We start from the raw sequence: 60,437 nt of genomic DNA, 5'->3' as shown, positions 1-60,437 counted from the left end.
CTAAAAAATCTCATTACCGCAACAGTCAGAAAACATCAACACTGACATATTTTCAAAATGACATGACAAACCTGAAAGAACATAATTTGGAGATTCTGCACATGCATTTAAAATCAAAGTATTATGCTTCTATTAATTAAATTAACATTTAATAAGCATCTGTTGTGGTAATGATAATCAAAATGCCGTGTAAGCATTCTGACAAGACAATATTTCAAATTAACTGTAAAAAAATTATCCATCTTGAAGTAACTGGTCCATGTGCTTGGTCACTCAAAATCAAAATTTATTAAAATTCTGTATGTGTGCTTAAACTGTTCTCAAAAAGTGTTGCGGAGGATGAGAACATCAGGCATGGACACATAATTTCCTAATTTTTCTTCATTATTATTATACATGAATATTCAGTAAATATTTTTTCTGTCATCTAAAGTAGTCTAGCAAAACATCCATTTATTTTTTCTTCTTAATATTTTTGTGTTAATTTGATTAAATTACAACATAACGCATGTTCAAACACAGCCGGACACATTGCGGTAATGAGAATTTCAGCAGAAAATGAGATAAAATTTCCAATTATAAATTCTTATGTTGAAATCACACATTGTGCAAGGTAGAACACAGTATTGTGTTAATTCTGATGCTTTTTAATGTTACTATATTACACATTTTAAAGCTAAAATCATTAGTGCCGTGGTGTTTCAATGGCACGACTATAAATCGGGCTTTACTGGGCCGGTACCCTTTCAAAAAGTACTCCTTTGTACCTAATTGGGTGCATATTAGTACCTCAAAGGCACATATTGGTACATCACATTCTATATATTAGGACCTTTAAAAATGGTGCAATCCCAATGACAGCTTTTGTACCTCTTCTCTGACAGTATGGGTTTGCCACAACCAAATTCAAGATGCACATATATGCATTTGCAAAAGTTAAGCACTAAATCTGTCCAAAATCTCAGTGAGAGGTTAATATTTCGTATTGCATTATTTTGTAATAAGCACACATCTTACATGAACAACGTTTTAGACAACTACATTTGCTTTTAAAATGACCTAAAGCTGTTTTTAAGCTTTATCTAACCTGTCCTTCAGTCTAACAATGTCTAGTCTATAGTCCATGATTATGTCCTATAGTTATGCAACCTTTTTGCACTGCTGCTATTGCACTTTTGGTTTGATCTTAATTGCATTTCGTTACCCTGTACCTGTACTGAGTAATGACAATAAAATTGAACCTTGAACCTTAAACAAGCAGTGTTGGGGAAAGTTACTTTTAAAAGTAATGCATTACAATATTAAGTTACTCCCCAAACAAGTAACTAATTGCGTTACTTTTCATGGAAAGTAATGCTTACATTATTTTTAGGTTACTTTTGCATTACTTTTTTACCGTATTCTTACCGGACTATAAGCCAGATCATTCAAAAATGCATCATTAAGATGAAATAACATATATAAGTCACACATATACATCGCTGAAAGGGTTTTGTCCTGTGTTGTATGTATGTTAGTCTCTGCTGCATTACCGAGCATTTATCCTGTTTTCCTGTTCTGTATCTGTTCCTTTTTTGACCTGTTGCCTGTTATTTTGGATATTGATTGTTTGCTGCCTGCCTTGACCTATTGCCTGATTTATGGATTACGTTTTGGATTATGCTATATTGGATTTGTTTGCTTGCCTAAGTGGATTTACTCTAATAAAACCTTCTTGCGCATGGATTCTAATCTCTCTCACTTTGTGTAAAGCAGCCCACGTTACACCCGTTACAGTCGCGTTTATTTCAGAAAATTATTTCACAAAATCCAAGCCGAAGAACAGACAAAGTAATCTAAGGGCAAGATATTCAACCGATTGAATTACGTGAATACAGAAGCAGCATATAGCGGACTCTCGCGGCTGTAGACGGTCATGTTGTCTCTTGCCTCATTAACTCCTTCACCGCCGGCATTTTTCATGATTTTCACAAAAGTTTAATGCCTTCTAGAAAATGCTCCTTTTTAAATATATAAACATACACAATATGAAATGAAAGAACAGACCCTCTGCTTTCAAACAAAAAATCAGTTTCGTCCTACCTTCATGTGTTCTGTTTTTATCACCTCTCAAATATGGGTAGGTTTCATCAAAAACACCAAATTTTGAGCAAAAAGCTGAGATAATTCCATTTTTGTGAAGGACTTTTGATAGAGATCAGATGCAGAGCGATCTTTAAAACATACACGGACATACAACTGTTTGCTCTAAGGCAATACTTCCGGTTTTTATAAGTTGCGGACCACCTGGTGGATAATATCGGTATTGCAGATTGATGAAATAACTCGTCAATGGCGGGGAAAGAGTTAATGTCAAAATGAATTCATACTGACTTCCAAGGCGCACCTGACTATAAGACGAAGTACCAGCCAAGTTATGAAAAAAAACGCGGCTTATAAACCAAAAAATACGGTACTTGGCTGAGGCTTGATCTCTTTCAGGCCTTGCAGGTGTTTTTATGATCAAGCTCTGGCCTGCCATCTCCGTTTCTGACTCAAACTGTTCCCGCTCAGGCGCATATAGTACGTAATTCTACGTTAATATGTTTCGTTTAATTTAGTACATTATTTGATTTTAAAATTAAATAAATTAAACTGAAAAGTAACTCGCATTACTTTTTATAAAAAGTAACTCAATTTATAAGGTAATGCGTTACTTTACTGGTTACATCAGAAAAGTAATATTATTACGTAATGCACGTTACTTGTATTGTGTTACCTCCAACACTGCTAACAAGTGCTAGCAAAATAGATCAGATGAAACATTTTGGACTGGCTATGAGATCAGCAAACCTCCTCGGTTTGATTTAAGGTGCTTTTCAGTACAAAATCACACTGCTTGTGCTTTTATGCCCTTGGTAAAGTTTGTCTGGGCCTCAAAAGATTTCTCTGACATCACCGTTGTTTTCGCACGACGCACGCCATTGTCCGAGCGTCTGATCCGGTCTGTCTCCTAAGCCCTGTGACAGATCTATAAATACAGACGCCGCGTCCGATCTCATCCACACCCACCGATATATAGAAAATACACCTCGAGTTCAAAGGCCCCGTTGACATGCACGATAAACTCCCACCGTGCACATGAAAGCAGCCTGGGTCCTGTTGATTTATACATGCCGGGCAAGAACATTATTCTCCAATAATGAGAAATCAGACGCAAGCCAAGTCTCTCTTCTGGAGCGCCTCGTATTTATGCATTTCAATGAAGTAATGCAGGCGTATCAGATAGATTTTGCCTACTGGCACTCATTCCCGTTTGCACAGGATTTTTGGATAAAGGTCACTTTTGATGAGGTAACGGCACTGTTTTAAAACTGTTTATCGCAATAATGAAATCAAACATTGGAAACATGAATAACTGCACGGGCCAAACTAAAAGGAAAAATAGTAACATGACATTTTGGTTTGTAAATATCTATGTGGAGCTTCTCCAGATGAATTCACAGGTGACCTTTAACATCCATACTTGCATTTTATTATTTACATTGACCTATCAGCCTTTGGAGAGATTAAATGCTTGCACAACGGTGTGCTCTCGTCCTTGAGATTGAACCTAAAACCTTTACGCTTGTATTCTCAGAGCCATTAGGCCTCTGGTTTCCCCGAAGGCTCCATTAGATTTGTTTTTTGTTTCCCGTTTCTCATCACCTATAGCGAGGACCGAACGTCTGCAGTGGGCCGCAAGACACATATGAATCTCATTGCGAGGATGAAAGGCGTCTATACGTCTGTTTTCCTCGTCTTTCCAACGTCTGGGGAACGGCGGAACGCTTTGTGTCACGATCCCATCTCATCCATGTGGTGTTGGTTTATGCTCCGTGGGTATGGATTCATTGTAGTGAAATTGAAACTTCATGATGTGTCATTGTTATAAACTTATAAATAATTTATTTCGCCCCAAGACGGATGGTTGCACGAGAGGCCCGAAAGTTTCTTCTTTGACCCGACTTGACCATGTTGAAACATTTTGCCTGTACATCTCTCGCTAAATCCAAATGTGCGCTGACATTCAACTCCAGCAGCATGTCAGCGCATGACTTTGCCTGTTTCTTTCACCAAAAAAAAATCCATAAAAGACCTTTTATTGTTCAAAGCTTCGTTTTACAATCGCCCCATAAGAATAACCATTTCTCCAATGAAGGCTTTGAGATTAAATATAGAAGATATTGCTCAAGTCTCCTGCATCTTATTTCTTCTGATCTTAGAAGTGTGCATTAAAGATTTCAAACAAAACCAGATCCTCAATGTTATTTTAACAGTTGTCAGCAATTTTAGGAGAAACATCTGAGACAAGGTTGGTAGAAAGGGAATAAATGATGATTATAGAAATGAACCCTGTCGTCTTTGCTATCACTGCAAGCTTGTTCGCTTTCTGTCACCTGCTAACATGCGTCTGTCAGTGTGCTTATATTTTCACCTTATCCATGAACTTCACAGCTGGTCTGCTCTTAATGCTCTTTGTATATAAATCCAGGTGCTTTCGTACATCGCATGGAATAAAGACTTGAATTCATGCTGATATCTTACAGTTTTCCCTACACTTGACTTGCGCTGGTGGTGTTTCTGGAAATGTGCACATGTTTAGAGAAAGTATACGGGCTTGGTTCAGCAGGTTCTCCCACGACTGCGGTAATTGGCGTCTTCTGAAACGTTCACCCTTGATGCCGAGCCAGAACGGTTTTCCTTTGATTCCCGAATTTTGCATAACTGTTTTTTGGTGTTTGATGGATCAATCCGTGCTGGGTATCTGGGAATTCCTGCTACCTGGTATGCAAGGTCGACGTGTCTTTGATGTTTAAAGGTTTTTGGATCAGTCAACCTTTTTATGTTTCATTTACATTTATGCATTAGGCTGACGTTTTTATATAAAGTGACCTGCAGTGAATTACAAGGTATACTTTTTTATCACACTGCAAAAAAAATATTTTCAGGAAAAAAATGTCTTAGTATTTTTGTCTTGTTTTCAGTAAAAATATCTAAAAAAAATTAAATTAAGATGCTTTTTCTTGAGTTTTTAGACCAAAAATATCAAATTTAAGTGATTTTGTGCACAAAACAAGCTAACAAATCTGCCAATGTGGTAAGCAAAAAAATCTTGAAATTTTTTCTTAAAAACCCTAAATTCAAGAAAAAAATCAAGAAAAATTTCCTTACCCCATTGGCAGATTTTTTTGCTTGTTTTATGCAATAAAACAACAACAAAAAAATATATATATACTTTTAGATATTTTTACTGAAAACAAAACAAAAATACTAAGAGTAATATCAATTTTAAGTGATTTTGTGCATAAAATTTGAATTTTTTTCTTAAAAACACTAAATTCAAGAAAAAATCAAGAAAAATTTCCTTACCCCATTGGCAGATTTTTTTTGTTTGTTTTATGCAAAAAAAAAAAAAAAAATATATATATATATATATATATATATATATATATATATATATGCTCTAAAAACTAAACTTATTTTCTTAGGTCATTTTGCTCATAAAGAAAAAGCATCTTAATTTAAGAAATTTTAGATATTTTTACTGAAACAAAACAAAAATACTAAGAGTAATATCAAATTTAAGTGATTTTGTGCATAAAACAAGCAAACAAATCTGCCAATGTGGTAAGCAAAAAATCTTGAATTTTTTTCTTAAAAACACTAAATTCAAGAAAAAATCAAGAAAAATTTCCTTACCCCATTGGCAGATTTTTTTTGTTTGTTTTATGCAAAAAAAAAAAAAAAAAAAAAATATATATATATATATATATATATATATATATATATATATATATATGCTCTAAAAACTAAACTTATTTTCTTAGGTCATTTTGCTCATAAAGAAAAAGCATCTTAATTTAAGAAATTTTAGATATTTTTACTAAAAACAAAACAAAAATACTAAGAGTAATATCAAATTTAAGTGATTTTGTGCATAAAACAAGCAAACAAATCTGCCAATGTGGTAAGCAAAAAAATCTTGAAATTTTTCTTAAAAACACTAAATTCAAGAAAAAATCAAGAAACATTTCCTTACCCCATTGGCAGATTTTTTGCTTGTTTTATGCAAAAAAAAAATATATATATATATATATATATATATATATATATATATATATATATGCTCTAAAAACTAGACTTATTTTCTTTGGTCATTTTGCTCATAAAGAAAAAGCATCTTAATTTAAAAAATGTTAGATATTTTTACTGAAACAAAACAAAAATACTAAGAGTAATATCAAATTTAAGTGATTTGCTGCATAAAACAAGCAAACAAATCTGCCAATGTGGTAAGCAAAAAAATCTTGAAAATTTTTCTTAAAAACACTAAATTCAAGAAAAAATCAAGAAAAATTTCCTTACCCCATTGGCAGATTTTTTGCTTGTTTTATGAAAAAAAAAAAAAAATATATATATATATATGCTCTAAAACTAGACTTATTTTCTTCATTTTGCTCATAAAGAAAAAGCATCTTAATTTAAAAAATGTTAGATATTTTTACTGAAAACAAAACAAAAATACTAAGAGTTTTTTTTCTTTAAAACCATTTCTTTGCAATGCAATATGTGTGTTCCCTAGTTTGAACACATGACCACAGAGCTATACAAAATCAAATTTCATTTATGTATCATTATCAAATTTACCGAAAAATACATGCAAATAGGCATCAAAATTATGAATTTCTGTTTCTGTGTCATTGTCACGTATTGGTTACTTAACTGTTTGGTCCTATTTTCTTACCATTGTCGCTTCGGTTTAGGGTTAGATTTACATAAAATGACATCCTTACCCAAACCCAACTCTAACCCTAACGCCAGGCGACAATGGTTTCAAAAATCTGAAAAAAATAGTATAAACCAATACTTAAAGTGACATCCTAACGTAAACACCAAATGTAAACCTTAACCGAATCGATAATGGTTTGAAAATAGGAAAAAGCTGTTGAGTATCCAATATGGGACAATGACATGTAAATACGGTCATGAAAAAAACGTGGTAATTCGTGACAGTATCACGAAAAATAATCAAAAATTTACGTGACTATAGGTACGTAATTTTGTGAGAATGGGCCGAGTTTAAGACTTTGTTAAGATTTCTTCTTCTTATCTAATGTGTAAGATTAAAGTTTTTTCTTTGCATAAATAGCTAAAAAACATGAATTTAGCAAAATCCCCCCATTGCATCTCTACTTCGATATCAATGAGACTTTCTTGTAAGACCCAAGTTGTTCTTGAGTTCTTGACGCTCTTGAGTTTCATCCCTGAGCCATCTGAAGACTTCTCATTAGATTTCACATCACACATTCAACAGGGCAAACATAAAGACATTAAGCATCTGCATGTCTGGAAGTGTTTGTTATGTAAAATGAAAGACAACACATTCAGGCCGAGTTTACACAGCCCAGGAATTCACAGCAATTAACCCTTCAGCGTCTCGTGTAAATATGAGCACTGGAGGCTGTTAGCGGACAGAAAGTCTTTCACACACTCACACTGGGATCCTGGTCCTTTGTTCTGCCGGGCCCCTGGACTGTTGCCATGACGATGCTGTTGGCAGCACCTCACTATAATGGCTGGCGTGCGATCTGTCCATCACTCCATCCCCCCGTCACACATACACACTGAATCACTTTTACTTTCTTCTGTACTTTATTTTACATGCGTAATAAAGTTGTGTAGTTCTTATCGTGTACACCTGGTTTAATATACAAAATAGTGATTTTGTAAAATTGCAATACAAATGATGGAAATTGTTGTAGTTAAAGCTATGCGATTGCTGATGACTGTGTGTGTATTTAGATTTACGCTACATTGAAATCCTCCTGAAATCACTATTTTACACATTATTGATAAATAAGATCAACCTTTATTTTCTTCAAAGGAGCACTGGGGTGTAATTTTATTATTGATTTCTTTGATGTGATCTGTAAGGAACATTAAGGCGCATGTTAGAGAGACGTTACAGTAAATTGGTTATAATGATAAACATTACGAAACATGATGTTAATGTTAATTTTACAGTTTTGTTTGTAAAATACTGTATAAGGTAAAAAAAATCATTGTAAACAGTATTTTTTGTCTAAACATGAATTGTGAAATTCAACAATAAACAAATCACACTAATATCTGCCATAACCTGTCTACACCATTTGTGGATTAAAAACAACATCATTGGTTTGAATGTATTCTGTTATTAGGAGGAGGATCTGCTGTCCGACTCTCTGTGTGTTCGTAGTAAATCTGGAATTCTGTGCCATCTAGTGGCTCTTATTCTCCAAATCTATAACATTTATATAATGTAATCTATAACAGAATATATCTATAACATATGTATAATACATCTATAACAGATTCTAGTACTGTGCAAAAGTCTTAGGCCACCAGCACCAGACTTGTTGTTTTAGAAGTTTTAATGTCTATCCATATTTATTTTTTTATCTATTTTATTTAGATACAAACAGAAAATACAGGAAATATGTAAATTAATAATAATAACAATAATCATTTTCAGAACTGAATGTCTTCTTTAGCCTCTTTCACACAGTAATTCTGGTAAATTACCATGAATTTACCAGAATGAATTTACCAGTAAATACAAAAATGTGCTGTTCACACATGCAGTGGCGTTCCGTTATTTTACCAGTAAGACATCATTTACACATCAGTATCAAAATACGGTAAATTCGTTGAGAAAGCGGAAGTACCTGTAGCACGCGGCGAGCTCAGTGTTGTATTTGTAAACAATCCACGTCATTCATATCCACGGCCCGTATTTTGCTGTTTTCACGTCTGTGGTAAACAGTCGCGAAGTTGCTCAAACAACATTGAATGAGACGACGTCAAACCGAAAATGCGTTTTTAACAACAGTACTACTGTTTGCACTTTAGGCTTCACAGAGGGCGTGCTAAGGAAGTCGGCAATTCGGCGGTAAGCTGTTTTAAACAACTTTTGTGAAGAAATGTGGATGTAAACTTCAGGTGTGCTCAACTTTCAAGCAGCATGTGTGTGGAAAACGTCCGTAAACAGTGCAGGGGTAAACGCGTCATCTGTATTAAAGCGCTATGATTGGCCCGAAGCTGTCAGCACGGTCTGACGTCGTCCGTTCTAAATGCCGGTAATCCTATAATTTTCGTTCACACATAGCGCTTACCGGTAAATTACTGGTAATCTTACAACCTGTCTTACTGGTAAATTGGGAGCACTGATTTACCGAAAAGGTTCTGTTCACACATGACATGTTAACTGCAATTTACCAGTAAATTACCAGTAAAGACTGTATGTGTGAAAGGGACTTTTGTGACCTCTCTTGGCACTAAAGACATCTTGAGCGTTTTTGAGCAGAATGAACGAAAAAAGACTACCCAGTCTCACGAGGTTTTGTGATATAGTCACGTAATTTTTTGATTATTTTTTCGTGATATTATCACAAATTCCCGCGTTTTTTCGTGATCATATAACGAATTCCTTTTTTCGAGTGATTATCGCGTATTGGTAAAGGGCTCGTTATAGTCGTGCGTATACGGCGTAGCAGCGACGGCGTAGGTTCCGCGTCGGTTTTCATTTATAATTTTGCGTCGACGTGCAAACACACGCGACCGCTGGTGGGCAGTATCCACGCATGTAACCACAGTAGCAGCGTGACCGTCAGAGAAGAAGAAACCGGGCAAGTTAACCCACAAACGAAGAAGAAACAGCAATTTGTTGTGTATAATTTGAGAAGACCAGCAATGATGGAAGTAAATAAACAGCGACTTTTGATGCAGTTTGAGTTAAATCACTCCTCATCTGTGTTTTCACCGTCACAAACAGAAATACCTATGACGCAGTTTTTTTTAATTGACGGAAGGGGTTCTGGTGGACCAATCACAGCGCTTGCGGTCCGCGTAGAACTGACGCGCTGTTAAAAATTTTGCGAGGTGCGCATCAGGCTACGCACAGGCTACGGATAGCCTACGCCGTAGCTACAGTGTACAACCTACGCACGACTATAAATCGCCCTTTATTAGTTACTACTTAACTGCTTTTTCCTATTTTTACCATTGTTGCTTCGGTTTAGGGTTAGATTTGGTGCTTGCATTAGAAGGTCACTTTATTGGTTTATATTATTTTTTCTGATTTATTTTTTTATATGTCGCCTGGTGTTAGGGTTAGAGTTGGGTTTGGAGTGTCATTTTATGTAAATCTAACCCTAAATCAAAGCGACAATATAAGAAAATAGGACAAAACAGTTGAGTAACCAATAAGTGATAATCACACGAAAACAGGAATTTGTTATACGATCATGAAAAAACGCAGAAATTCGTGAGAATCAAAAAATTACGTGACTAACGAAATTTTGTGAGACTGGACTGAAAAAGACTAATTCTTGAAAATTAGAAATTAGGATTTTATTTTATTTAGGTTTAAGACATCCTGCAGTTTCCTGCTATTGCTCAAGTGTAAGGGGAGTTTACCCTAAAAACTTGACACATCAGTTTACACTTTTATACAGTTTTCAATACTATGTACATTTCCTGTATTTTCTGGTTGTATTCTATTAAAGAGCAGTGATGGGGACAGTTACTTTTAAAAGTAATGCATTACAATATTAAGTCACTCCCCAAAAAAGTAACTAATTGTGTTACTTAGTTACTTTTCATGGAAAGTAATGATTACGTTACTTTTAAGTTACTTTTTCTTACTTGGCTGATGCTTGATCTCTTTCAGTTTTTTATGGTTGCAAAAATGTCAAGCTCAGGGGCACAGAGTGTGTGATTCTATGTTAATATGTTCAGTTTAATTCAGTACATTATTTTATTTTTAAATATAATTAATTAAACTGAAAAGTAACTCACATTACTTTTTTTAAAAAGTAACTAAAATATTAATGTGGACATTTATAAAGTAATGCGTTACTTTACTGGTTACTTAAAAAAGTAATATTATTACGTAATGGGTGTTACTTGTAATGGGTTACCCCCAACACTGTTAAAGAGACTGAGAAACAATTATATATGATCACTATAATATTGCAAATACAACAAATTTAATTCTGACATGGTGGCCTAAGACTTTTGCACAGTACTGTATATAATGTAATCTATAACAGAATATATCTATATATAATACAGTCATATAATATGATATGACTGACTGTAGCTGAGTGTCCTCTCTTATAAAAAAATTTTACTTTAAAATTCTGATTGAAAATTAATTTAGGGTCAGTTTCTCGGACAGAGTTTAGATTAAGCCAGAACATGAGCCAGTTTTACTGGTGTGCAACTTGAGATAAAACAATAACACTGATATATTTAAAGATATGTCAGTCCAAGCTATTTTCTGTTAATACATCTCAAACATAAACCCCATTCACACAGCACTTTGGTCCCAGAAAATTTCCGTAAAATTGGCAGGGAGGCCCGTAAATGTTCTGGGGTTGCTCCCGTAAAGAGGATCTAGTAACATTGCCGTGACATTCACAGAAAGCATTCTGTGTGAACAAGATACAGAAACAATGCTGTTAAGGGGCGTGCCGTAGTGAAGACGTGCGTGTCATCGCAACCAGAAGTTATGGTTCAGCATTTGACACGCAGATCAACATTCATGACGATAAATGTCAGCAAACTGGACTGAAACAGAGATCAGGGAGTTCGTCACTATCTGCGCTGAAGCTGAGATCATTCACCAGCATGACAGAACGGCCCATCACGCGCTCCTTATGATCTCGTCATAAACAAAAACGCACGTGCAAGGTTTTTCGAGACGCTATAAAAACCTACCAAGTGGGGGACTTTAAATATGTCATGTGTCTTTGCAGGATTTTTATGGCATGTGTGTGAATGCACGCACAGATACCGGAAAATCATTGGCAGTGTGAAGGAATCAAAAAATCAAATAATTCCAGAAAAATCCCAGACGCATTTTCCGTGTATTTTCCGTAATGTCTGTGTGAAAAGGGCTACGTTTTAGTCTTAGACTACAATGTCCGGGAAATCGACCATTAAGGTTTTTAAAAAGTAATTGATGTTTTATATTATGCACTTTAATTTAAGAATAGTTATAATTAACAGTTTGCTTAGAGTCGTGATTATTTGTCATATAAGTCATTCACTGTAAAAAAAAAAAATCCTGGTTGCCCTAAATCTTTAAGTATAGTCAACTTGGATTTACAAGTCACTTCAACTGACTATCTTTTCTTCTTGACGAATCTTGACTAAATGAGTTGCTGTTCATTATAAAATAAAGTCGAAATTAACTAATTCAACTTTGTTTTTTTAAATTACAGCAGTTTAAAATGACTTGTAAAACCAAGTTGATTATACTTGAGCCCAGTCTCCTGAAGACGCGTATAAATAGCACAAAGTGTAAAACTCATGCAATACATACGCCAAATTCCACTTTGGCGTGCATATGATACGCAAGTCCTTCCCATTCACTTAAACGGGGCATCTTTTTTTGTCGTTTTATTTATTGGTTTCCCAATTTTTTTGCTATTTTTTTTACCATTTTCGCTTGGGTTTAGGGTTAGAACAACTTTTTGTTATATAAAAATGACATCCTAACCCAAACCCCAACTCTAACCCCTACTCCAAGCGACCATGGCTTAAATATGGACAAAAACATGGTGAAACCTGTATATAAATCTAAAATCTAACCCTAAACCCAAGCCAAAATGGTTTAAAAAACAGAAAAAAATTGAGAAACCAATAAACAAAATGACAAAAAAGATGCACCGTTTAAGTGAATGGGAAGGACTTGCGTATCATATGCACGCCAAAGTGGAATTTGGCGTATGTATTGCACGAGTTTTCCACTTCGTGCTATTTATACGCATCCTCAGGAGACTGGGTAGTTATACTTATACATTTAAGACAACATTAATTTTCTTTATAAAATCTAACCAGGACACATTCTGGTGAGATTCCCCCTAAAATGCTGTCTATGTAGGCACCTCACACGAGCTGATATTTCCACATGCTTGATTGACATCTGAAGTTGTTATATAGGATGACAGAATAGTTTTTGCACCCGGTATGATGCAGTTTGTTGTTAATCTCCCGTGGTTCAGGTAAATAAACCCATTTAATTGAATGAGTCTTTCACGTATCCATTAAACCAGCAGTAGTAGAAGCTACTGAATGACGTCAAAGATTGAAGTCAAAGCACGCAGAGAGAAAGACGCCACCGTTCCAATTATCTGTGAGGTGTGAGGCAGTGAAGGGGTCGTTCTTGAACCCTCACACGTCTCAGATAACAGAGGTGTGATGTTCAACTTTACAAGGTGCAGAACGAGTCTTCAAAACAGATGCAGAAGTGAGATGGTAAATGTTGGTTTTCACAAACACACACGGGGTACCGGGGAAGATCTTTTACACCCCTGTAGGGGGTAATAAAGCGAGTTAAAGCATCACACTTCTGTAAACTTAATCTACACCACTTTAATTACTATTTGGCGCCTCTCTCGCTCTCTCATTTTCTCTGCATTTCTCCGTCCGCGGCCAATTCTCCACTCAGCTCTTGCTGACAGTCAAGAAAACGAGATTTGCTCAGTTGGGGTTCCTGTTTGACTGATCGGCATGGAGCAAATTAACAACAAGCAACACACACACACACTTCCCCCATCTCTGTTTGTATTACCTTTTCTTCAGAAGTACTGGAGCCAAAAGACATTCCTGATAATTAACCAGCAGTTTAACCAGCAACAACATAGGCCCTGTTTATTCCTGCATTAAGATGCTTTTTGGTCGATTGGATCACATTTGGACGAGGAGGCACATTCACTTTTAAACCTGGTATTTTAATCTCTCTTGCGACTGTTTTTGTCCCTATTACTTTGAGGGGATCGTCCTTGAAACACGAGCGAGAGAAATTATGGGTTTAAATTGACGCAAACTAATATTATGTCAGAGTCCGCTGCTTGTGTTGTTCAGGCTTTCCACGGGTCCTTGAAATCCTTGAAAGTTTGTGAATCTGGGAGAAAAAAAATTCAAAGACCCTGGGAAGTTTTTGAAAATATACATACATAGAATACAGGTCATTGAAAGTGCTTGAATCTATTTTATGCAAGAAGTTTTCTGAAAAAAAAGTGTAGGATAATATCATACAAATTCTAGACTTTTTAAGCACACGTGCTAAACTGTTCCCTTTAAATGTTTATATCTTCTGTATGCGAATGTTGATTCATACCAAAATGCTTTTTTGCATAGTTGTGTTTGACACTTGAAAACGTCTCAGGTTACGTATGTAACTGTTGTTCCCTGAAAAGGGAACGAGACGCTCCGTCTCCCTTGCCATACTTCCTGCGTCCCTGTAACACCGTCTTTGGCAATATTTCAGATAGCAATATACTTCCTGGCTCTCGCGTCACCCTGTCTTTGTCGTTAAGTCTCACCATTGGTTGAATTTGATATGCATATTTAGACACACTTACCCCTGGAGGCGTCTCCAAAGTGTCATCGCAGTGACGCAGCGCGAGTTCCCTCGAAAGGGAACTGTAACAATGTATCTTAAAAGGTAACACGATGTAACCTTGCTCTCACTTGAAATGTGTCCCCATTTAGTCCTTGAATTTGAGGGTTTTGGACCTGGAAAGTCCTTGAATTTGAAGTTAACTAAGGTGTGGGAACCCTGGTTGTTAGTAAACATGTTGCACAGTTTTTTGTACATGTATATGTAAGAGCTTTCTCTGATAACCCAGAGCAATTGATGAAATAAGTTTGCTCAACTTTTACACGCTCGCAAAATGAAACAAAAATGAAAAAGTTGAGCAGCTGCTTAAGTTTTATCATGAAAGCCTAAAGACGGCAGAAGTCAGGACTGATGTAAAAACATTGTGCTCGGTACATCACATTACATCAATAGGTGGAGAATAGGCAGTTTTTTTGGTGCCCGAAAACATTCCACCACATGTGCGTCTACACCACAAAGCAATCCGAATGCGTTTTCAATTCCCTCTTAATGTAGTCAAAATAAGACAAACTCAAAATGTTTTAAATCCCGTTTACACCTGTATTTAGCACCGTCCACTTGTGATCCGATCGACCGAAACACACATCGACGCAAAATTTCAGTGTTTAATTATCAGTGTAAAACACAACCTGATCTCACGAATTTCCATGGAATAGTCACAGAATTTTCGCTCGTTTTTCCGTGGCATTCTCACGGATTTGTTACTCAACTGTTTTGTCCTATTTTCTTACCATTTTCGCTTCGGTTTAGGGTTGGATTTACATAAAATGACATCCCTACCTACCTAATCCCAACTCTAACCCCAACACCAGGCGAAAATTGTTTAAAGTTTAGAAAATATAAAATAATACATCAGAAAAAAATAGCATAAACCAATATCTAAAGTGACATACTAACACAAACAGCAAATCTAACCCTAAACCGAATCGACAATGGTTTGAAAATAGGAAAAAGCAGTTTAGAAACCAATCCGTGAGAATGCCACGGAAAAGAAAGTCCAAGACAAGGGCCACAGAAAATGCGGAGATCCGTGAGAATGCCACGGAAAATGAGCAAAAAATTATTTGACTATGCCACGAAAATTCGTGAGATTATGTTGGTAAAACAATATATTTACCCACATGGGATTTTTTTTTAAATATGTGCTTTATACATTTTGTAAAAAGTAAAGCTTAATTAAATATATTTTTTAATTATTTTTGAAAAATATTTAAAAAAATAGTTTTAATCTTCATAGTAACGTATATTAAAAAATGTATTACAGGGGCAACAAATACATTTCTTATTTCTCAACCCATACAGCAAAATATATATTTTTTCCTGGCCAAAATATAAAAGTTTGTATAAAATGCATAAAATATAAAATTATAACTATATTTTTGCAGTTGAAAATATATTTAATTTTAATCTTTTCAATTGTGTTTTACCGGTTTGTAACATACAAAGTTTCTCTTCCAATGTGACGTAAATATAAATGCTTTAAAATATATTGATTTTAAAAATATATTTCAAAATATACAAAAAAGGCCAAAAATATATTGGTGAAAAACACATTTTTGTATTTCAAAATATTTCAGTACATATATTTTTGGCAATTTTTTGAAATATCTGAAAATATATTTTTGCTATATTGGTCCAATTGAATCTCATAGATACATTTATGCATTTGGCAGACACTTTTATCCAAAGCGACTAACATGCATTCATACATTTTATCAGTCTGTGCACACTCCAAATGCTGGGTTAGTTTTAAAAAGGGACGAACCCAACATAATGAATTGTAATTTAACCTATGCTGGGTTGTTTTAACCCAAAATGCTGAGTTTTTAAACTCAAATCTTAACATTTTCTGGGTTAATTTAACCCAACAGTTGAGTTTGAAAATAACCCAGCAACGTGTGTTCAAACCCTTTGTGCTGCTAATGCAATCCTTTACCAGTGATCTAGATAAATATCTTACACTTCAATGTTATAATTTCCCCAAAAAAATGGGTTACTTTCAACTCAACATTGAGTCAAAAAGGGACAAACGCCACCATAGGGGTTAAGTGACCCCAGAAAAGGTTTATTTGACCCAAAAATGGATAAAAACATCCCAGCATTTAGGTTGAATCAACCCGGCAAAGGTTACAACCAAACAGATTGGGTTCATCCACTTTTGGCCCAACTCTGGGTTGAATAATATCCCAGCTTTTTAGAGTAAACTTAGGATACTTTTGATCTTAACTTTCATTGTATGGAGAAAAATAAACAGTACAACATAAGGGTGAGTAGATGTGATGAGATTTGAGTTCCTTTAAGATGTGTATCAGGAGCGCCGCTGTCATTTCCTCTCACTCCAGGACTCGTTAGCACTTCATGAATGAATGTAAACGTCATTGGAAACATCCTTTCAGTCTGGAGATGTAGCGCTATTGTGCAGCACATAATCCTGCAGGTATGACACACATACAGACAGACAGAAAGGCAGACATACAGGCAGACAGACAGGCCACAAAGGCAACACAAAGCTCTTCGCCTGCAGAGAGACACTGAGGTCTACCTGCTGCTGCTCGGGAGGGGAGACCGAAAGAAAGAGAGCGAGAGAGACAAAACTGGAGCCAGATTAATGAGCTGTGAAATTCAGCTATACAGAGACACTTTCATTTAATGACAGCCCAAAATAACAGCACATTTATATACTGCCATAAAACAATAACAACAACAACTGTATTCGCGAACAGCGCGATAACACGAAGGGTTAAAGATAACAGCAGGCATCTCTATTTCAAATCAAATTAATTTTAAAGTGAATGGGCCTTATTTTCATGACAAAACATTTGTGTCATTTACAGATAATCTGATTACAATGAGATAGTAACAAGTGCAAAGAAGTAAACATGCAATGTTACTTTGAAATTAAACAATCAAAAAGTTTAATCAACAATAAAAAATAAAAACGCAAAGTTAAATGAAAAACAAGAATGTTAATAGAATAATTTTTTAACTAATAATAGAGTTAACTAATATTTTTATGTTAATATTAATGTTTTAAGGCAACTAGGTAACTTACATTTTTAAGTTAAAGCAACAAAGGTTTTACAGTGTAACGTGCTAATGCTAAAAAAATTACAGTTTAGAGACTTTACGTATTTCTTATGTAAGTCTTCTTTATTGGAATAAGACAAACTGTACATTTATATTGCCAAAGCTCTGTAATAATCACTGTAAAAATTGTAGCATGAAGTTTAACATAATTGTGCAAGTCAATTCAATATACTTTTTAAAATTTTGATCTTTGATAAGTTGACATCATAAAAAAAAAAACAAGTTAAAATTGTTTAAACAATTTTTAAAGGAATTTTTAAAGGAAGAAAAATCCTGATAATTTACTCACCACCATGTCATCCAAAATGTTGATGTTTTCTTTGTTCAGTCCAGAAGAAATTATGTTTTTTGAGGAAAACATTGCAGATTTTTCTCATTTTAATGGACTTTAATGGACACCAACACTTAACACTTAACTCAACACTTAACAGTTTTATTCAACGGCGTTACAAAAGACTCTAAACGATCCCAAACGAGGCATAAGGGTCTTATCTAGCAAAACGATTGTCATTTTTGACAAGAAAAATAAAAAATATGCACTTTTAAACCACAACTTTTCGTCTAGGTCCGCTCCAGCGCGACCTAATGTAAATGCGTAGTGACGTAGGGAGGTCACGTGTTACATATATAAAACGCACATTTGCGGACCATTTTAAACAATAAACTGACACAAAGACATTAATTAGTATCAGTTGACATACAACAACGTAGGAACGGTCCTCTTTCAACACACTTGTAAACACTGGGGCGGAGTTTCGTGTTCGTCCTCTGTGACCTCTTGACGTCATGACGTATTGGATATTTTTTATGTTTCTTGTAAAAAATGACAATCGTTTCGCTATGATAAGACCCTTATGCCTCGTTTGGGATCGTTTATAGTCCTTTGATACGCCGTTGAAAAAAAACTGTTACCTGTTGAGTTAAGTGTTAAGTGTTGGTGTCTATTAAAGTCCATTAAAATGAGAAAAATCCTGCAATGTTTTCCTCAAAAAACATAATTTCTTCTTGACTGAACAAAGAAAGACATCAACATTTTGGATGACATGGTGGTGAGTAAATTATCTGGATTTTTATTTTAAGAAAATGGACTATTCCTTTAAGTTTTATGTTGATGTGATGTCATTTTTTTTTTTTTAGTAAGATGTATGTAGTACAAGTGTAAGATATTGAAATATATAAAGTAATATACAATAAGTTGTACAAGTAGCTACATATACATTTAAACAACTGCTCTTTATTTTCAGTATGTAAGGTTAAGGTTAATATTATGAAATTACTGAAAAGTCTCTGTGCATGTTACATTCCTGTTCATTGTATTATTGTACAATGAACTGTAAACACAAATTAGTAAGCAGAATTTAAATAATTAAGACAAATCGTTGCTTGTTCATTAACTTAAAAAACAATTTCTTTTAGAGGTTAAATATTTTGATTACACTGTAAAAGGTGAATAGTTCAGAGTTCTCAAACATTTTGAGTTGGTTTACTTAAAGGTTTAAGGAAATAATATTTATAAATAACAATTAATGCAAACTTAACTCTTTCCCCGCCGAGATAACTCGTCAATTAAGAGAAAACGCTTCCCTGCCAATGACGAAAATTTCCGGCTTTCCGCAATACTGCTATTATCCACCAGGTGTTTTTTTTAAAGCAGAGGGTCTGTTCTTTCATTTGATATATTGTTTGTTTATATATTGAAAATCATGAAAAATGTTGGCGCTGGCTGGCAACTTTTTTTTCAAATAGCTGGCTGCGAAAGAGTTAAAGTACACTAATATTTAAGTATACTATACTTAAAACTTCTGTTATAGTGTTTACCAATTATTTTTGTTCACAAGTCACAGAAACACACAATGTGACTCATGTATATGTAAGCACTTCAAAAAATGACTGACTTTCTTAGTATTTTTGTCTTGTTTTCAGTAAAAATATCAAAAAATTCTTAAATTAAGATGTATTTTGTTAGTGAGCAAAATGACCTAGAAAATAAGTTTTTAGACAAAAAATATACAATTTTAGGGGTATTTGTGCTTAAAACGAGCAAAAAATAAATAAATAAAATCTGCAAATGGAATAAGAAAAATTATCTTGAATGATCTTGAAAAGTAAACTTATTTCAAAGAAAAAATGTCTTATTCCATTGTTTTAAGCACTAATTTACTTTTTTTTATATTTATAATTTTTTTTTAAATAAAAAATATTTTTTGTGTAAAAACTAGACTTATTATCTTAGGTCATTTTTTTGCTCATCAATTTGCTTAATTTAAGAATGAGATATTTTTACTGAAAACAAGATAAAAATACTAAAGAGAGTCTCTTTTTTTTGCAGTGAGTGTGACGAAACTGAGCTCAGTGCTGGCATTGACTTTCACACAGTTATTTTTTATATGATAAAGCAACACATATTTGACCTACAGCCTAAGCACAGTCACTTCACTTCTGAACAATGATAAGCAAAAAAAAGCAAACTCTTCTAAATCTCCAACATTGAGTATTTCTCTTTACAAAAAAACACATAAATATCATTTCATTTTAGTAAATGCTCTAGTAATGCAGGCTCATGCAAAGCATGCTGGGAACCGGAAATCCTCCTCAACCAATCGTGTTGATTAAACTTCAAATTGAAACTTTAAACTTTTTTAGCTTAACTGGCACATTCAATACCATTGTTAAACGAACTTTATCACTAGTTTGAGTACAGTTCACTCATTTTAAATGAGGACATTGTACTGTTTGGGTTTACAGTGTGTCTATGTATGCTAATCTCCTTTTCTTCCTATAGTTTTCCTTTCTTTTACATTTTCTTGTAAGCTGGAAAGGCATGAGGTTCAACTTGTTATTTTATCAAATTAATGTCTTGTAGTGTTAACACAATTACAATCTTGAGGACAATAACGTTTGCTTCAATGTCATGTATTATTTCTGTATTTCTATTTAATTTCATAAAGCGCTATACTGTAAATACATTTGATTTGAATATTAGGAAATATCAAGTTAGGGCAAATGCTGCAGTCTCTTTCTCTCTTGTGTTTGATGATACTGTGTCATTGCTTGTGTCAGGTTGCTAGATGTTTTTTTATCGTCTGAAGTCAAAAGAGCCCATCAGTAATAATGTAACAGACCACTATACAGTCGTTGAATTAAACATGTATGTATGTTTACTGTACAGCTATAGACATCATGTAGAAATCAATCATCACGCACATACACACACTGTCACAGGTATTAAGTGGACCACTTGAGTCTGCTCACAGTATGACATCATCATCCAGCGCAACGAATCAATGTGTTTCTGCTTCAGATCACCTCAGGTGTCAGCGTTTGTGTGTGTGCGTGTGTGTGCTGGTGTGAAAAGTGAGAGTGTGTGTGTCAGACACATCGACTCCACTGCTGTGATGGATGGTCTGTGTTTAAGACAGATGACAGTGTGTGTGTGTGTGTGTGTGTCCATGTGTTTGATGCTGTGTGTGTTGATCCAAAGCTCTTCTTCTGTCTCTGTAACACAGGCCAAACTAACGTTTGTTTACTCTGCCACATAAAACAGGGTGCGTGTGTGTGTTGTGTAAAGGTATGTGTGGATCACATTTCTAAACATCCCTTTGAAATGTCCAAGATCATTAAAGCCGTAGAGATGTTCAGTAACACACATCAGCTCTGGTGGTGGCATTTCAATTAAATAAAACACACAAGAGTTGCTCCAAACCCTAAATATCTGCCAGATATCATCTAAAGCAGCGTCTCATCTGAATAAAACCTCATAAGAGACTGATGTGACGCTGTAGATAGACAGCATCTCTATGATCATTACAGAATGACCTCAAGATAACTGATCACTATTTGGGTGATTCTCACGAAACCATTGAAACACCACGGCACTAATGATTTTAGCTTTAAAATGTGTAATATATTAACATTAAAAAGCATCAGAATTAACACAAAACTGTGTTCTACCTTGCACAATGTGTGATTTCAACATAAGAAGTTATAATTGTAAATTTTATCTCATTTTCTGCTGAAATTCTCATTACCGCAATGTGTCCGGCTGTGTTTGAACATGCGTTATGTTGTAATTTAATCAAATTAACACAAAAATATTAAGAAAAAAAATAAATGGATGTTTTGCTAGACTACTTTAGATGACAGAAAAAATATTTACTGAATATTCATGTATAATAACAATGAAGAAAAATTAGGAAAATGATGTGTCCATGCCTGATGTTCTCATCCTCCGCAACACTTTTTGAGAACAGTTTAAGCACACATACAGAATTGTAATAAAGTTTGATTTTGAGTGACCAAGCACATGGACCAGTTACTTCAAGATAGCTACCAGGTAAGATCATTTTTGAATATTTGAATATTGTCTTGTCAGAATGCTTACACGCCATTTTGATTATCATTACCGCAACAGATGCTTATTAAATGTTAATTTAATTAATAGAAGCATAATACTTTGATTTTAAATGCATGTGCAGAATCTCCAAATTATGTTCTTTCAGGTTTGTCATGTCATTTTGAAAATATGTCAGTGTTGATGTTTTCTGACTGTTGCGGTAATGAGATTTTTTTAGGACTAATTTTTTAAATTATGTTACAAAAAGTGTTAAATGAAAAGTAAAAGTTTTTAAATTAATGTTCCCATTTACTCCAGACTTTGTTTTTCAATGTTTGGTGGGAAAAAAAGTAAATTTAAGCAATCTTTACATTTTCATGCTTGACATTTTTAAAACCAAGTTTTCGTGAGAATCACCCATTTAACATCAAACAAAACAAGTCTTTTTATAACAGATCCCAAGCGTCCTTACAAAGACACTAATACCAGCAATTTGTGACCTTGTGTGGACATTTTGTTGGTCCTTTTGTTGTTCCCCATGAGAAAAACAGCTCATAAATGATGTTTACTTGAAAATGTGTTTTGTTTAGGGGTTGGGTTAAGGGATATACAGTTTATATAAAAGTCATTACATCCATGCAAAGTCCCCATAAAACATGAAAACACAAGGTTTGTGTTTGTGTGTCACATTCTGCTCATGCATACCAGTGAAGTGTGAATGTTGTTGTGTCTCTGTAGTGTTTACATGAGCGGATTCGGCTTAAATTCCGGCTCCATCGCCGTAAATTTCCCAGTCCAGTGCTAGAAACGCTGTCTGTTCACATGTGATGGCGTTTGTGAAATCTTGCTGTGACGATGCATTGAAATGGTGTTTGTGTGTTCAGATGAAAATAAACAAATGACAATTTGCTAAGACAAATAAAGACAACTTTTCAATTTTAAGAAATAGTTGCACTGCAAAAAATGACTTTATTACTTAGTATTTTTGTCTTGTTTTCAGTAGAAATATCTAAAAATTCTTAAATCAAGATGTATTTTCTTGATAAGCAAAATGACCTAAGAAAATAATACTAGTTTTTAGACAAAAAATATACAATGTAAGTGAATTTGTGCTTAAAACAAGCAAAAATATCTGCCAATGGGGTGAGAAAATTTTACTTGAATTAAGTGTTTAAGAAAAAAATAAATCTTATTTTACAAAAATTTTTCTCACCCCATTGGCAGATAATTTTGCTTGTTTTAAGGACAATTTCACTTAAATTGTTTATTATTTGTCTTAAAACTAGACTTACTTACTTAGGTCATTTTGCTCATCAAGAAAAAGCATCTTAATTTAAGAATTTTTAGACATTTCTACTGAAAACAAGACAAAAATACTAAGGAAGAAAGTCATTTTTTGCAGTGTGAAGATGTTTAGCTGAGCATCTGACTTGCACGCTGCAAGAAATGACTTTCTTTGTCTTTTTGTGTTTTTGTCTTGTTTTCAGTAAAAATATAAAAAAATCTTAAATTAAGAAGCATTTTCTTGATGAGCAAAATGACCTAGGAAAATAAGTCAAAAAATATAAACTTTAAGTAAATAAGTGCTTAAAACTAGCAAAAAAATCTGCCAATTGAATAAGAAAAGTTTTCTTAAAATAAGTTTACTTTTTTCATAAACACTTAAATCAAGAATTTGTTTCTTATTCCATTAGCAGATTTTTTTGCTTGTTTTAAGCACTAATTTACTTAAAGTTTATATTTTTTGTCTAAAAACTAGACTTATTTTCCTAGGTCGTTTTGCTCATCAAGAAAATCTTGATTTAAGAATTTTTAGGTATTTTTACTGAAAACAAGACAAAAATATTAAGTAAGAAAGTAATTTTTTGCAGTGCAAATGAAAATATAAAATGAAAAAGGGACTTTGGACATCAATATTCACGTCTTTATTTATTTATTTTATTTAAACAATCATCAATAAAAAGCAAGCGCCGCAAGTTAAATAAATGTACAAATGTGTCTGTTTATATAAAACAAGTCAAAAGAAGAGAAGCCAGAACTGTCTTTAAAAAAAAAAGAAAGGATAGGAGAGGATCCCACAGACTCCTGAATTTGTCCTGTTTGTGGTTGAGGTCATAAGTTAATTTCTTCAAAGGAGGAAATGCTGACAGCTGAGAAATCCACATGGAAATAGTTGGGATCTGAGATGTAGACCATTTTAAAGAGGACATTTCACAAAACTTTTTTTAAGATGTCAAATACATCTTTGGTGTCCCCAGAGTACATACGTGAAGTTTTAGCTCAAAGTACAACACAGATAATTTATTCTAACATGTTAAAATGAACACTTTGTAGATGTGAGCAAAAAAAGGTGTGTGCTGTTTTTGTATGTGTGTCCTTTAAAATGCAAATGAGCTGATCTCTGCACTAAATGGCAGTGCTGTGGTTGGATAGTGCAGATTAAGGGGCGGTATTATCCCCTTCTGACATCACAAGGGGAGCCAGATTTCAATGGGCAATTTTTTCACATGCTTGCAGAGAATGTTTTACCAAAACTAAGTTACCGGGTTGATCTTTTACACATTTTCTAGAACTGGGGGACCAATTATTGCACTTAAACATGTAAAAAGTCAGTTTTTGATGATATTTCCTCTTTAATAATACACATTTCTTAGCCAGGAATATAAGGGTTGTAAACAGATGTTTGAAGTCTGAGTCAAGCAGATCTTTAGGAATGTCATTCAGCAAATAAATAAATAAAATTAAATAAAACATTATCTCCTGGATTGCAGAATGAACCCCTCCCCAAAATGGTTGGATGTGAACACAGGACCAAAATACATGAAAATGTCTTACAAGTTTTGCTTTTAAAACAGAGGTCAAAACAACCTGGGAACATTTTATGCAGGTGTAAAATAAATTCTGTGAAAGATTTTTACATTTTGTTCATGTAAATCGAGGTGCATTTTAGAACAGGTCCTGGTTAAATCTTCAGAGTTAAACAAAACTCCTAGGTCCCGTTCCCACATGGTTTCAAAGAATCGTAAACTGAGGAATCAGATTAAGCTAGTAAGCTATCAAATTTGGAAATAAGCCCTTCGAAAGAATTAACTGACAATATGGTTTCTTTCAATTCTGATCATTTATTTCGCTTCATAAGAGACTCACCGAATTTGAAGATATTTGAAAAAGTCTTGGGAGGGAATATCAAACTCTCTTCTAATTTGTTCAAATGATCTCAAAGTTTCAGTGATAAACATTTCTGAGAAATCAGACCATTTCTGCTCTTTCAGTAAAATATTTATTTATGGACTTTCAAATGTATGCATTTTATCTAAAAATACACATTTAATTTTTATGTTTTCAGCCCTAAAAGAAACTTGATGGGTGTACTACCATATATATATAAAATGCGCAACTTTTTACCTGACTGATGGAAACTGAAATCTCTCTCTCTCTCTCTCTCTCTCTCTCTCTCTCAGTTTCTCACTGGCGTCTGTAGGTCAGATGTTAGATTTAGGTTAAGAAGGGCAGCTCAGGTTAACACATCCACTGAAGACTGATACACACACACACACACACACACTTTAAACAGTGTGTGTGTGTGTGTGTGTGTGTGTGTGTGTGTGTGTGTGTGTGTGTGTGTGTGTGTGTGTGTGTAAAACGCCTCTCGTGTTTGTCATGTAAACCAAGTCTGAAGGATTTGAAGAACACAAACTCTCATTCAACATCAGCATGATCTTTACTTTGGATCTCCAATTATTTATCAAAGCAAGAGCGCCATCTGTCGGCGGTATGTTTTAACACAACTCCATGATTTAAACCCACCAAGTGTTTGCTGTGATGTCACTCAGTAATAATAATGTTTTGTCATCTGAAACTCCTGTCTGTAAGTATGAGACTTCATCAGGTTACAATCATGTGCTTTTTAAAGAGATGAGCTGAGATTTTAATGACTGTTTATATATCTGATTCATGATGTGATCGAATGATTATAGTTTAATTAAATTTTTTTTTTTTTTTAATTTTTTTTTTAATTATTATAGTTTATAGAGTTTAATTAAAGTGAGTGACCTGCAAAAATGACCTTTTTACTTATTATTTTTGTCTTGTTTTCAGTACAAATATATAACAATTCTTAAATTAAGATGTGAGTTTTGATAAGCAAAATGACCTAAGAAAATAAATCTAGTTTTAGACAAAAAATATACAATTTAAGTGAATGTGTTTAAAACAAGCATAATATCTGCCAATGGGGTGAGAAAATATTTTAATGTTTTCTTGTGTTTAACAAAAAGTAAAAAAGTATGTCACATTTTTTTCTCACCCCAGTAATTTTTTGCAATGTGACTTCACCTTTACACCACAGCATGTTGCTTTAAACACTTAAAAATTCAATTTGTTGATATTAAATAAAGTAGGTTATATTATATTATATATTATATTATATTATATTATAATTGTTTTTATTTTATAAAATGTCATAAAACTGGGGCCCCCCTGGCACCATCTCGCGGCCCCCAGTTTGAGAAGCACTGGGTTACAGGACTGAACATTAACAGTAAGACATTCTGTTATAACATCATAAAATATACAGAAAAGAAAAAAGAAATTTAACTTTTGGTCTCACATGGCCTTCAGAAGATCCAGATGATGTCACTTCCTCTTAAAAATGTGACTTGTGGAATATTCATTGATATTCATGGGGGGGGGGGGGGGGGTGATGGGTAACATGACTGAGTGACTAAAATGTGCATTTTATTTTGAATAGTATGACTTTTTCAATGGTAAAAATACGTATAGCAAAGATGAATATGGGTCCACACAAAAATGCAAAAAATAAAGATATCTGAGGAATTGTATGCTTTATATTTAAAGGTAAAGTACAGAGATAACAGGGACGGATAAAAATGCTCTTTTAGGGTTCTATGTAAGGGATAATGTAGAGGCAGCCGGTAGTTATTGGGAAATAAGCCCCGACAGTGTGATCAGGACCCGACGCGAGGGTCTTGTATCACACTGAAAGGGCTTATTTTCCCGATAACTACTGGCTGCCTCTACATTATCCCGGTTATTACACGGCTACTTGCCACATAAGAAAAAAAACTGGACATGAATATGAATTTGAAACATTTTATTGGCATATTTGTTTTAATTTAACATTTTTATCCTTCCGCGAAACTTTGCACAGATGCATAAAATGATCGTAATACCTTATTAAGATCCTCTGCTTCATACTTGTCTGTCTCCATTTTTTCTCTTTTAGCCAGTCTTTGAGAAGTTTTAATGCCCATTCTGTATTTTTTTTTGTGTTGGCTTCGTAGCTGTCATGCTCTATTTTGTCAAGTTCAGTCTCAGTAAGCTCTCTGTGTCTTGTCGTTGTTCGTTCTTCTATCCACTGTTTAAATGTTTTGTTTTTTTCCATACATGTTAAAATTAATGTCAAAATTTTCCATTCTTAATTGTGGTTGTCGAGTGTTTGTCACAAGATGGCGCCAAACAGTAATCTTTATTGGCGCGGAGCGATTTTAATCGTACAAGTAGTACCGGCTATGCGTTATTACTTTGGAGCGGTTATTATTTGAAAAGAACGAACCTGCAAATGTCTCAACTGACCAATCAGAATCAAGCATTCCAGAGAGCCGTGTAATAAGTGGTTCTAATTAATGTTTTAATTATATAGTTTAAATTTGGTGTTGGATTCATATGTTTTCATCATGTATGATATCTGTGATGCTAAACATAATGTAAAAGTCTTTACTATTCTCTTTGCTGTCTAGGAGCAATGAATGAAATATTAAAGAGATGATGTGATATTTTTTGGGGATTTCTGAACACACACACAACCGTTGTCCTAACCGTGACCCTGTGTTAACAGACAAACAGATACAACTGTCAGATACCCTGCGTCTGCTCAGAAGATACACATGACAATGTCTGCAGAGAGAGAGAGAGAGAGAGAGAGAGAGAGAGAGAGAGAGAGAGAGAGAGAAATATGATTGAATATGGCCGGTTTTACACACCTGTGCTATGTAAATACAAAAAGGGTTTGGTGTTATTGTCATCACTAAATAGTTTTGTTAACTGGGAAGTCATTTATTTTTAAGGTGTGGATGGCTTTTTTGATAATTGATATGTTTCTTTTCTCTGCCCTTCACAACTATTGTGTAGGGCCAATAGTCGATGTGTCTTCTTTCAGTATAAACCTTTTATTGCCTGAGAAACTTTTGCTTGTCGTGAATCCAGCTTTATTGGGCAGTTCCCCGTACAGGGCTTGTCCTAGTCCCAGACAAAAATGCATGTTTGAGCTTCCTTCATTTAAAAACACTTTGCATTAAAATATATCAGTGCCATTGTTATGTCTCAAGATGCACACATGTAATGTTTCTTCTTAACGTAATGCAACTTCTTATGTCCTTATATAACCAAGGCTAGACCTGGATTAATCTAAACCTCTGCGCCTATATTTTGTAAATGTGATTTATGACTGTCAGGACTGCAGTATTATACTGCACTTGATGCTTTAAGCATTGAACTCATTCAAACTTTCTCTTTCTCTTTGCGTTGACTCGCTCTCGTGTGTGAAGAGATTGCATATCTCTTATGGGAGTTGCAAGCCTCAGTGACTTGGACCTTATGTTCATCCTTATTGACTGTAAATTTCACACACGCAATATATAGAAAGGACACCTTAATGTCTGCACCAGACCTGAAAAATGGCCAAACAAGGTCAAAACATTGTAGTTTCATCCTAAATAGAGAAATGAAAGTACATTATTAGTCTTTAGACAGTTACGTTGATAGACTTGATAAACTTGTGTGTCTGGATCTGTGTGTGTTGCCTCCTGTAACGCCTGTGATAAACTTTAAATCTGTCTTTTGGGAGTGTGCACAATGGGGCACAATGTGGTATTTAGGCACTTATGAAAATTAATCATGGTTTTACTACAGTTAAAACAAAAAAAAACCATGGTAAGTGTAGTAAAACCATGTTTTGCTAATAGTAATCAATACATAAAAAACAGGTTTACTACACTTTTACCACAAAAAAACATGGTTAATTTTCATAAAGGGAGATGATCTGTCAAATGTGTTCATGATCTTGGTGATGTATGCTTTATACTTCTGCTATACATTTTTACAATTTTTTTTTACTTGCTGTAAAATGTAAAAATATGCAGCTAATAGAGGTGAAGTACTAACTTTCATTCAGATAAACGTAGGCAGTGAGGTTAATTCATTAATATTATTTAGATTTTTTTAAACCCGAATACCACCAGATAACAAAATAACAAAAATATTTTAAATTGCATTGCATTGCATTAAATTGAAAAAGCTTTTGTTATGTCATTCCATTTTCATTATGCATTGCTTCAAAAAGTGGGAATCACTATGCAGTGCAGTTGTATATCATGTATGTGTTGTATAATTTATATATATATTTATATATATATATATGCATCACTTTTGCATTTTTAGTAAGTTTCACATAGAATTTTAACCAACTTATGCAATTGCTTAAACTTTCAAGTAAAACTTACTTAAAAGAGGATGCAAAAATGATGCATTATATTTTTAAGTAAATCCAGCGTATTATTTTTTGCAGTGTAGCTAATATATACATATATATTTTTCTTAAAATTATACATGCATGTGTGTGTATTTATACATAATTAAACACAATAAACACATGATATACAACTTTTATTCTGCAAACGATTAGTTGCGATTAATTGTTATGCAGCCTTAATTTAAAACAGATATTACATTGAAAGGACATGTGTTGCAATCCAAACCCTCCTATAGTGTCCTTTAGGTCTGCCAGTCTCTTATGTAAAAGTGCACAGTTAACCCTCATGTTATTTTAATCCAAATAAATAAGTATCATACACTTGACCTACACTGCAAAAAAAATATTTTCAAGAAAAAGTTTTTTTAGTATTTTTGTCTTGTTTCAGTAAAAATATCTAAAACTTCTTAAATTAAGATGCTTTTTCTTGATGTGCAAAATGACCCGAGAAAATAAGTCTAGTTTTTAGACCAAAAATATAAACATTAGTGATTTTGTGAAAAAAAAAACAAGCCAAAAAAAATTTGCCAGTGGGGTAAGCTAATTTTTCTAGAATTTTTCTTGAATTTAGTGTTTAAGACAAATGTTCAAGATTTTTTTGCTTACCCCATTGGCAGATTTTTTTGCTTGTTTTATGCACAAAATTACCGAGCCCCTAAGGTGACATTGGAGTAAAAAAAATCTAAAGTTTAGTTGCATGTGCTCACATGAAACTTTCTTGTGCAAAATTTTTTTTTAATTTAGTTTCGCACGGGCATATGAAACTTTTGCGGGCACATATGAAACTTACGCTTTCACGTGTGCACAGGATAGTTTCACGAAACTAAACTTTATTTAATTTTTTCTCCATGTCCCCTTAGGGGTCTGTACAAAATCACTTAAATTTGATATTTTTGGCCTAAAAACTAGACTTATTTTTAGGGATGCACCGATATAATTTTTTTGGGCCGATACCGATTTAAACAGACAACTTCTGACCGATACCGATGCCGATACCGATATTAAACACTTGTATACAATACTATACAGTTGGTCTATTAGCTAGTTTATTTCTGCATCAAATTATTTTTACTGAACATGGATTGGATCTAATTAACAAATTAACTGACCAACATAATAAGAGAGGCACAAATTAAACTAAAACAAATATAATAAGACAGCATGACAACCTTCAAAGGTGGTTTTAGCTATTCAGCATTTATTTTATTAACAACATTAACTCATTTTTTACATATAATGGATCTCTTTATGCAGTTAATTAATAAACAATCGGTATCGGCCTTTCTCGTGCTATTGCCGATATGCCGATGGTTTCAAAGTCATCAAATATTGGCCGATTAATATCGGCGGCCGATACATCGGTGCATCACTACTTATTTTCTTGGGTCGTTTTGCTCATCAAGAAAAATCATCTTAATTTAAAAAAAAATTGATATTTTTTTACTGAAAACAAGACAAAAATAAAAATTTTTTTTATGAAAATCATTTTTTCAGTGTAAACCCGGAAAAATATCTTCATTATGCAAGTGTTTAAGTTTAATGCACGAATTGCCTGATTTCTCTCATTCAACAAGAGATTTTGGGTTGAACCAATTTATTTAGCTTATTTAAGTCTCTGGATTTGAAAATGTTACCCGTCATGCATAAATGAACAGCTACTGTTATATAAGTTTTGTTTTGCTGTTTGTTGTCTTTATTTCTACTTCTGCAGTTGTTTTTGTTATCACTGTTGTTTATTGTTTTTGTGGTGACATTAAGAGCTCATCTTTTCACTTCATGAGATTTAATTACTGTCACCCTTATTGAGACTTGTTTGTGTGTGAAGATGAAACCTTTGCTTTACTTGTTGTTAACTTTGCTTTGCAAGGTGTCCTCTTTTTTTGTGAGGCAAAGCTTGCAGAGATCTCTTATCATTACAAGTTTTATAAAACTGTTAAAATAAGACATGCAAAATAAAGTTTCTTATATTGTTAACTGACCATTAGTAGAACAAGAAAAGTTTTGTTAATCTAACATGGAACGAGACGCTTTACGTTCAGTGAACAAATTTTTTTAAGGCAGCTAGTTATCTTATGTTTTTAACTCGTCTGTGCTTACTGTGTGCAGACAGTAAGCATGTGTGTGCGTTTTCTTATCTCTGCCCTTATGGACGAGCATCGTCTGTGATTATCTCATTTTGTTCAGGAGTCAGTCGACGCTGATAATGCATTCCTGCTGCGACACGCAGGCGCTCAGACTGCAGAAAATTGCAGAGACGGCCGTAAGACAGTGCAGCGTGAGGTCACAGAAACTCCCTTCGGCCTCCGGGTGAACACAGATCATGACTGTCAACAGTTATTTGTCACCTTGCATTTTACCAACCTACTTGTAATTAAAAACCCATCCCATTTTGTACGTCTATACGAGATTTTCTTATTATCTGAGCCCTTATGATTTGTCAAATAACTAAGCTAACAGATGCATCTTTTTTATGTTAACTTTCTGAACCCAGTTTAACGTGCCATAACGTTATAAGTCAGTCATCATTAACATCAAGTACTGTAAACACTAAGCATCCAAACCTCCTGACAAAGTAGCATTGAGTGGATTATATGAAGAGAGCAGGAGGATCTGTTTGGCAGACAGGGTGTGATTTTAAAACCTGTTTGAACGACTTGTTTGGTTCTGTATGACACATTTCACCCTAATAAAGTGAAATGAAGTCAGTGTGAGGTTGGAGAACGGCTGTGTGCCCAGTTCAGTTTTAGGCGAGAGCTTCTCTTAGTAATCTGGGAAAATGACAGACCGTCTGCTAAAATTGTATAATTGTGTAGTACCGAGGTAGAGATTAGGAAAAATGCACACTGCAAAACAAAGCACGTGAGCAATTCACGTAGTGAAAACAACAGCTTGCATAAAAAATATTTAAAATAAAGATTCAAGAGCACAATCCGAAAATCAAATATGCATTCTGGCATATAATTATCTAAACATGTCAACTTTGCTGACTAGATATGGCTTTAAAAAAAATATCCAAAATTGTAGAATTTGATAAAAGCTTGTTTATACATATCGACACACGACTTAATATTTTGGTATGTCTTATGCTAGTCTTGTGTAACCAGATTTCATACTGAATGTAGGGCAGCATAACGATTAATCGCGACTAATTGTTTGCAGAAGAAAAGTTTTTGTTTAAATTATGTGTGTGTGAATTGGGTATATAAATACACACACATTCATGTAGAAAAAAGTTTATATATCAAGTATTTATATATAAATAAATAAAAAATTCCTAAATATTTACATCATGTGTGTACATTTGTTTATACACACTGAAAAAATCTCTGGTTGCACATGATTGAATTAAGTTGTCTTAAAATGACTTTCCTTAGAAATTGTTGGATTTACGTAATTTATTTATGTACACTACACTCCAAAAAAAATTATTTTCAAGAAAAATGTTTCTTAGTATATTTGTCTTGTTTTCAGTAAAAATATCTAAAAATTCTTAAATTAAGATGCTTTTTCTTGAAAAAAAAAATCAAATGTAAGTGATTTTGTGCATAAAACAAGCAAAAAAATCTGCCAATGGGGTAAGCAAAAAAATCCTAAACACTAAATTCAAGAAAAATTTGCTTTACCCCATTGGCAGATTTTTTTCTTGTTTTATGCACAAAATCACTTACATTTGACATTTTTGGTCTAAAAACTAGACTTATTTTCTTGGGTCATTTTGCTCATCAAGAAAATCTTAATTTAATAATGTTTAGATATTTTTAGACAAAAATAAGCATCCTTGAGCATGGGAAAGGCGCTATAGAAATTATTTTTATTATTAAAAACACAAAGAACATTTTTTCTTGAAAATAATTTTTTGCAGTGTAGTTCAACATGATTGAATCAAGTTTTCTTAAAATGAAATTAATTTTAATTAAAATGAATCTCATTTTAAGAAAACCTAATTTAATCATGGGCAACAAAAGTTTTTTTTAAGTGCATAATTATTATACGCAGTACATGCACATCATGGAAACAAAAACTTTTATTCTGCAAACGATTAGTTGCAATTAATCGATATAAGGTCTGAGAACCATGGTCGCTTTGAATGGCCAAGGACCGCCCAAGAGGCCATATGACTGACACATAAAGCAACCAATCATGTCTCGCTTTCTGTTTATCATGCATCCAGTGAATCAAGTCTCTAAAGTTTATAAAAAGTAATGCAAAAACACGTCAAAACTCCACTAAACTCTTAAATGTCTTCAAGACTTTATGCCGTGAACCTTGCATACCTTTAAAAACGCAGTGCTTATTCGATCTTGATAAAACATTGTCACCGAAGTAAATGTGAACACGATCAGAGGAATCTGCTGAAGTGTTTCCAGATAAAGGATTACTTTCACTTTCATAAAAACAAGTTTTTTGATTATATTTCTCACCCCCATGTAGATGTTTATGTCTTTCTTTGTTCAGTCGAGTCAATCAACTTTTTGAGGAAAACATTCCAGGATTTTTCTTCATATAGTGGATCTCAACAGTTTACAGTTTCAATGCAGCTTCAAAGACTCTAAACAATACCCAACCGAGGCATAAGGGTCTTATCTAGCAAACCATCTTTGTAAAAATATGTACTTTTTAACCACAACTTCTCATCTTGCAATAGCCGTGTGGTGTGCATGACACATGCCAAACTACTGCTGCAGTTTTCACAAGTGTTGAGAAAGAGAAGCGTTCAGACGTTGTTGTATAAGAATGATACTAATTAATGTCTTTGTGTCAGTTTATTGTTTAAAATGGTCCACAAGTGCGTGTTTCACAGATGTAACACGTGACCTTTCCACGTGATTACGTAATACATAAGGTCGCGCTGGTGCATCACATGGCTAGTGCAAGACGAGAAGTTGTGATTTGAAAGGCTGCGTCCGAAAACGCATACTGTTCAGTACGTACTGAATGAGATGAAGTACTTACTTACTGACTGTTATAAAAGTAGGTACTGTATAGTATGAATCCTAGTAGTATGAATCCTAGTAGTATGAATGCGATCCGGACATACTACATCCGCCATGTTGATACATCACGTGACATACGTTGTCATCACGTCATGTCATACCTGCGCGAAAATGGCCGCATCACTGCTTTCGCCTTTCTTCTTCGTTGCATAACTCCGCTCCTGGGGCATCATGGGATAGTGAAGTGTCCATCGTATGCACGCTTCGAAATCTAACCGTAAGGAGAAGGTCATCCGGGTACTTTTCGCATACTGTTTTTGGAATACTACGTATTCGGACATACTACTCGCCTCGCATACTGCTTTTCGCCTACTATATAGTATGGAAGTAGGCGGTTTCGGATTCAGCAAGTGTTTTTTATTTTTTGGGAAAATGACCATTTCACTAGATGCCTCGGTACCGTTTAGAGCCCTTTGAAACTGCATCGAAAAGGCAAACCGTTACGGTTTACTAAAGTCCTGGAATGTTTTCCTAAAAAAAATGTTTTCAACTGAAAAAAGAAATACATAAACGAGTAATCCTTAAAGTGTGCCTTATGCATGAGACGTTCAGCCAACGAGACTAGTCTGATGTCAGCATAAAGTCATATCCAGCACATCATGACTAAGATTTCAGAAAAGACAACAAGTTTAGTACAAAAAATGAACCTTTACTGTGTTTTTCGGCATATGACCTAAAACAAAACAAAAACAGTAAGAAACAATAAATAAACAGAAAATCGTTGTGTAGTATCAAAACGACGGCTACATTCATTAAATTTGTTATCAGGCAAAAAGAGGACAGCACTGAAAACAGGCACCTTAAAAATTATCTGAGATTTGGCTTTATACCATCTTAAATACACTTGTGTAACATACTCAGAATCAACTTTAAGAGAACTAGAAGTAATCCCAGCAGTAAAAACAACAAGAAGATAAACAGTCTCTTGTTAATTGACTTCTTAAGAGACAATTTGTCTTTTACTAAGCACCAGGTGAGATTATACACCTCATCTCAGAATGATTATGACCCATCGGTCTTCAACTAAGAAAGTTTAGCTTCGGGTAAAAACACGTGAGAGTAAAATCCATTGAAGATGAAGCAGCGCTAAACAACTGCTTTGATTCCTTCAAACCTCCTCTAAACATCAGTCTCTTTCTCCTGACTCATCGGATTTTCCCAGAGTAGCAAAATTTCCAGTTGGCGTTCAGTAATTACGGATGCTGAAGAACCCGACGCTGGTGGGTGACTCCTTCACCGTTACCGTCACGAGGTTTGCGGTAACATCCGTGACAAACACGTGCTCGATCAGACTCCGTGTCGGCCTCCAGTCCTGACCCGTCTGCACCGACAAATCTTGTTTAATGCTGGGTAACGAGGAATCCTGGTCCGAATCCGAGCTGCTGCCCTCCTCTCCGGTACTCATCTCGCTCAAGGTCTTGACTTGTTTCCCGACGTCTTTAGATGAAGATCTGTCTTGAATCATCTGGGACTCTCGGATGTCTGTTGGCGGTGTCTGTATCGCAATCTTCTCCTCTCTGCTTTGACTTTTCTTTCCGAATCTCTCTGTGAAATCCCTGGATTCTTCTGATTTGGATCGGTCTCGTTGCGGACTCTTCAGGATCGGCTGGTTGGCTGAGTACTTAGTAGGAGTGTTCGGAGCAGGACTCGTGTTAAATCCCGTACTCTTTCTGGCTGGGTTGGCGGCACTTTTCAGATGGGTACTTTCGCCTGTACCGTTACCCTGTGCAGTTTTGTTGACGCTCTGCAGGTTGAGCGCCTGGAGGCTTGAGGGAGTTTTTAGGGGTGAAAAGGAACTTGGTGATTTCGGGAGAGCTGCTCGCTGAAGAGTCTGATCTGGACCTTCTTGTTTTTTTGGTATGTTAGGAGATGTAGGCTCTGCCTGTGGACAAGGTGGTCCGTTGCTACTGATTGTTGAGTTGTTTAGATTTAACGCAGCCACTCCTGGAGACTTGCATGAGGTGGTCTTTGGATCAGTCCCTCCGGTGTTCATATCCGATACTGTGAGTTTAAAATCAGAAGCGACTTTGCCTTGCGTCGGCCGACTTAGCGGCGAAGACACGGATCCGACAGGGCGTCCCACAGAACTCTTGTGGGTAAAGGATCCTCTGTTCTGTGATGTGATTGGTTCCCTGCCAGAGATTCTGTTTAATCCGGTGAAGGTGAAGCTGGCGGGCATGAGTGGTTTCTTAATGCTGCCCCGGATGTCTGAGTCTTTCGGGATGGGCTTGAACATTTTCCGTGGACCTTTGGCTTGTCGCATTGCCTTCAGTTCTGGAGGTAACGCCTTCCTGCCTCGCTTCTTAGGAGGTTCTGGCTTGGCCACCACGATCTGCGCTTTCTTCTGAGGGACCGGGTGAAGTTCTCGTGGCCGAGGACTGGGCTCAGGGTTCCTGTCGATGTCATCTTCATCATCGTCATCAGAAGAAGAAGAGGAGGAAGATGAGGATGAGGAGGATGAATCCGAGGACGATGCGGAAGAAGATGACGAACTGCTGGATTTTGACACAGCTGGAATGGTTTCCTGTGAGACAAGAATTAAGTACAAAATGAAGTCGTGCTTGAGATTTTTCATTACAGACATTTTTTTAAGACACTCACCAAATTTTTTCTAGGTCGTCCTCGAGGCCTTTTTCCTCTGTTAAGCATCAAGAGTTCTTTCTCCTGCTCCCTAAACAGGAATAAAACATGAACAAATGTGTGACGACATGTCAATCTGCTTACACTGAATCATTTCTACAAAGTCACAGATGAATTTATGGCAAAATACTACTGATTAAAAAAGCCTAGTAAATAAAAACATTTTTCAAAATCTTGGAAAAACAGTCCGGATTCTCTGCTTTCAAACTCTGGGGGCGTGTCCGCTGTTGGCACTGAAACCACGCCCATCTGGCTCAACTTTCAAATATCGCTACAACCTAAATGGATGCTTGGCATTGTTTAAGGGGCAGGGCCATGCTTTTTAATTGGTTTAGAAACAATTTACTAAAATAACTTTACCAGGAACAATCACTTTTTTTAAGTCCGTGTAGAGTGCTTGGTTTTAGGGAAACACGCATAGGAATGATTTCCCGGCCAGGGTTAATCCTAATCCAAGACTAAAATGCCTTCATTTAAAATGATCTTGCACTGACATATCTTAAAATATATCAGTGCCATTGTTTAGTCTCAAGATGCATACCAGGCCTAGTCCTGGATTAATCTAAACCCTGTCTGGGAAACGGCCCCATAGTGATAAAAAATGCATATCTTAACTGCAGTTAGTTGCTTAGATAAAAACACAATTTGCCACATGCAAAAAAAATGTAAACAGCACTTTTTAAACATGAAAAGATAATCATCCTAATAAAGCTTATTGTTATGGTTTTAAACATTTTAACAGCTGGGTTAAAAGTATAAGATACAGCACAAAGCAGTAACTCAGTTTTGAAATCCAGTTCCTGTTTTATGAATGAACATTTTCACCTCCCCACTTCCTGTTCTCTCTCCTAACTTCCTGTCACAACTTTTTTCACTTCAAATTTTGACCAGAAAAATATCACTTTTTCCCCAACAAACATCATTCAAACTCGCTAGCTTTAAGCATTAAACTGTGGCACTTATCCTGCCCCTTATGTACTACAGACAGAGATAAGTTTACTTTTTAGCAAACACACTGCAAAATACTATAAAAATAGTGCTTAAGATGTAGTGAACATGTGTTTTTCATAACTGAAGTCTTAACTGATACCTCATAAACTGTGAAACCAAAACAAGTGCAGCGCTAAAGCAAACCAGTTTCTGTTGGATAAATTTAACCATGTTGGTTTTTCAGGCTGCAGCGAGTCTCGTGATCTTGGACACGTCTGCAGCCTCTCAATGGCCCCATGAATGGAGCCCCATTGACGCCCTCCCAAGCGTTTCACTCCATATTGTTTGCACATGGGATTTGGGAAGGGGGCGTCTCTCTTACGGAGTGACCCGCTCAACCAATGAGAAAAACACTCTTACCTCTTGTTAAAAGCAGCCAATAGTCGCGGGTCAAGAAGGTTTTCCTGAGGTTCCCAGCTGTTATGCCTAAAAACCAGACAGTGTGTTTTTAACATGTTGTTGACATATAACGTCCATGAACCTTTAGTGTTCAACATCAAGACTATTTGGTAACAAGAACAGTTTTTCTTATTACTGACCAATCATCATGCCATCTAAAATATACAACTTCCTAAAGTTATCGACTTAGCATGCTTGTTTGTTTACATTCGTGCATTTTGGAGCTTTGCCATTTTGAATCCCATATAAGATGATTGCATAAAATTTGTTTGTGTTCAACTACAGAAAGAAATTCATATACATCCAAGATGACAAGATGATGAGTAAATAATGAGATTTTTCATATTTTAGGTAAAGTGTGCATCGTCAGTCCATTTGTAAATGGACTTTTAAAACACTTTTGCCTTCCCTATTCAAGTACTGAGTTCATTTTTTAAATGTTAAAAGGTTATTTCATTGGTTTATTTAACCAGTTCTTAAATAACTAGGACTTAAAACACATTTTATTAAAATTATTGATTTTTTTTCTTAATTAACATGATGTCACAAAAACGGCTAATGTTTACATGTGAATATATAATAATTACAAAATAAAACCTAAAAATAGCTTTATTTCTAAATCATTTATAGCCTCATGACACAAGTCGGAATTTCACATCAACTACTGTACAACAGCTCAATAAAGCATGCAAAGCAGTGAAGTCATTTGTGTGCCTCCCATGAATATAATTTGGATAGCAACTTGCGTTTACTACAGTAAATATACATACAGTATAGGAGCTGTATAGACACGACCATGTTAGCTGTCAGTTGCACTGTACAAGTTTACATTAGCCTTAATTCATGAGCGACTGGTATTTGGCAGAGAAAGAGATGGGTTTACTTCAAAGCTTCTGAAACTTAAAAAAAATGCTTTTTATATGACGGGGTGAAGTAATGTGAGCCACAAAGGAAAGTCGTTTAAGAGGTTCAGCGCACATGAAAGACTGCACAGACAAATATCAAGAATGACAATATAGGTCGAGTCTCTCTTCACATTGACATGGTTTTTAATTTCCTGATATTTTAAGGGTTTTAATGGTCATATAGAACCAGTTTAAGATATTTATTAACTGGCTGTTAATAAGTTTCTTAAACTGGTTACTGGGGTCATGGAAACCTAAGTGCCTGGAACACAATGTCAAGGGTGTTTTTACCTTTAAGAGGAATATTTTACTTTCACATTTAATAATTAAAATGGTTTCTATTGTATCTCAACTAATTATACAACTAATAAACACACATTAATTACTTTTACCAGTCAGTGGATTTATGTCCTGAGCACTGATAGGCTAATATGTAACTAATAACAATACGAAATAGTAAATAATAAATGGCGTGCGCTGAAGCAGATGAAAGCGCGCGCTGGGGGTGTGGCGCGCGCGACGCTTGATTGACAGCTCGAGTGCCCATAAAGGGGCAAGAGGGGGGCAACAATGCAACAGAGAGGGAGAGAGTGGGGGCACGAGGGGGGGGGGGGGTTGGGGGCAGCTGGAGTATTTTTTTATATCAAAAGCTTAAAACAAAACAGCGTCGCTTGTATGTGCGGCGCGCGAAACTCTTGTGTTACTACAGCACAAAGTGTTACAAAGAATGTACTGTTAAAACACAACAACTGTTACAATGTTTCTTCCTTTGTGACAACAAACCGCGATAAGAGCCGACGGTAACTGCTCACTGTAGCGATGTTTAACACTTTAATTCGGTTTTAAAAACAACAACAACATGCATTACTTTATATTTTTGTACTTTTAAACATTCGTCTTTCCAGAGCGAAACAGCAACTTATGTTCATGAAGCAACAGACACAAATATTGAAAACTAGCTTTAAAAAAACAAATATCTAAAAGACGAAGGATCTGATTCCACCATAAACATGCAGTTTGATCAAATACAGAGAGCACTGTTGCATTTACGCGTGGACGTGAAAATTAAACGCGCAACACGCTGCTGCTGCCGCTGTTGTTGTTTCATTGTTTCTGTCTCTGTTCTTATCAACACTCGCATCCAACAATATCCACAAGCAGAATGAATAAACATCTCAGCGTTGACGAATAACAACCAACAGTATTAGATATATCCAGCCTGTTCAGTTCATATACACACAAACACACACAATAAAGCAGTGTGTATCCCAGTTTTCACTTACTTGGACGACCATCCCCTCCACTTCACCAGATACTCCAGTTTGCCCTGTGGAAATAAAGCACGCGAGTTAATAATCACGCGCGGGGGAATTTCACGCACCTACGTGTGTGCAGATGTGTTTGTTACCTTCCTCACGCGTTTGTTGAGGATACATTCAGCATCAAAGACCTGTTCACCCACCGCGCTCAACTCCTCCATGACTGCAGCGATCTCACTCGTGTGCGCGCGCCCGCGCGATACACAGAGAGAGTGCACATACACAACACACAACAGAGGCGAAGCGGTCGTGGCGGACGCGCAACGCACGTAACCCTCGACGGACACCGTCCGTGTGACGTCACATACACGTAAACTTGTAAGATTTTGAATATAAAGTATTTCATCCCTCAAGATTTAAGCTTAATATTGCTTGTGAATTTGTGGACAGGAAAAATAAATAATTTTTCATCTGTTTTATCATTCAATTTACTCAAGACTTTTTTTGATGTGGAAAATTATATTAGTAGAAAATTAATTTTGTTTTTATTTTGAGAAAGATTATTTGTCAAATAATGGACAATATATTATACAGTTATTTATTGTATTAGTAAGTAAACAAAACAAAATGGGCCATTTGTAAACCAAGTATGTCACAGTTTATGAATTATTTCAAATTATACAGTACTCCTTTGGAAAAAGTTAAAAAAAAAACAAAAACATCTGAAAACATGCAATATTTTAAAAGTAGACTACTTAATTTTTGTATTTGTTTTCTCTTTCTTTTTTCCTTCTTAGTGGTAACATATGTGACTAATACTTCTTGTTCATATGGCAGTGATCAAAAATGTGGTTTTGATTTCGTAATTCAATCAATAAAAATAAATAATAATAATAATATTTTATCCCTCAAATCTTTATAGCCTGCAATAATTATAAAAATTCTAGAATGTTGCTTTTTGAAACGATTTAAATTAAAAATATTAAATCCTTTTATTAGGCTATCATTATGATCAATTGACCAAATAATTTATTTTGTTTTATTTAAATACATAAATGGAAATAATTCCGCTTTTGTTTTTTAATTTTTTTGTCTGTTAATACTCTTATATATTCTTTCAGCAGTACAAACTTTTTTTTTTGTTTAGATAAAATGTTTTGAAAAAAAGGACTATATACTCTTTACTATATACAGACTTTTTTATTTTGTGTTAATTGTATTCCTTTGATTATTTCAATATTCTGTTTATTTGGTAGTTTACGTTTCTAAGTTAATTAAAATGAAATAATTTAAAAAAGGATTAATAAATGAGTTAGTCAAAATAATCAATATTTTAATGTAAAACACTGTAGTAAAATGTAGTATATAGAAACACGCAGAACTGACTAAAAGTGATACAAATTTGAGAACCAAAAATTATTTAGACACTTTGACCTGATCATGTTTTGTGTAAGGTTTTTTTTTAATCCAAGATGAATTTGTTCTGCAAATAAACTGTGAAAATTTGTGAAATGTTGAAGGTGACAAGTAAATGGTCAGTAATAGAAAACAAATAATTAAATTTTGAGCAACAGCACAAGTAATTATAATATAACGGACATACAAATAAACAGTGCTTTTCGTGTTTTTTAGGTTTGTAGAAACTGAATAAAGTAATCAAATATAAAAAATACAGCATGCTTATTCTATATAGCCTAAATTAACTATAGATTAATCTTTATTGCAGTTACAAAAGTTAATCAATCAAGACAAATGAATTAATTTTTTCTTTGTCCGTTGTTTGAAACATCATAGTGTCACTTTGAGAGTAAGTGCATAGGCTATGTGTTTAATTTCTGAACTACTTACATTCAACTTGACGTAGTCTGTTTATGAAAATAAGTATGATACTTTTAGATATTTTGCATAAATATGCATTTAAGTTCAAGAAAACACACTTTCTGAAGCATTGAGATGTGGCTTTCCAGACACGCGCTTCGATGGGCATACTTTGAACTTTGAAGCTCAAACAGAGGCGCATGCATAAAAAAGATGCTTCACCACCTCATAACGCTCACTTGTGATTGGGTTAATGCCACTTCACTCAAATGTAAGTAACAAACAAAAATTCATGGGTGGAAATGGTGGTGGCGAGTTGAAAAGTGAGGGGGGGGGGACATGTCCCCCGTGTACCCCGCATATTCTACGTGAATGAAGTGAATTTATGTACATTTAAAAAAGTTAAATTGCTTAGAGATAATGCAAATGTATTAATACCATTCCGACTGAATATACTCTATAATTCTATGTTGTTATCAATAAAAAATAATAAATACAAAAATTGCAAAGTGAATCATAAAGTAGATATATAATTAGATGACTCTCCTTAGGACTTATTCAATTTTCCTGAATTTGGGTAATGTGTAGGCCTAATTCTCTGGATTCTTGTGTATCTAAAATAGTTCGGTTTGTTTTGGTTTTTGTTTCAGATTCAATCTTGTCACCATTTTTCCTGTATGTAACACTGTAAAAAGAAAAAGAATATAATACAGATCATAGATGATTCAGTGATTAATACATTCCAAAAATAAACTTATAAAAGAAGTTTAGATCTGATCTGTATCATAATAGTCAATTATTATCTTATCCCTTTTATAGTAGTATATATAATGTTATAATATTGTGTTTTAAAATTATTTGTTTATAATATTAAAAAATATTACCTTAGTTCTCACTAATATAGCCTTAATTGTGTGTGTATGTGTGACAAAAATGCAGTTTCCTCCTAAATTCCTGTTATAACAGGAAACAAATGAACACATGAAAGAAAAGCTTTTTAAGTGATGTCATGAGCTCTTTGTAAACCATTAAAGATTTTATAGAATGTCTTCTTTTATAAAAAGTAATTATAATGTTTTTTTTTTTAGTAGTAACCATGTTGACAGTTTTTTGTTTGTTTTGCATTGTACATTTTTATTCATAAATCTAAATTTCTCAATATGTTACCTAGATGTGAAGTTTTCCTTGCAGAGATTTTGCTTATTGTTAAATCTCTTAAACACATTGATGATAATAATAAGAATAACACGTTTATTAAGGCTTAGGATGGTGATATACTTAAATATTATTTTTCCCCCTCTATTTATTTTATTGTAAAAGTAAAAATAGTATACGTAGATATACTAACAAGTTGAAGAAATAGGACAAGTACTATTCTGTACCATCGCTAACTGTGGTTTGGAGCTTCGGTTAAGCGGGGTGGGGGAGGAACTATGTAGGAATTTAAAAGGTACACACGGACCAATTTAAGTGACGCACCAAACATGTATGGGGTAGAGATGCAGTCCAAACTCTACACTGGTAAAAGTTTTTCAGGGCTCCGTTAACCAGAGAAACAAAGGTGTAATTTGGGTGTTTAGTAGACGGATGTCACATAGATACGATGCTAATATAAGATGGGGTGAGTAATATATTAGCGTGACTTTTATTTGAGAAACTGAATGCTGGGGTTGATTGATGTTTGTTGCTTTCGGGGTAAGGAATGATGAAGTCAGATATTTTCATCAATTTAAATGTAAATTATTTTGGGTTGCCCTATGTAGGGAACGCTATTGGCGAGGCAAGTTTAACTGGTTAAGAGACAAGTTTTGCTTTGGAGCAGGATTATGTTAGGGTAAATAAGAGTTTGACATCCTAAAGAAGACTTTGTTTCTGAGTTTGTGGTCGCTGTTGTTTTTGTTTACTACCTGTGGGCATCAGTGGAACTGACCCATGACATGTAGGTCAGAGGTCAACACGCTTGACCTGACCACCCGTGTTGTTATGGGAACATACTAGGAGTGCTGATTCCCAACAATGTAAGAGACATGTTTTATACCTCACATAGAAATACTTGTTTTTCTTAGCCCATAGTTGTTTTTGGTTTGTTTAATTGTACAGAATTTATTTTTTAGTTTTTTATGCTTTATATTTGACTTATACAAAAAGGAATAACATAGATTAATATGCAGCCACAAAAACAAAGAACAGAATGTTGTTCATTACCTAAAAACAACCTGATATGCCCACGGGAGAAATCTAAATACAACTCCGATTTGATTCAATTCTGTTCAAATTGAGCATAAAAAACAAAGCTACTAAAATCTAGTTTTTTATATATAAAATAATAAAGCATTTGGTTCTTGAATATGTAATACTAAATTCTGCTTTAGTTTTTAGCAGATGTGAAACTTGTAAAGACAGAAGATGTTTGGGCAGTTCATAACAAAAAACTTTAATTTCCTAAACTTTTATTGACAATTATAAAACATTTAGGGGCAGTTTCCCAGACAGGGATTAGACTAGTCCTAGATTAAAATAAATGTAAGAGCTGTCCAAACTGAAAACAACTTGCACTGACATATCTTAAAATACACCAATGCTCTTTGTTTTTCCTCAAAATGCACACCAGTAATGTTTTTAGTAAGGCGTGTTTGTATAAACTAGTTACATTTCCTAATTAAACTAAGGCCTAGTCCTGGCTTAAGATAATCCCTTTGCGGGAAACCACCCCTTAGTTTACCTGAAATGCATACTATTCTTTAAATTTAGCTTATTATTAGTTACAAATGATTGCAGTAATTTTGACTTAATGCAGTGTTGCACATATGGATCACTGTATGACATCAGTACTGCGAGAATGAGTGTGCTGTAGGCTTGTCATGATAGTCGGTGAAACGGTGATTACCGGTGCTTCAGTCTCTCACCGGTTAGATCACTTGCCCACCGCGACACCGTCTTTCGCCGTCGTTTTGATATTTTTTGTTATTAAATCATTTAGTTTCGAAAGAGGGAGCAAACACTAACAACTGAATGTGTCTGCTGCCTGAATTCAGCGGAGCTGAACGCGCATCAGGTGTCAGATTTTGCATGCACTTGCGCTGGCAGGCAGTTGACGGCTAAACCGCTAATATATGATTGAGATGTAACTGGTGGATTAATATAGTGGTTTTATTAAAGTATTACGCACTAAGTACTATATATGATCCGGTGGTTGGATAGTGCAGATTAAAGGGCGGTATTATCCCCTACTGACATCACAAGGGGTGCCAAAAATGCTTGCAGAGAATGGTTTATCAAAACAAAGTCAGATTTTTATAATATGTCCCCTTTAAGATTTAAACACCGTGTTCACAGGAGATCCTTTTACTGCAGGTCTATTTCACATAATCACCTTTTATCTGATCACCTCAAATACATCTTTATAACAGTCTGAGCAAACCTCCATCTGTAACCTAATTTTTGAGCAGTAAATAATTGGTTTGACTCATTTGGCGCAGTTAATTTGTTTAATTCTCTTGTGTCTATCTGCTTCTATCAGTAGAGATTACTTACGTAAATTAAATGAGGCAATCAGAATGAATCAAAGCTAAGTGATTCTGATCCAACAGATGGTATACTCATGAGAAATAAGTGTAGTGCAAGACACAAAGTCAGTTTGAAACTTTAACCAACCTCAGAAACATCAATGTTTTCATTTTACTGCACTAATTTAATGTCATATTAGAAACCGATCCATGTGGAATAAAGGCAGGGGTATATTAGGGCTGTTTGTCATATATCATGAATCGTCCATTTGAACTACGCTTCAAGTTTTGTTGGTCACACTGTATGGATCGACCGATATGGATTTTTCAGTGCCGATACCGATTTTTGTTTCATCAGCCTTAGCCGATGACCGATATAGGCTGCAGATTTTCTTGAGCCGATATTTGGCGCCGATACTGCTCACTCAATTTACATCATAAAAATGACACAATGATGATGCCATATGTTACAAGTCTCAATTTAAAAAGTAACATTTACTGAACTTAAAAAAAAACTATATTTAACAAATAGTAAAAACAGATGAGGGTGCTATGGTTTCCCGGACAGGAGTTATGTTAAACTAGGACTAGATCTTAGTTTAATTAGGAAATATAACTAGTTTAAAAAAAACATGCCTTACTAAAAACATTACTTATGTGCATTTTGAGGCAAAACACAGGGCACTGATGTATTTTAAAATATGTTAAAAAGAGATGTTATTAGTTTGGAAATGAGTTTCTTGTCCAGGAAACCGCCCCATAGAGATGAGAAATAAAAACCCGCTTTGTACAGCTATGATCAGCTGTTATGCAGAGCTTTTGATGTTGTCATGGAAAGGTTGGTTGTTTTTAGTCACATGACCTGCAATCGCTTGCGGCTTCCAGCACTCTGTCTGTAAATAATGCTGGAAAAAAATCGGCGAACACGGCAACCACTTATCGGCTGATGCACATAAAACTCACAAATATCGGCCCGATATATCGGCCGGCCGATATATCGGTCTATCTCTACACTGTATTATATATATATATATATATATATATATATATATATATATATATATATATATATATATATATATATATATATATATATATATATATATATATATATATATATATATATATATATATATATATATATATATATATATATATATATATAATACATATTATATATATATATATATATATATATATATATATATATATTTATATATATTTATGAAGAGTTTCGTTGCAAAACGAGATAACCACCGTTTTTTTAATTGTTTTAATTTTTTAACAGAGATCTCGTTTTTTAGTTGTGCATTCCAATTCATTTCAATGCAACTGCAGTTAGGTTTGTTTTGATTTAAACCTTCATAACTTAAAAAATACAGCTAAGAAGCACCATAAAGCAAAATAATAACATGATAACGTAATAATAAACATGTTTTGAGAAAAATGTTAAAAAATGGATTTATCTCGTTTTGCAACAAAACTCTTCATATATATATATATATATGGGTGATTCTCACGAAAACTTGGTTTTAAAAATGTCAAGCATGAAAATGTAAAAATTGCTTAAATTTACTTTTTTTCCCACCAGACATTGAAAAACAAAGTCTGGAGTAAATGGGACCATTAATTTAAAAACTTTTACTTATCATTTAACACTTTTTGTAACATAATTTAAAAAATTAGTCCTAAAAAATCTCATTACCGCAACAGTCAGAAAACATCAACACTGACATATTTTCAAAATGACATGACAAACCTGAAAGAACATAATTTGGAGATTCTGCACATGCATTTAAAATCAAAGTATTATGCTTCTATTAATTAAATTAACATTTAATAAGCATCTGTTGCGGTAATGATAATCAAAATGTCGTGTAAGCATTCTGACAAGACAATATTTCAAATTAACTGTAAAAAAATGATCTTACCTGGTAGCCATCTTGAAGTAACTGGTCCATGTGCTTGGTCACTCAAAATCAAACTTTATTAAAATTCTGTATGTGTGCTTAAACTGTTCTCAAAAAGTGTTGCGGAGGATGAGAACATCAGGCATGGACACATCATTTTCCTAATTTTTCTTCATTATTATTATACATGAATATTCAGTAAATATTTTTTCTGTCATCTAAAGTAGTCTAGCAAAACATCCAGTTATTTTTTTTTCTTAATATTTTTGTGTTAATTTGATTAAATTACAACTTCAAACACAGCCGTACACATTGCGGTAATGAGAATTTCAGCACAAAATGAGATAAAATTTTCAATTATAAATTCTTATGTTGAAATCACACATTGTGCAAGGTAGAACACAGTATTGTGTTAATTCTGATGCTTTTTAATGTTACTATATTACACATTTTAAAGCTAAAATCATTAGTGCCGTGCTGTTTCAATGGTTTTGTGAGAATCACCCATATATACATACATATGCATACATATACATACATATACATACATACATACATACATATACATACATATATATACATATATATACATATACATACATTTGTTTTATGATTGAATGGTCTGTTTAGCACTACAGGCACACTATTGGTTGTTACTGTAATATGATTAATAATGCATCTTGTGTATGTTTACAGGATGTTCATTCAGGACGACATGATATTCTCCCTCATGTGCTACACAGACAGTGATGAAGAAGAGTGTTGTCAAGAAGACTCTACAAACATTCCTATGAAATTTGGTAATAGCACCACCATCTTCATCTGAGCTACCATCGTTTTCTGCTGATAAACCAGAATCTTAGATCACACGCTTTTACTTCTGCTTCTCCTAGATGTGTTTGAAGACTATCTCCCTTACCATTGGGGCTTAATTTTTTTCCTACCTATTAATAATTTTGGGCTAAAGGAAATTGAGGAAGCACTTTTTTCCTGTAATGTTAGAAATTTTAAACGCTCTCCAATTTATTAGTGTCTGCTAAATATAGAACAGTAAGTGTAAGCCAGTCAGTTTTTTTTCTGAAAACATTAAAGTAAACCTTTGACTCCGGTTCATGTTATATTGTGGCATGTTATGCTGCTGTTTCTAAAAAAAAAAAAACTGCTCCTTAATTTTTTTAATTAGGAGCACAAGCGCTGCTAAAAAAAGGTTACCGTAGAGCCCTGACCAGCAGATTAACTCTAATCTATGTTACAGAATAAACCAAATATAAATGTCTAGCTTAAACAAATTGCTTTTGTCTTTTAAAGTAAAATTACATGATTTGATATGTAGCATTGCTCTGAGGTGTTACTGTAACTTTAACATTTGATACTGTAAAGGATGACATCCAACAACTTATTTACTGGATGAAACTTCATGTAAACTTTCTAAAAATAAATAAATAAATAAAGCGTCAGTGTAAATTGCTTTTTAAAAGTATTTGCTTATTTGGTCTCATTTCACTGGGTATTGCCTTTTTTATCCAACAGTGACTGTTTCCTTTTGCAGCTGATTTGATTTCACATTATGAAATGACTATAATTAATAGTTCATTTTTTAAATATTAGTGATTTTCTTTTGTGTGGTGGTGGTTGTTGTTTTGGTTAGTATTTTTGTCTTGTTTTTCAGTAGAAATATCTAAATTCTTAAATCAAGATGCTTTTTCTAGTTTTTAGACAAAATATAAAATTTAAGTGAATTTGTGATTAAAACAAGCAAAAATATCTGCCAATGGGGTGAACATTTTGCTTGAATTAAGTGTTTAAGAAAAAAGAAAACTTATTTCAATATTTTTTTCTTGCCCCATTGGCAGATATTTTTGCTTGTTTTAAGCACAAATTTACTTTATATATATATATATATATATATATATATATATATATATATATATATATATATATATATATATATATATATATATATATATATATATATATATATATATATATATATATATATATATATATATATATATATATATATATATATATTTGTCTAGAAACTAGACTTCTTTTCTTAGGTCATTTTGCTCATCAAGAAATTGCATCTTAATTTAAGAATATTTCTTCTGAAAACAAGACAAAAATACTGTCATTTTTTGCAGTGTAGTTCATATCCAGAGCAGAAGAGGGCGCTCATTCCTTAGATATTTAGGCTGCCATAGATATGTTTTATACAGTACAAAGCTATTTATTATTATGACTACAGGCTAACTCTAAAGGAACACGCTTGAAGTTAATTACTTTATTTATAGATGTGTTTTTTACTTTTAAGCACATCCCTAAATGAAAGGTTTGTTTAGTTTATCTCACGTCTGCTGACTATTTTGCACTCCCCTACACTAAAAATATATATATTTGGCCTAATTAATAATATTTATGTATTTTGATTGCATATAAAAGTTCAATCCATTTGAATTACATACTTTTCATCTAAACAAACATGAAACTAGAACAAATAACATTTATAGTTACTAAATCCAATATGTTTTAAATTCAAAAGAAACACCCAGCTGCTGTTTATTTTTCAAGTTTGATTACCATTATGGTGAACAATGTTTGCTTTGTCTGGGCTGCTGACCTTTAATTTCTTATCCTTAAGGTTTTATTTGGCTGTTGTAATGTATAACATAAACTAACAAGCCAAGAAAAATATCATTTTGATGTGGTTTGTTTATTGATGGTCTATATAATCATCATGTGATAGTCAGATTGACCAATGTCATGCAGTTTTATGCTTTCCATGTGCTTTAGCTTAAACAAACCAGTTATGAGGAGATTTCAAACACACTTATTATATAAAAAAAAATAGATGCATGGTGTCAGGCTAACACACACAGATATCAAGAATCAGCAAATGAATCTCAACTATGGTGATAAAACTATTCATGCTAAAGTGCATGCGTGTCATGTGTAAGTTTTGACCTGTGCTGGTACCCAGCATGCATTGCAACACGTCACTTTTAATATCACCATTGATGAGATTTATATGCTGATTCTTGATGTCTGTGTGTTTGGACTTTTAAGTTAAATAAACTCTTGACTGGTTTAAGTTTGTTCAATGATTTTTAAAGTTTGTGGAACTCAAAGAACTTAGCTAACTCTATTTTATTGATAACTTTTAGACCGAGTCATTTCAATACAACAGCCTAAATGTAACAATCATTGCAAATAATTACAAACTTTTGGTGGTTGTAATGATAATAATTTTGGATTGTAATTTATAAATAATATTTACTTCCAAATATTTTTAGGTTATCAGGTTCCACAAATGTTGAATCGGCTATCGTGGATTTTTTTTTATATAAACGCATCTCTAATTTGATAATTAACATTATTTTCCGTAATGTGAACATACACACCGACATGACCAGCATGTTAAGACTCCATCACAGCTTTAGACAGTGTGTTAAACAGTAGCTGATACGTTTAATGTCATTCTCTCTTTTGTGCATCATTATCAGACACTGGTGTACAAAGTGTCCGCATGCACCAGAACTTGATGACAGTCGATTATGTTTCTGTGTTTCACTGATCAGTGTAAAGGTTTCTCCTTCAGTGTCCTCAGTAAACTGTTTAAATGACTCCATATAATGGCTATAAAATGAACTGAGAGTGACTTTAATCTTACAGAAACCTCCTTGACCTGTGTCACCTGCCCCGAGCATCTCTGGGGCAAAGACACAAAGTGTGTATGTGTGTGTTCAGCAGCATTAACCTGACACGGAGCACCAGGAAATCCCTGCCAGTGTCAGATGAGAGCAGCTGGGTTCTTATAATCACACTGCACAGACAAGAAACTGTTTCTCTCCTAATCCTGAACTCTCTATCTTCAGTGATGGAGATAAAGATAAGAGGATAATGCACACAATGCTGTGTATATGTGTGTGTGACAGCGGAGACTTAAAATATATATAATTTTGCCAGTTCCTCACCCTCATGTTTCTAGTTGTATGACTTTCTTCTGATGCACCAAAGTGATCTGATGAGAATACGTGTTTATTTTTAAATGAAGTGTGGTTGTATCACAGGTACATTTGCTTACATACACACTGAAACGTATACACTGCAAAAAATGACTTTCTTACCTAGTATTTTTGTCTTGTTTTCAGTAGAAATATCTAAAAATTCTTAAATCAAGATGTATTTTCTTGATGAGCAAAATGACCTAAGAAAATAATACTAGTTTTAAGGCAAATAATATACAATTTAAGTGAATTTGTGCTTAAAACAAGCAAAAATATCTGCCAATGGGGTGAGAAAAATTTACTTGAATTAAGTGTTTAAGAAAAAAGAAATCTTATTTCACAATTTTTTTTCTCACCCCATTGGCAGATAATTTTGCTTGTTTTAAGGACAATTTCACTTAAATTGTATATTATTTGCCTTAAAACTAGAATTATTTTCTTAGGTCATTTTGCTCATCAAGAAAAAGCATCTTAATTTAAGAATTTTTAGATATTTCTACTGAAAACAAGACAAAAATACTAAGTAAGAAAGTCAATTTTTGCAGTGTAATATCAACGTTTTGACGACTAAAGCATTCATTATTTACATATTAACAGCTTTACAGACAAACAGATTTGTACGTATTCCTATTAATTAATATTAAAATAGCAGGCATTGGCGTTTCTTACTCATATTAATGACATGTTTTCAGTAGTATTTTCTGACTTATTTAATTAAGACCATTTAGTTATTTACCCAATGAAAGGTTCATGACTTTCAGAGAATTACACTATATTAAACAAGACTATGCTTAAAACTTTAAAATGAATAACAGTTCTGTAATAATTTAACCATTTTGTAATATTTTGTTTGTTTGCCATGACACACAAAGGGCGTTTTCTCCACACAACAATAATTGCAGCAAAACACTAAATTAATTCACAAAAGATGTTTATTTTATTAATTCACTGTAATTTACATTTTTAAAATTCATACGATTGCGTACATGTCAAATCTGGCTTTTGCTATGAATTTAAATTAAAATATTCAACACATTGCTTTAGGGCAGTGATATCAAACGCTCTTGCGTGCTATGTCACAGATTTGCGACATTGTCGTCTTTTAGTCAATGTACTTGAAATTTGAAATGCGTTTAATTAATGTGAAATTAACATTTTCGCATTTTTGTGGATTAATAACTTTAATATTCCTCTGTAAATATAATATTCCTTCATAAACTCCAGAAAGGATCGCGGCTTAAAGGCGGAGTCCATGATGTTTGAAAGCCAATGTTGATATTTGAAATCACCTAAACAAACACGCCCCTACCCCAATAGAATCTGGACCTTCTGTTGATAGACCCGCCCCACACATACGCAACCCGGCATTTGATTTGATTTGATTGGCTATAAGTGTGTTTTGGTAGTCGGCCCGTCTCCTTTTCCAGCGCGTTTTTCAAACATCATGGACTCCGCCTTTAAGCACACTCATTTTAAAGGTATAGCGGAAGATTTTCTTTTTCCGGGTGGATCATCAAGACTATTGGTCATCCCAGTTGTCAATCATTCTCATGATATGTTTACGTAAGGCCGTCATACGTGCTTGTCCCTAGGTTCGCTTTCTGCACATCCGCACTTTCAGTTGTACACTTAGAGGCTGTGTTAATTTTTTACACATCGTGTGGTAAGCTTTTAACACAATATGTGTAATTTTAACACATTATGTGTAATTTTTTGTTGATTTTGTGTTAAAATATAACACATGTTGTGTTAAAAGTAACACAAAATGTGTTGTTTCAATAATAACACAGAGATGGGTGAATTCTGGGACAACACAGTTAGTGTGTTGTCCCAGAATCAACACTAATGTGTTGTTTTTAACACATTCGTTCTAAGAGTGTATATGTGTGGTGGGCTACGGTTTAAGCCAATCATTGAAGCTCGCATTCTCATCGTGTTTTTTTTATGTCTGAGGGTCGCAAGAGAAAAAGTGTTTACGAATTGTATGACAAGAAGAGAAAGGCCTCTGAAGAAAGAAACAGAACAAAACAGTGTTTTTGGGAGACTATTTCACACAGGTTGGGCTTCCCATTGATGCCTCAGTCGCAAAGTTAGTACTCGACAGGTAAAGTTTGTCATGCTATTTGGAGAAATCCATTTAAAATCACTGCTAGTAAAAGTTGATGTTAGCCGTGATTAGCGATGCTAGCCCTGGCACAAGTCATGAACTGCACAGACACGTAAAAAATAGGCGTTCCCTCTCAGGAGGAGGTAGAGTGTTGCGCATGTGCATTTAAAAAAAATAAAGTGGAGGGGCGGTTCTTTTAAAAAATTTGGGAAAATCTACTGCTTTTAAAGGACAAGTTCGGTATTTTACACTTAAAGCCCTGTTTTCAGATTGTTTATGATGAAATGGAACGGTTTTGACTGAAATTTGGACATATGCGGCTGCCCAGAGAATTTTTGGGTGTTTGTGTTTCAGCTCCTACCTTTGCAATGGGTTTAATGGTGCACTGGAACAATCCTTCCTAAAATGCATTAAACTTTCGTTTACAAAGACGTGAAACTCACCGAGTGGTCAGGGGTGTTCACTGATATGCTCACACAAAAATCGCTGCAAAATACGCATTCCAACAGGTTTTATCGTAGTTTTTGCCAACTCCATTGACTTGTATTAGTTGTGCTGTGAGGTACGGTATTACTCCACGCCGGGAACTTTGTTCTATTCTTGCAATTGGCAATGGCGGATTAGCGCCACCAACTGGGCTGGAGTGTCTATTATTCAAGCTCTAAGCGGAAGAATGTACGGGTGTGAGGCGTTTGGAAAAATAGGTCCACAAGTTAACAACGAATGCTAAAACAGCTGTTGGAAAGCATCTTTTAACACGATTTTTGTGTGAGCATATCAGTGAACAGCCCTGACCACTCGATAAGTTTCATGTCTTTGTAAACGAAAGTTTAATGCATTTTAGAAAGGATTGTTCCAGTGCACCATTAAACCCATTCTAAAGGTAGGAGCTGAAACACAAACACCCAAAAATTCTCGGGGCAGCTGCAAATGTCGAAATTTCAGTCAAAACCGTTCTATTTCATCATAAACAATCTGAAAACAGTGCTTTAAGTGTAAAATGCCGAACTTGTCCTTTAACTATTGGTACTGCTTTGAAATTTCGCAATAAATTAATTATTGTGATTACACTTGTCTGTCTGTTATGCTTTTTATCTGTAAGAGTATATGATTTTAATAAACTTTTTTTTGGGAAAGACTGTGTTAGCGGCTTAAAATATCTTAAAAATGCCATATGTTATATTTCAGCCCATTAATAATAAAAGAATACATACAATTTGTAATTTTTTTGTATAAAAATGTTTTGGGTTTAGGGTAAATTTTTGGGGAAGGGTTAGGGTGCAGTCAAAAAAAATTGGTGCTAAATAGCACTAAAAGCTCATAATCAAAGGGGAACCATTTTTAGTGATATAGCACCTATGAAGAACCATCCTGGTGTGATATTGCACCACTATATATAGCACCATGGTTTTATATAGCACAATATGGTTCTACACAGGTACTACATACACTCACCTAAAGGATTATTAGGAACACCTGTTTAATTTCGCATTAATGCAATTATCTAATCAACCAATCACATGGCAGTTGCTTCAATGCATTTAGGGGTGTGGTCCTGGTCAAGACAATCTCCTGAACTCCAAACTGAATTTCAGAATGGGAAAGAAAGGTGATTTAAGCAATTTTGAGCGTGGCATGCTTGTTGGTGCCAGACGGGCCGGTCTGAGTATTTCACAATCTGCTCAATTACTGGGATTTTCACGCACAACCATTCTTAGGGTTTACAAAGAATGGTGTGATAAGAGAGAAACATCCAGTATGCGGCAGTCCTGTGGGTGAAAATGGCTTGTTGATGCTAGAGGTCAGAGGAGAATGAGCCGACTGATTCAAGCTGATAGAAGAGCAACTTTGACTGAAATAACCACTCGTTACAACCGAGGTATGCTGCAAAGCATTTGTGAAGCCACAACATGCACAACCTTAAGGCGGATGGGCTACAACAGCAGAAGACCCCACCGGGTACCACTCATCTCCACTACAAATAGGAAAAGAGGCTACAATTTGCACAAGCTCACCAAAATTTGACAGTTGAAGACTGGAAAAATGTTGCCTGATCTGATGAGTCTCGATTTCTGTTGAGACATTCAGATGGTAGAGTCAGAATTTGGCGTAAACAGAATGAGAACATGGATCCATCATGCCTTGTTACCACTGTTCAGGCTGGTGGTGGTGGTGTAATGGTGTGGGGGATGTTTTCTTGGCACACTTTAGGCCCCTTAGTGCCAATTTGGCATCATTTAAATGCCACGGACTACCTGAGCATTGTTTCTGACCATGTCCATCTCTTTATGACCACCATGTACTCATCCTCTGATGGCTACTTCCAGCAGGATAATGCACCATGTCACAAAGCTTGAATCATTTCAAATTGGTTTCTTGAACATGACAATGAGTTCACTGTACTTAAATGGCCCCCACAGTCACCAGATCTCAACCCAATAGAGCATCTACTTTGAGATGTGGTGGAACGGGAGCTTCGTGCCCTGGATGTGCATCCCACAAATCTTCATCAACTGCAAGATGCTATCCTATCAATATGGGCCAACATTTCTAAAGAATGCTTTCAGCACCTTGTTGAATCAATGCCACATAGAATTAAGGCAGTTCTGAAGGTGAAAGAGGGTCAAACACAGTATTAGTATGATGTTCCTAATAATCCTTTAGGTGAGTGTATTTGCTATATGGCACTTAAAATGGTTCCCAATGGTGAACCACTTTTGCTATTTAGCACGTTTTTATTCAAACACACAAAAAATACGAAAAGTTATTTATTTGTATTAACAGCAGGCTGGCAAGCAACCTAAACAAAACATTAAAAAATCAACTTCATTTTACCACTTGCGGGTGTTTTTGTGCTTTCTGTTTAATACCTACAAATGCTGAATGCACCCACTAAACCGTGACCCTCTGCTCTCCTTCAGCTCTCTCAGGTTGTGTGTGTGTTTTTAATCCTGTGATAATGATATTTGCTGTTGCTGACCTGTGTGTGTGTGTGTTTGTGTGCATGAATCTTTCTCTATCTGATCTAAACTATTGGAAATCAATAGCAGTGGATTCAGCCAATCAGAGTCTGTAACAGCCACGGGCCGCTGCAGTGCTGTCACCGCCCACCGAGCGGAGCGTTTTATTTATTCTCTCTTCCTCTCTCATCGTATGTCTTTGTTGAACATGGTCTGTCGACGATCGCTCACTTTCTCCCACAGTCACTGCTGAGGTCAGAGGTCACCTGTGCCTGTCATGTACATACATATGCCGGGCTGGTGGAAAGGTCATGGGTCAGGGGTGACGAACGATGAGTTTATTTTTAGCTGCTGGCGCCGGTGGGGAAAACAGGTGAGAATCGATCTGTTTACAGCAGGGTCACGAGTGAAGGATGACCTCTAACAGAACAGAGACGCCCTGAAACTCTGTGACATCATCAGGATGCACCTGCAAGATAAATTATTTTCTCATTTTTTGTTTGCATAATTTTACTTTGCAGATTTTGTTGTGCACCATGACAGTAGTTGATGTGAAAAAGATGAATGATGTTAGCTATACCAAAAAAGTACCTGTGTAAAGCATAAACATTTGCGCAGATGTTTCAGACGGCGATATCACTGCAAAAAAGTAAAGCGACAGATGAAGGTGAAACAAATGACGTGAAAAATGTTTTATTTCATTGAACAGTGTGATGGATGTTTAAAAAAGACGCCTTTGACGTGTTGACAGTGAAGTATAAAGAAGGACAGGCAGTCATATGTGGTTTTATGTCTTTTAAAGGGAAAAAGTCTCTTCGTGAGACAGTCTAGCACATCCACAGAGACACGAGCAGATCTGTTTCCAAACCAAGGACTCTCAGCTCTCAAGAGACATTTAAAGGCAAAAAGCTGAACAGAGGATTCAAAGAGTGTGAGATGAGTCTGAGCTACAGATGGACATCAAGGACAGAGAGAGAGAGAGAGAGCGAGAGAGAAATAAAAGAGAAAGCAAGAATGTCCCAGGTTTCTTTTCTCTTGTATCAAAAGTGTCTGTCTGGTGACATTACGTTTATTGTTTCTTTCCTGGACAAGGACGATGCGCCATTCACTAAATTTGTCTTCAGAGGACCATATACACCTGAGGAGAGAGCGAGTTTCCTTTAGTGTTTGAAGTTGTGTGAGACGTGTGCGAGTCTTTTGTCATTTTATTGCAATGAGATTATAGTAATGACATATCTTATATATAAATAAATATAATCAAAAACAAACTTCTACACTCCTGCCAAAATGAGCAACCCAATGTAGGCTTGCAAGTCAGTCACATCAAAGGCTCTGTCCTAAATTGTGCACTTCATGTGGACTTTCGGTCTCGTGGGCTAAAATTGCGCATGCTCGCTTAGTCTACGAGTCCGTAGGGTGTCCCATCTGTCATTTTCATGCTTTGTAGTGTGCTTATCAGCGCCCCCTTTGCACCCTTAATGCCGTCTTTGGTGAAGCCCGCACTGCAGCAGGCTTCACACACTTTACCAACCCAGAAGTCCTTGCGAAAGAGCAATCGGACCAATCAGATGACGGAAGGGAGGCGTTCACCCTGATGGGCTGTTTCTCAATATGCGTTCTTGACTGTACTTGTGTTCTTGTGGACTTGTGAAACGTCATCAGTGGCAGACCAAGGACTGTTCCAAATCAAAGTTCGCATCAAGCCCAAGTTCACATTAAATCCCCGGATGTGTTCTTGATCTGCCCATTTTATCGAGGATGCATCAGAGGAGACTTGTGTGGACTTATGACAGCGAAGTTTCCCAGAATGCATTTCGCGTCAGGAAGTTCAAACTACGAAGGACCCAAGTCTGAGTTTGGCGTACTTGGTATTGAGAAACGACTATGGGCAACTTCTCTTCCTATTTCTGGTGTGATGCTCGAGTCTGTCCCAAAATATGACTCCGGTGCTCCCTTGTTGGCTCGCGTCAAGGGTCCCTAATGTCTGCACTACATGTTGTCATCAAAGTGTGGACACTGAGGAAGTCTACAAGTCTGGAGTGTGCCATTTGGGACAAGGCCATTGTCTTTCCAAGTGTCCCCATACTCCCCCTCCTCCACTTTAAGGGGCTGTTTACACTTGGATCACAAGTGGACGAGAGAGACACATTACGTTTACACCTGGTATTTAAATCCGTCTCTTTTGTCCACGTTCGACCACTTCTGTGCTGAATACTGTGAGTGACTCTCTGCTGTAATTCAAACCCGAGCGGGAGTAATTATGAGTTTATATGGACGCAAACTAATATTATGTCGGAGTCCGCTGCTTGTTTAGCAAGTAAACATGATGCACAGTGTTTTTTACGTGTATATGTTAGAGCTTTCTCTGAATTTTCAGCGCAATTTATGAAATAGGATTGCGCAACTTTCACACGCTTTCAAAACAAAACTACGGAGATCAGCCGCTTAGTTTTATCAATGAAAGGCTAAAAATAGCGCTGGTCATGCCAGAAGTCAAAAAAGATGTAAAACTTGTGTTTAATACCTCATATAAGATAAATGGGCGGAGAGAAGGCGGTCACGTGTGGCTGTTCGAACGCATTCAACCACATGTGCGTTCCGCAACTCCAAAGCGATCCGATCGAATGTGGTTTCGACTACCTCTGGATGTGGTTGAAAGTGGTTAAAGGGGACAAGCTCAAAACGTTTTGAACACCGTTTACACCTGGCATTAACGTCGTCCACTTGTGATCCGATCGACGAAAACGCATGTTAATGCCAAGTGTAAAAAGCCTCTAAGTTTGTCGTTTGTCATGCTTTCCGACGCGTCATTCTGAAAAGTATTTTCAACTGCCGGTGGCATCGATACGCCTGGATCTATTTGAGCGTGCTACATGAGAAATAATGTATTTGCTTGCCCTAAAGACACAAAATATGAACTACACCTAAACTCGTACGTGTACACAGAGGTTCGACGCATGCTCATTGCGACAAAGTGCAATGCATGTCCTGGGTTACATACTCCAATCTTTTGTAGGCACATGTGCAACCTATGCATACAATGTACATGGGGTTTTAAATATCGGCTGTGCGCGCAGTACGTGCACACTGTTCTAATTGCTATGTTATGTGTTTGCAACAAAGGGAAGATTTTTGGATATTATATTGAAAATATAAAATTTGTGAATATTACAAAATTAAAGCATGTTATAGTGACCTCAATATCACCCAAAAGCCAACAAAACAAATGCATTTAAAATTTTGATTTTTTTATACAGCTTAAAGAGTATGGGGTCAAATTGACCCCGAAGAACAGCGATGCTACAAATTTTGTAACAGACAAAAAAATCAAGTAATTTTAGGTTTACTGACTTGTTCTCATTAAATTAGGAAAAGACATTAAAGCTCACGTAACACACGCTGTTTCTGCATTTCTGATATTAATCTGGAGTACCTATAGAGTAGTATGACATCCTTTATATCTCTGAAGAGTCTTTAGTTTAATCAGATTTATAAAAGAA

At 34.9% G+C, this 60,437-nt stretch overlaps 1 protein-coding gene and 1 long non-coding RNA gene across 2 annotated transcripts; one reads left to right on the top strand and one right to left on the bottom strand.

Moving 5' to 3' along the window:
- Positions 1-35,064: 35,064 nt before the first annotated feature.
- LOC129436738 (chromobox protein homolog 2) lies at positions 35,065-41,118 on the bottom strand. Its single transcript, XM_055194977.2, has 5 exons — positions 40,779-41,118; positions 40,654-40,697; positions 38,427-38,492; positions 37,038-37,107; positions 35,065-36,960 (listed from the first exon to the last, which is right to left on the bottom strand). Exons 1-5 carry the CDS (start codon positions 40,848-40,850, stop codon positions 35,623-35,625), a joined length of 1,590 nt encoding a protein of 529 aa, XP_055050952.2. The 5' UTR covers positions 40,851-41,118; the 3' UTR covers positions 35,065-35,622.
- Positions 41,119-43,755: 2,637 nt separating this feature from the next.
- LOC129424119 (uncharacterized) lies at positions 43,756-48,800 on the top strand. Its single transcript, XR_008637967.2, has 2 exons — positions 43,756-44,068; positions 48,560-48,800. It is a non-coding gene; the product is annotated as an uncharacterized lncRNA (long non-coding RNA).
- Positions 48,801-60,437: the final 11,637 nt, after the last annotated feature.

This window comes from Misgurnus anguillicaudatus, unplaced genomic scaffold, assembly GCF_027580225.2.
Source record: "Misgurnus anguillicaudatus unplaced genomic scaffold, ASM2758022v2 HiC_scaffold_29, whole genome shotgun sequence".
NCBI lineage: Eukaryota > Metazoa > Chordata > Actinopteri > Cypriniformes > Cobitidae > Misgurnus > Misgurnus anguillicaudatus.
Note: the sequence above shows the minus strand (reverse complement) of the source record. Positions and strands in the feature narration are given on the sequence as shown.

What these genes read in the sequence shown, in the direction of transcription:
- LOC129436738 (XM_055194977.2), bottom strand. Translation starts at nt 40,850, where the DNA reads ATGGAGGAGTTGAGCGCGGTGGGTGAACAGGTCTTTGATGCTGAATGT. An exon ending in TCAACAAACGCGTGAGGAAG is followed by an intron (nt 40,698 to 40,778) that starts GTAACAAACACA and finishes TTATTTCCACAG; the next exon opens with GGCAAACTGGAGTATCTGGT. An exon ending in GACGACCTAGAAAAAATTTG is followed by an intron (nt 36,961 to 37,037) that starts GTGAGTGTCTTA and finishes CTTGTCTCACAG; the next exon opens with GAAACCATTCCAGCTGTGTC.